Here is a 72,089-nt window from a genome sequence, read left to right as displayed (position 1 = left end):
TTATTTTTTTGAAATTTTATAAGTTAGTATCGAAGATTTCCAAAATTGTGGGCAAATATATATATATATATATATATATATATATATATATATATATATATATATATATATATATATATATATATATATATATATATATATATTTAATATTAACTTTTATTTTTAGTTGAAATTTTGGTTCAGATCATAAAAATACACTAGAAAAACATGCAAGAAAAGTTTTACGGAAATATATCAGAAACTTTCTGAGAAATCATGCGCGCAAAACGAAAAAACCGAAGAAACCGGCACCTGAGAAAAAGAGGCTTAAACAGCTGCTGTTAACATACATCTCTATGGGGAAAGTTTACTCATTTTTACAATAACTTAGAAAGTTTTTGGCATATGGTAATAAATAAGGTATCAAATTGTTCAGAACTAAATTATGCATAACATATATTTTTTCCAGAAAATCGAAAATTTTGAAGGTTAAAGATCCTTAGACCCCTTAAGTAATTTGGGGCCCTTTAGGAAGAGGGGGCCCCAGGCCCAGGCTTAGTAGGCCTGTGCAGTAATCAGGCCTTGCTTTCAGCGCAAAGTTTACGAATTTTCAAGCTGCAACACATTTTGAGCGTCAGTGTTTTTAATATCCCTAGAATCCAAGTTAAAGAAGAAAAAAAAATCACAAAAAATGCAATTTCGATTTTTGAAAAGTGCATCGACGATCTTGGTAAAGAGTTTCTCTTCAAATACCCAAGAGTTCGTTTTGAAAAAGAAGTGAAAAAGAAAAATTATCAAAATGGGGACTCATCACATATCAAGACGAGCAAACACTTCAAAATTCGAAAATGTTCACTCATCCTATACTTTCTTCTATACAGGGTGAATCAAAAGTCCTTAGACAAACTTCAAGGGGACGTCAGGTATATCGAAACAAGTGGCTTTCGCTATGGAGCATGGGGTCGCAAACGGAAAGGGCGACCGCTAGAGGGAGCTCAGGGAAGTACAGTCGGACCTCCATATATTGAATTAGCAAATTGCCGGAAAAAAATTCGTTATATAGAAATTTCGATATGTAGAAACGGTCTTATTTTATCATCAAAATACCCTAAAACATTAAAATTAAAGCTAATTTTCGTGTATGAAACCTAATTTCTAATTTATACGAGCATCGGATTAAATGAAAACTAAAAAATTAATCTACTTAACTTGAATGATTTTTACTGCAGCTAAAACAACTAGGAACGATAATCAACAGACAGAAGGGATGACTTGAAACTGATTTTACAATGTTACTGGTTACAACTAAGATATTTGAAATAAACTTGAGGGAATTTAAGAACTCCAGAACAAAACAACGACCTGTCTACACACCCCTCAACCCCAGATTCCTTATGAGTTTCGTAGCAACCTTTAGTGAACATAATTTTCTCCCCTAATTTTCATTTTTCATGAGACAAACAGCCTGAAGACGAAAAAAAAATCTCCGAATGTCTCGAAACAACATTCGATACATAGAGATTTTTTCGGTATATAGAAACAATTTTTCTATGTAATGAACATAGAAATTTGCTGGGATTTCGATATATAGAAAATTTTGATATGTGGAAGTTCGATATATGGAGGTTCGACTGTATGTACAAAAAAAAGGACAGAAACGGTGTAGTTAACAAGGTTTAATGAATAACAATCACTGTTAACTACTATCCATCCTACGTCCGCGGCGTTTGTGCTTCGAACGATCCTGCCACAAAAAACCTCGAACGCAATCGCTTGCAAAGTGCTCCCTCTAGCGGTCTCCCTTTCCGTTTGCGACCCCATATTCTGTAGCCTTAAGGCCTGACGTCTCCTTAAAGTTTGTCTAAGGACTTTTGAATCACCCTGTATGTTAAATACGAGGGACGTTTTTAAAGTAAGGTCCGTTTAGGAATAAAAAAAGAATGAGTACAGATAGAGCAAAGACATTTATTGCAAAAAAAAACCTACCACCCTTACGCTACATTTCGACACTGCTATCGTGATTTTCCAAGCATTTGTCATAGCGTGGTAAAGGTTTTTGTATACCTATTCGTAGAAAATTGCCGCCTGTGTAGCCAACCATGGGGTAACATGTTCTCTAAGCTCATTATTGCTGTTGTGCCACAGACCACCTAGGAAAGACTTTAGATGCCGAAACAAACGAAAGTTGCTGCGAGCGAGGTGGGGGTAGACCAAGAGGATGTTCAAAAACGTCCCAGCCAAAGCCCTGTAAGAGTCCTCATGGTCGTCTACACAGGCGGCAACTTTGTACGAATAGGTATACAAAAACCTGTACCACGCTATGACAAATGCTTGGAAAATCACTGGAGCAATGTCAAAATATAGCGTAAGGATGGTAGATTTTTGTGCAATAAATGTCTTTGCTCTATCTGTACTCGTTCTCTTTTTATTACTAAACGGACCTTACTTTAAAAACAAGCCTCGTATAAAAGAAAATAAAAATCGTAAAAAAGGAACTTCAGTTATTTTTCTTAAGTTAAAGAGTAGAACTAGCTTCATCATGTATTACATTCAACTTCATATTTAAGTTACGAATTTATGTTTTCAATAATATCGATGTTCACTGGCACCAAGTAATGGTTTATTCAAGGAAGAAGAGGGGTGGGAGGAGTCAGTCAAACCCTACAGGGGGGGTTGGGCTCAAAAAGGTTGGCAACCACTGCTCCAGTTTATAAACTAGCTCTGTGGAACTGAAGTATCGGACTTGGTCCGGTTGGCGTTCGACCATGCTCAAATCACTTTCTTGTGCCGCATTCTTTTCGGCTTCCCTGAAAAGAGAACAAGCAACAATCCATGAAAATCTCAAACCAAAACCGGACATCAGTTCGTGATACTTTTAAGGTGTCACTTGGCTTGGCGACTTATCACCTTGGCGAAAGTTGATTTTCAGGTCTCGCTCTGTTTTCTCCTGTTTTCTTACTTTACACTTTAATGGAACTAATAATGCTTCTTAATGATTCGATAGGGTCTGGTGGGGTAAAGTGGTCATAAAATCGTAGGTTTTCAAATTAGGTGAATAATAAATACAATAAATTCTTTAAACACTTAAACTTTTTTTTGTTTTTATTTTACATTGCATTATTAAAGAACACGGTACATTGAGTTTTATGAAAATAAATATTGATTTAAGTAGTGTTATAGCACTTTCTTTTCCCTTTGTATTTATGACCACTTTACCCCATGGGGTGGGGGAAAGTGGTCATAGCATGGGGTAAAGTGGTCATAGTTAAAAGTAGATGCAAAATCATTATAAACAACCCTAATATTTGTATTTTTCGGTTATTTTTTATAGTTACAAGTATATGCACAAGCATATGTGTGTATACACGAGTATAGTATACGTGTCGTGTAAACATTAGTAAATACGTTCATATATGAGTAGATACGTGTATGCATCAGATACATTCATGCACGTGCCTACTCAAGTATATACGTGTATACACGAGTATATAAGCATGTATACGTGATTACCTACAGGAGTGTATACGTGTCTACACGAGTATATACGTGTCACGTGTATGTACGGGTATATACGCGTGTAAATGAACATCATATGTGTGTATGCACTTGTATCTCGAGTATATACGTGCGTACATGGGTATATACGTGTACAGTAGACGTAAACACGGATGTGTAAATGTACATACACACATATACGGGTATACCCGACTTAACTCGTGGATACATTCAGTGCGTGTTTGTATGTGTCTACTCACATTGTGAAGCACGAGTATACGTATGTATACGTAAAAACACAATTCTATACCTGTATAGACGTATATACGTACACTTACGTGTATACACCACTACATGTAGGTATACACGAGTATAAAAGCTTATATACATGTGTGCCTCCAGAGTGAATCCAAGCACTTGGGCAAAAATCTAAGGGGTGTGAGAGGGAAGGATAAGAAGCAAAGAATTATAAGGAACTTACGTTCGCTGACGCGCTACATGCACACAAAGCCAGAAACTGATGGATTCAAAACAAATCACAAATATGCTACACAAAGATGATTTTACCCAACATTTTAGTTTTTAAGAAATATTTAGAGCAGTTGTTAAAAGTTACTGCCTGTAGTAGCTCTAATACATGCATCGGAACAAAGGCGCAGCGGCTGATGAAAGTTTTTCAAAAGTCTTGTTATTGCAACAGAGCGTGCTTTGTGATTGCGACGCACAAGTATCCCAGCTGCAGCCCACAAATTTCATCATTCTTCCTTAAAATTTTCTTGAGACCTAAAATGTTGTGTAAAATTGTCTTTGTGTAATAAATTTTTAACCAGTTTTGCATCCATCAGTTTCTGAATTTGCGTGCATGTAGCGCGTCAATATTGTGTTTGTAACCTTATGTGTGATTCTTGCTTCTTATCCTCCACTCTAACACTTTTTAAAAATTTGCCCAAAAGTTTAAACTCACCCTGTATACTTGTATATCATATGCTTGTATGTAAATGTCTACACGAGTACGTACGAGTATATATGTGTCTACCTGAGTATATCAGTGTTTATACGCGTATAAGCGAGTATTTACGTGTATAGTCGAATGTATATCTGTATGGATTAAAAATACTTGCAGATAACCATATACGTATTTATTGGTGAATTAATGTGAATACGTCTATATACGTGAATACACGAGTATATGCTTATGCATACGCATATACTCGTATATTTCACCCCATTTACTGTAAAAACAATATATATTAAGTGAAATTAATATTTAATTTATATCTGCCTTATACTTAACGATTAAGTGACATTAGAAGAACAATACTTGTTAAGCCTAATATTATGACCACTTTACCCCATCTTACTTAAAGTGTTCTAAAAAATTATCTAAAATAGATTCAGCTAACTGCTAATGAGTAAGAGTTCTTGAGACATGTAGGAAGCTTCCCATGCAGTCAATCTGTTCATAACTCTAACAAACAAAATTTTCTAAGGAAGTTAAAAGAGGTGTTTAGATTTTAAAACTTTTCATATTTACACAAAAAAATTTTTTTACCAAATAAAATTTTGCCAGTTGTAAAATTTTGTACTCAAAATGTAGTTTCTAACTGCCCTACTCCATAATAAAATTTTCACATTCATTCGAACATTTATTTCCGAGCTATAGCCATTTATTTGACGAATTACCACTTTACCCCATTGACCACTTTCCCCCACCAGACCCTACTCTACAATCCGGACAGGTATTTCTTAATGCTTCGGTACTCAATAATCCGGACTGCTATTTCTTATTGCTTCGATACTCAACAATCCGGACCGGTATTTCTTAATGATTCGATCCTCAACAATCCGGACTGGTATTTCTTAATGCTTCGATACTCAACAATCCGGACTGGTATTTCTTAATGCTTCGATACTCAACAATCCGGACCGGTATTTCTTAATGATTCGATCCTCAACAATCCGGACTGGTATTTCTTAATGCTTCGATACTCAACAATCCGGACTATTATTTCTTAATGCTTCGATACTCAACAATCCGGACTGGTATTTCTTAATAATTCGATACTCAACGATCCGGGCCGATATTTCTTAATGATTCGATACTCAATAATCCGGACTGGTATTTCTTAATGCTTCGATACTCAACAATCCGGACTGGTATTTCTTAATGATTCGGATTCGATGTTCAACAATCCGGACTGATATTTCCTAATGATTCGGATTCGATGTTCAACAATCCGGATTGATATTTCCTAATGATTCGAAATTCAACAATCCGGACTGATATTTCCTAATGATTCGATTTCGATATTCAACAATCCGGACTGATATTTCCTAATGATTCGGATTCGATATTCAACAATCCGGACTGATATTTCCTAATGATTCGGATTCGATATTCAACAATCCGGACTAATATTACTTAATGATTCGGTGTTCAATAATCCGAACTGATATTTCTTAATGATTCGGATTCGATATTCAACAATCCGGACTGATATTTCTTAATGATTCGATGTTCAACAATCCGAACTGATATTTCTTAATGATTCAGATTCGATGTTCAACAATGCGGACTGATATTACTTAATGATTCGGGCTCAATAATCCGAAATGATATTTCTTAATGATTCGGATTCGATATTCAACAATCCGGTCTGATATTTCTTAATGCTTCGATACTCAACAATCCGTACCGATATTACTTAATAATTCGGTGTTCAATAATCCGTAATGATAGGGGATCCATTCCACCCGAATGAACGACAGTACGAATTAAACAAAGTATCCCAGAAACTGAACGGGGGCACACCAACAAACTTCTGTACACAGTAAAAATTGTACTTGGAGTTCAAGAAAATGAATTTTGAAACTTTTGTAAAAAAAAAAAAAAAATCAAAAACGAAAAAAAGGCCTACAAAAATACGTCCTTTCGGTATTTATACAGTATGTACATCTAATTAACTGTCCGAATTAAGCAAAGTTCGGTTTATTAGTGTCCGAATTAATGAGGGTTTACTGTATATTTGTTTAATATTTTAATGAAGGCTTTAGTATATATATATATATATATATAATTTAGTAGATAGATTGTTTTAATCGAACTTTACGGTTATTCGCAAATGATGTCACGATTTCAAGAGGTAGGGGGGAGGGGAACGTAACAGTTTGTGACAAGGGGGACGGAGGGAGTCTCAAGAAGCGGGGCATCCCGCATTTCATATAAGATGTTTATGAAAAATAGTGTGACACGTGGTAAGGGGAAAAGCGTGTGTTGAGTGAAATGTGAAACGTTGTGACAAGGAGGGGAGGGGGAAGTCATGCTTCCTTTTTATTTGACGGATTATTTTTCAAGTTAATGAAACTTTTTAACGCCGACCTGTATAGCGCAATTCTCTATAAAGCGCACAACTTTTCAGAAGTAAACAATAGGTTTTTAAGTTTAAAAAATCCCTCTGTTTTGCCTTGATAACATAAAAATTGTTAGGAATATTAAATTTTGAAGCAGTATTTCATCTTTCAAGCTTAATTTAAAGCTTTTAAATGAAAATTAATATTCGCAGTAAAGAGAAAATATCAGATGGCTCTTGAAAATGCAGCTATTATGCAAACTATGAAGCTGGCAGAAGTGCAGGATAATTCACTTCCTTTAATTGTAAAACATATTTATTTGTGAATGATTAGTTGCATAATTAGTGTTTTAATACTCATTGCAGATAGAACTCATTCTGAAGTGCTAATATATATACACATTCTGAATATTAGTTTCAAAATTTGTGAAATGACCTTTATAACGCCAAAACCTGTATAACGCAAAAGCTCTGGTCCCAAGGTGTGCGTTATAACGGTCTTCTACTGTATTTTGTTTGAAAGTTATCTTATTTTGCATTACACAAGCGAAATAAGATACAATGTCGCCAAAGCAAGAAATTTGCTCTAAGCATGACCAAACATGGCGGCAGCGAATAGGATGAAAAACAATCGGCAAGTGACGTACTTGTAACGGAGAAGTAAATGTTATTGTTTCTGTTTTCGCCAAGATAGAAAGTCGCCAAGCTAAGTGCCAATCTGCAACGGAAAAGATGGGGGATGTTTCGATAATTGGGAATCTGGCGTGGTCGTCTCATTTTAGGCGTAAATAATTTTATTTTGGTAACCCTGCTGATTTATAGTAACCCTACGTGAGTAGATGTTTCCATTCTCTTTGTTTGGATTTGCAATGAAAAATACCTCTCGCGCAGGCGCTGAAGCCAAAAATTGACGCCAATAAAAAAAGATCGCCAGATTCCCAATTATCGAAATATCCCCAAAAGATGCAACATTTTTAAAAACTGCACAAAAATGTCGTTGAGGAAAACATTCAAACAAATGGCTATATAAAAAAAATAATAAAGTGTATAAAGAAAATAAGGAATACAGAACGGAAAGAAGAATGGCTGCAAACTGTGCAAAGGAACAGAACAGTTTTTGCAAGGAGAAGAAGGAGGAGTGCCAATTTAGACGTTACCAATTAACGCACTGAAAATAACATTCTTCCTTATTATAGCACTAGACGTTAAAGCCCGGTTATCTCAAATTTGCCATTTCAACTGCGCTTGCGCACGCACTAAGCTTTTTGGGCTTTTCTGTTTTAAGATTTCGTGTTGCTTGTTTATATATAGGCTGAGCAAGAGTCCCACCAAATTAATGAATGCGATTAGAATATTTTCCCGGCGATTTTGTGATATATTATATGAAACTGCGGATATGAATAACTGATAATCTTAAGAGAAAAATGACACTTCAATATTTATTAGTTTGGAAGTATTTACTTAACATAAATGTAAACACGTTGTGTACTTCAAAAATGATTGGAATATTAATACAGAAATCCGTCTTCTGCGAATATTTTACGTTAGGCGTAAACAACTTAGTATTATACATTTTTATTTAGGTTGGGGGGTTCGACTTTGTATTAGAAGTGATGCTGCAATTCTAGTACGCTCTTCTGAGGTTAAAAACTTGGTCTTGAAAAAGACAGACAACTCAGACACCAAATCCATTAATAATTAAGACGCTAAATTCAATCTTTACCGAGGCCTAAATCAGAGGAAACTTTGTGATTTCAAATATTTATCTGTTGCCATCTCATATTTATTACCAAATTTAAAATGTTTGTAATTTGTTTTAGCAAGATTTTTGAAATCAGCTAATCCGCGCGCAAGCGCAGTTGAAATGGCAAATTTGTGATAACCGGGATTTAACGTCGAGTTATAGCGGTCTGCAAGATGATGCCGATGAAGCCCTAAATCGTAGATTTAGTAAAGACACGTCCGCCATCTTGGGGCTGAACGCCGCTTTCTTCCAATTCCTATCTCTGCTATGATGAATTGGCGTTCTTTGCTTCTTGATTGTGATTTCTTGCAGGGGGTCCCGAAATAGAATCACTGTTTTCAAAAATTTATAACAGGAAAGCGGTTAATGACTGACAAAAAAAAAAAAAATAATAATAATAATTTGAATTTTGACCTCTAGAATTCAAATTATGTTTTTCGCAATCACGAGTGTGTGTGTGTATGTAGGTGTGAGTGTTTATGTGTATGTGAGGGAGGTATGTGTGTTTGTGTGTAGGGGGTATGTGTATGTGTGTGTAGGCATGTGTGTTTATGTCTGTGTGCAGGTATGAGTGTGTGAGTAGTTGTGTGTATGAGTGTTTGTGTGTGGGGGGGGGGGAATGTGTATGTGCGTGTAGGCATATGTGTTTGTGTCTGTGTGCAAGCATGAGTGTGTGAGTAGTTGTGTGTAGGTGTGTGTGTGTATGTGTTTGTGTCTGTGTGCAAGCATGAGAGTGTGAGTAGTTGTGTGAGGGAGTGTATGTGTGTGTGAGGGAGGTATGTGTGTTTGTGTCTAGGGGGTATGTGTATGTCTGTAAGCATGTGTGTTTATGTGTAGGCATATGTGTTTGTGTCTGTGTGCACGCATGAGTGTGTGAGTAGTTGTGTGTAGGTGTGTGTGTATGTGTTTGTGTGTAGGCATATGTGTTTGTGTGTGTGAGGGAGGTATGTGTGTTTGTGTGTAGGGGGTATGTGTATGTCTGTAAGCATGTGTGTTTGTCTGTGTGCAGGTATGCGTGTGTGAGTAGTTGTGTGTATGAGTGTTTGTGTGGGGGGGAATGTGTATGTGCGTGTAGGCATATGTGTTTGTGTCTGTGTGCAAGCATGAGTGTGTGAGTAGTTGTGTGTAGGTGTGTGTGTGTATGTGTTTGTGTGTGTAGACATATGTATGTGTGGATGTGTGTGTACGTGCGTGCGTGTATGTATGCGCGTAAGTGTAGGATATTGACGCAACCTGGAGACGGTTTTCACTAGAGGAGCAACATCGTGAGGCGGCCGGTCGACGGTGATGCTGCAGAGGGTGCTGACGGGAAAATAAAATGATAAGACCACAAAACTGTCAAGTGAGAACAATAAGCGATCGTGATTGCTCAAAAAATAGTGAGCTGTAAGTTTTTTTACCCAGAGTTGCAGATTTTAGTTCAAAAATTTTCCAACAGATGGCGCTGAAGATAGTTAATTCAAGGAAAGATAGAAAATTACATCATACTTTTTCGAAAAATGTTTTTAATGAACGAAATTACGCCGCAGTATTTTCAAAATGTCTACACTCGGCTGCAATCACGTGTCGCAATCGGAGAAAAATTCGGTGAATTTCAATTCTTGCGTTTTTATTTACGGGCTTACTATCTGAAGCGCCATCTGTTGAAAAATTTTTGAACTAAAATTTGGAACTCGTGGGGGGGGGGGGCGATTTTACTACCCATCAATGAATTTTCTGCAGAAATTTGTTTTTCGTCATTAACCGGTTCCCTGTTACAAATTTTTGGAAACAGTCAGTCTTTTTCAGGACACCCTGTATTAACTCCATGATAACCCTCAAAAAAATAAATAAATAAATAAAAAGGTACCACTATTCCATTTTAGAAAAAATAGGAAGATTTGCGTTTAACCCCCAGATGGCGAACGTGTCGCCAACTTAAGCTGCGATCGAGGACTTTTGCCATTGTCATCGACCAGAGACGAACCCAGACGCTTAAGAGGCCAACTTAATTCCGAATTGTGTACTCTCCACCTCCGACAAGTTGAGCTATGACCTTGAACAAGTTCATTTCTTTCAAGGGAGAGCAGTTAAGAAGAGAAATTGTTAGGCGTAGAGTTGGACTATCATTGCAACCATTTTATTGGCGAGAAAATCCTGCAGCGCTTGCTACTTCTTACCTGATCGGAAGTATTGTTCGCCAAATGGGCAATAAACTGCCAACCAAATCCGCAAGTTCTTAAGTCGTTTTTCCTCACCCCTATTTCAACAAATGAAATACAAATACAAAAATGACGTCCAGCAACAGACTCTGGGCCCAGCTAGACTGGTCCTAGTCCATTTACAACCCCCAGTGAAGATCAGTGGCCCTCTTAAAACCATCTACTACCGTGCTCATGACCATCTCTTCCGGTAAGCTGTTCCGAGGTTCCACTACCCTGCTATAATATTTTTTCCTAATATCCATGCTAGCCTGAGATTTAAATAGCTTAAAACAATGACCCCTTGTCCTGTTTTCAGTGCTAAACTTCAGCCCCCTAACATCTTTCATTTTAATAAATTTAAACAACCGAATCATGTCGCCTCGGTCTCTTCTTTGCTCAAGACTACATTTTTAGCCTTCTAAGCCTGGAATCATAGTCTTAGTGAGAAAGTCCACTTATTAGCCATGTAGCCGGCCTTTGAAGTTCCTCATAGAAGTTGGATTTTCCCATGTTCTTCAATTCATTTAGAAAACAATCTTTGTACTTTCTTTGATATTGGATTTTCAACTTGGCAAGTTCGAAAAATAAATAGTGATGACTAAAACTTGCAGCAAGTTTAAAATCCATTATCAAAGCAAGTAAAAAATTGTTTTCTAAATGAATTGAAGAACATGGGAAAATGCAACTTCTGTGAGGAACTGCTATGGAACTTGGTAACTGTTTAGATCTGAACTTTTTTTGTCGGTGACACAAGGCTTTTTCGAACCTCATTTCAACCGAACTTGGCTTCTTTTTCACATTTATGTTTTGTTGGGACTAATGTCTTTCTTAAGATAAGGAGACCAAAACTGAACAGCATACTCCAAATGAGGCCTTACCAAACTTCTATATTGACTTTGAATCGGTCGGGCAGCGGAGCTAAACTTGCCAGAGGTGGACAGTATATCTATCCCCGTTCGTGCTTGGCGAAACCACTGATGGGATCTTGGCGTAATCTTGAGATCGCTAAGTAAGTTCGGCGGCCGCTATAATAAGGGAGTATCGAATACAGCCAAGAATGCTTGCAAAAGTAAGGTAGAGCTAAAGAAAGCTGGAAAAAGAAATTCTTAAGTGCAGAAGACGATTGATAAACTAGCATTAAAAAGGCAAAATATACGTCAAAAATTTATCAGCCCGTTTTAGAAAATTTTCTCGCTTGTTTTTTAATTGGTCTGTGACGACACTTCGAGCTTAATAAAAGTTGCCAAAAACTGAAAATTCTGCCTCTTAAATGCTAGTTTCTCGCCAAGATGAGTGGAAGGAAGCGGATCAGGCGGTTGTTTTGGCACTTACTCCTCTTGCACCTGCTGCCAAACCAGCCCTTCTCACAAGAACACCGTTGGTTGAGGCACGTTCCATGGACGCATTTCTTCTTGCAAACTTCTAAAACCAATTTCCTCAAAAAATTACTCAGGAGCACTTACTTGCATACATGTTTACATAAGTAGAAATACATTTATGTTACAATATCATTCCATTACAAGAGTCAGTTTTGAACAGTTTGGCGGTGCAGTTCGGTCATGTGCCCCATGTGTTGGCGACGAAAATTCCATGTTCGCCGCCAACACGAAAATTGCCGACACTGTTCAATCTATATATATATAAATGAATGTTTGTCTGTATGTCATCCATGAACTCAAAAACTACCCGGCAGATTTGGCTGAAACTTTCACCGTTTGTTATTTTTGGTACTGGGAATGTTTATAGACCAGTTCGAAAAAAATCCGATCGATCGTTCCTTTTTTATTCCAATTTAAGTCACAATCCATTGGATAAATACGAATAAAATGATCGGCTGCAGAAATGAATTCGCGTGAATGATCTCATTGATAAATTCATTTTTCTTGAGTTTGAACAAATAAATTCTTTCTTTATTGTTTTATGGCTTTTCATGCTACGGGGGGATTTAAAACTTTTTTCTATTTGATATTTTTAGCGATGGATTGATCTTGCAAACTGCGTGAGTACAAAATTTGAGTAGAGTCACGGCTTCACTTGATACCTGGACCGATTATTATGAAAATGGCTATATATATGTATTTTTCCACGGAGAAGGTGCATAATATGCTCATTGAAGCCACTCGCCACCAGGTGGCACTGCAGAGTAGCAACTTCTGCCCCGTTCAACCGATTGTCATGAAAATCAGTATAATGATGTATTTTTTTGTTGGCGTAGCAACGCGCGTCGGGTACAGCTAATTACCATATAAATTCACTTCATTCATGCAGCATCAGTAATTTAGCTGTTATTTTTCTGCATGAAAGCCGGCGATCTTTTCAATGCTAAAAAAAAATATTTCAATCATAGAGCAATAATTTCGCCAAAACGAACATTGGCGATCTATCTGATGCAAAAGTTCAACCTTAGAGAAATAATTTGTCGACTATTTTTCAACTCTTCGCCTACATGAACTTTAGCATAAGAACAAATAATTAATTGATAATAATAAAATGTTTAAGATAAATAATAACTTTCTGTTCGTCGTCAAAACGAGCTATCTGTTGGCGATCTATTGAAAATCATAATAATAATAATTTGGCTACTTTATTTCCGCTCATCGCCAACCAACTATGAACAGCACGATACGATCATTTCAATCATGTAGAAATAAAAATTAAGCATTTTTTTTTTCAACTGCGCTTGCGCACGGACTTAGCTTTTTGGGCTTTCTGTTTTAAGATTTCGTGTTGCTTGTTTATATTTAGGTTGAGCGAGAGTCCCAACAAATTAATGAATGTTATTAGAATATTTTCGCAGCGGTTTCGTGATATATTATATGAAACTACAAATATGAATAACTGATAATCTTTATAATATTAAGAGAAAAATAACACTTTAATATTTATTGGTTTGGAAATATTTATTTAACATAAACGTAAAACACGTTGTGTACTTCAAAAATGATTGGAATATGAGTACAGAAATCCGTCTTTTGCGGATAGTTTACGTTAGGCGTAAACAACTTAGTATTATACATTTTTATTTAGGTTGAGGGTTCGGCTGTGTATTAGAAGTGATGCTGCAATTCTAGCATGCTCTTCTGAGGTTAAAAATTTGGTCCTGAAAAGGGACAGAAAAATCAGACACCGAATCCATTAATAATTAAGACGCAAAACTCAATCTTTACCGAGGTATAAAAACTAAATCAAAGAAAGCTTTGTGATTTCTAACTTTATCTGTTGCCATCTCATATTTATTACCAAATTTAAAATGTTTGTAATTAATTTTAGCAAGATTTTTGAAATCAGCTAAGTCCGCGCGCACGCGCAGATGAAATGGCAAATTTGTGATAACCGGGATTTAACGTTGAGTGAACATAGGCGGATGAAATAAATGTACAGCGACACATATTTTACAAAATAGAATAAACAATAATAATGACGATAGTAAAAGCAGCACAACATGATTCAAAATTATACGGTACATACAAATTGGGCTGCTTCAACGTTTTGGCGAATTTTGCATCATAGAGCATGTAACCGAATTGCACCGTTACAACCACTGATTTTTGAAAATTCATCAAATGCAATGAGGGAAAAGAAGTGAGTACATTTTGACCACGGATTGTATGTAATTTGGCAATCTGCCAAGTAAAGGCGATTCCATCTGAATGAACCTGGCAGGGGAGAACGGAAAATAACGATGGGAGTTTTATGCACGCGTTTTATAATGTCACTAGTGCCTTATTCATTTATTGCATTCTCTAAAATAAAATCAGGGAAAACAAAAATAGTTACCATGGAAACATCAAAACTAAAATAAAACATTTTCATTTCGTTCAGGAATGTATAAACAAAATTTTAACGTGGCTAAATTTTTTAAAAATTTAACAGAATAAACCAGAAAACGTGTAAAATTCATTTCGTTACTTAAATACATCTCGTGTAACAACTAACCCCATATGCTGTAACAACATGCCCCGTGGTGGGGTAAGTTGTTACAATCTACATCTATTCAAAAAACTTGAAATGTTTTGGAGTAGTGGCCTCTAATCATTGTTTAAAATAAATGTGGTATGAATGTTAAACAATATAGATGCATTTTAAAATGTCACGCGTGTAAATTTATTTCACAAATGCCGGGTACATTTGCCATTAGGCCATAAAACCGCGGACTCTCCAATATTTCTCGACAACGCAAGGGGGGGGTAGTAGGGGTGTAATGTAGCAGGCCTCCTCGTGGTGCACCCTGGATAACGCTAAATCTGTTACAGCGTCTGCCGCTCTCCTTGTGATTTCGAGCTGATGTGTGCATCACATGACTTCCTTTTGCTCCAATTTAATGTCATTTCCCCGTTACTGGCAATTTTAATGTGATTCAATAGTTTACTCTCTAAATATCACCAACAGTTGCCAAATCAGATTTAAAAAAAAATCGCCAAATTTGTCGCCAAGTGTGTGTAGGCATGTGTGTTTGTGTCTGAGTGCAGGCATAAGTGTGTGAGTAGTTGTGTGTATGAATGTGTGTGTATGTGGGGGGGGATATGTGTATGTGTGTGTAGGCATATGTGTTTGTGTCTGTGTGCAGGCATGAATGTGTGGGTAGTTGTTCGTATAAGTGTGTGTATGTATTTTTGTGTGTGTGCATGTGTAGGTGTCTGTATGTATTTGTGTGTATGTGTTTGTGTATGTGTGTGTAGGTGTATGTGCTTGTGTGTATATGTGTGTGCGTGCGTGTGTGTGTGTATTGTGTACGTATGCGCGAGAGAAAATAAAATGATAGGACATCAAAACAGTCAAGTGAGAACAATAAGCAATTGTGATTGCTCAAAAAAAAAAAAAGAAATAATAATAATCGCCAAATTTGTCGCCAAGTTGGCGACAAAACTTGGCGACCCAAAGACTGGCGATACATCGCCAAGTGTCCGACAAATTATATCACCACTTTAGTTTACATCGAAATGAACAACGATTTCCCCCCAAAAAGGGGCAAAAGACCCCCTTAGGAACATTCGAATGCAACCAAAAGAGAAGGTGCACAACTAGACCTCACTAGGAGTCTACGTTCCAAATTTCAACTTTCTAGGACATACCGTTTTTGAGTTATGCGAGATACATACACACACATACGCACATACGCACGTACATACGGACGTCAAGAGAAAATTCGCTGTAACTGACTCGGGAATCGTCGAAATGGATATTTCGCGTGTCTATACGTTTTTAGGCACTTATCCACGTGTGGTCGGGTTGAAAAATGAGCTCAACATTCATTCGGGGGTGAGCAAAATGGAAATGAAGGTCGATTTTTGAGTGAAAATTTTTTCGCGAATACAATACTTCCTTTTTTGTAAAGGGAAGTAAAAAGTCGATCAAAAAACGACACTCACCTTGAATGAGTTGAGGCGACTCGCTGACTTCACACTGGTTGCCGGAGTAACCCTCCTTGCAGCGACACTTGTTGATCCCAATGCACCGACCACCATTCAGGCACGGCACACTCTTGCACTTGCCTGGAAATTAATTAATATGAACAGGAAATATATTTTTAAAATTTAACAACGATGGATCGCTTAGAAAATTTTAAAAGTATTGTTACAAATTATGTAAATACTAGCTGCGTTGCCCGGCTTTGCCCGGTCTACCTTGAAAATAAAAATTGTGTCAAGTGACGTATATTCAACAATCAGGTGTAAAAAATAAGTAAAAAAAACATCATGATTTCCTTTCTAAACAATGAAGACAGATATTAAAATACTTTTAAGAAATTAAATCCAGAAAGATGGATTTAAAATGCGTAACCATGGAAACACAAAATAAAATAAGTTTAAGGAATTAAAATGCGAAAGAAAATGGTTCACAATTTGAATAGAATCGAGATTTCTGAAACTTGATTTAAAAAGGCTTGTAACTTTTTTTCCTTTCGAGATAAAAGCTTATTTTTTCGACCACAGGTCGAGTTAGGTCTGGAGTAAAAAAGGTCGCTTTTTCCAATGACGTCAAAAAAAAAGCTGTGGGAAAATTCCTTCACTTTTTATTGATTTATTTAATGAAGAAAGTAGTGCCTAAATTTCAGCTAAGCCTAAAAAATTTCGAGCTAAAAACGCAAATAACTCCCGCCGTAATAAAGTTAGAGCATTGGGACAAATTGCGTAGAACGCGGAAAATTCTTCCCTTTCCAAAGATATGTAATATTCCTTTTTGCGAGTAATTTTTCTCCCCCATATTCGGAAATTTATGTGAAAATTGGGCCTAAATTGGAATAAAAAAAGAACTATTCATCGAATTGTTTTCGAACTGGTCTGCAAACCTTCTCAGGACTTAAAGGAACAAACTGTGAAAATTTCAGCGCAATCGGCCGGGTAGTTCTCGAGTTTTGCGAGTTCAAACAAACAGACGCTTTTTGGAGACTTCATTTTATACTATGTAGAGATTAATTATTTTTGTGATTAATTGTCGTAATCTAGCTAAATTAGGCGTTTACTAAATTATCTTTCATCTAAAATTATTGTAGCAACGTAACCTGTAAATAGTTTCTTTGTAATGAATATACAGCCCCCGTACATTCGGCTGAAGTATACGGTCCCCTCATTTCTGAATGATAAAATTGGTGAATGGAAAAGAAATAAAATAACGGTCTACGATTTTTGGGAATCTTGTGGAATATTTGAGAGTTCTCGTTCGATGTGTATAAATAGCGGTCGCATGATTAAAAAGTCAGTCTCGAGTTAGTTTTTGCTTGTGAATCGTTGCGGAGAGCATTTTGAGCTGTGTTTTGTGAAGCTTTTTGAGCTGTATTTTTGCGTATTTGGATGTAAATACGTGTGTAACCGTTGAGTTTACGGTGTTGATTGTTATTTGCTTAATTGCTGATGATTAATTTAGCAGTTGTCAACGATCTTTCCTGTACATAGTGTAAATAAATTTCCTGTATTCTTAATCAAGAACTGTGTCGTCCTTGCAAGAAAGTTGAACCGTTAACAGTATTTTTTTCTGAAAGCGCATGTTTAAAAACACAGGATCTGACCATTTTGTAGATGATTTGACCAAGTTTATCATTTTTCAAAAAATGTTTTAATCTGTGCGTTTTCATTGGTTTCGCTCCTGCCGATGACATCACAAATGATGAAATGCCATTCACTGTTGCCATTTACAGAACTCTTAATTTAATTCGCATCTTTACTCACGTGTAGTGGCAACGCCAGGGTTGATAGCAAGCGTAGAGCGCAATATTAAATTCGCTTCTTGCTTATCATAACGTGGAAACGCGGTAGACAGATTCACCAAAGTACATCATTTGTGACGTCATAAAAAAAGGCCTTATTTTCAAAATCGGATATTTAAAAAAATAATAAAAAATGAAGCGTTGAGAAAATGAGTTTTCTCTCGCTCCATCATATTATTATTATTATTATTTTGCTTATTCTATCAATTTTAGTAACTAAAAGTACTACTTTTGACTGAAGGAAGTAACCAAATTCAACTCTTACTTAGGTCAACAAAGAAAAAGTTTACTGAGACATTGCTTGTTGTCCTCACTTGAACAAAGTAGATGTTGCTCTGATTTTTCAAGTTGCCATGACGGCGAGAATAAGTGTCGTTCGTTGCTTTATATTTATTGAGAGGGCAAATGTTCGTCGCCATGGTCACAAATCGTTTGCCTTTATTCAAGGCTTTACATAGGCATAAAACTTAACTTTACTCTGCTAACGCCACTGCCCGCCGGCATCCGCGTGCGGCACCACTCTTGGGTGGTGGAGTCTATGCCCTACGCGCACACACATACATTTACACACACACGCTACACACATGCCTACACTACACACGTGCCTTTATACACACGCATCTTCATACACATGCTTACACTTACGCCACACACTTGCCTACACACACGCAACACACATGCCTACACACACGCAACACACATGCCTACACACACGCAACACACATGCCTACACACACACGCCTACACTACACACACGCCTACGCACACACGTGCCTACACACACTTCTACACACATGCTACAAACGTGACTACACACATTACACGCCTGCACTACACACATGCCTACATACATACGCCTACAAACACGCTACACACATGCCTACACACACTTGCCTACACACACACACGCCTACACTACACACATGCCTACACTACACACACGCCTACGCACACACGTGCCTACACACATTACACGCCTACACTACGCACATGCCTACATACACACGCCTACACACACACGCTACACGCATGCCTACACACACACGTCAACACTACACACGTGCCTATACACACACACACATCTACACATACACGCTTACACCAACGCTAAACACATGCTTACACACACCACGTGCCTACACACATACCTACACACACACACGCTTACACTACACACATGCCTACACTACACACACGCCTACGCACTCACATCTACACACACATTCTACACACGTGCCTACACACACCACACGCCTACACTACACACATGCCTACATACACACGCCTACACACACACACTTACACTACACACATCTACACATACATGCTTACACCAACGCTAAACACATGCCTACACACACCACATGCCTACACACACGCTACACACATGCCTACACACACACACGCCTATGCACACACACGCCTACGCACACACGTGCCTACACACACCACACGCCTACACTACGCACATGCCTACATACACACGTCTACACACACGCTACACTCATGCCTGCATACACATGCCTACACTACACACGTGCCTACACGCACACGCGCCTACACTACACACATGCCTACACACACATGTCTACACCAAGGTTGACTTTCTGCCGGCAGAAACTGGTTATAACCGGTAAAAACCGGCAGAGATCGGAAAAAACTAAGAATGTCTTCAATAGTTCTGATATAAATTACTTAATCATATTTAACTAAAAAATGTAAATGTATTTTTTCATTGTCTTTATTATTATTACTAATAATAAAGTTGAAAGTCTCTTTGGCTATCTGGATCTCTGTGACGCGCATAGCGCCTAGACCGTTCGGCCGATTTTCATGAAATTTGGCACAAAGTTAGTTTGCAGCATTAGTGTGTGCACCTCGAAGCGATTTTTTCAAAAATTCGATTTTGTTCTTTTTCTATTCCAAATTTGAAAGCATTTTCTCGAGCGAAATCATCATAAAAAGGACGAGTAAATGACCAAGTTATCATGACGTGGAACCGTAACATGGATACAAGCCAATTGGCGAGAAATTCACCATACATTATTTGTAAATATACAGGAGAATCAAGAGACGTTTTAGTTTTCTAGTACGGGCAAGTCGTGCGGGTACCACTAGTATCTAATACAACCGTTAAAGATAAGCGTATAGTTCCAGTTTGAAAAAATCTTTTAATTGCGCAAAGACTCGAAATTCATAAAAATTTTATCAAAAATTCAAATATTGAAAAAATTACAAAATTTAACTTTTTATACAGTTCCCCAGTCCTAGCAATGATATTTAAGAAAACATTCCCTATACACTAACATTTACAACTAAAAAAAATCACTCTTCTACGACTAAAATTGACCGAGTTATGAAGTTTTGAAAAATCACTATTTTTGAAGATATTATGACGTCATCGTTTGAGCTCTTAAGGGCACGTATGCGAATCGACAAAGTGTATTAATACGTTTAAAAATATTTTGATTCTTCTCATTGGGAAATATTATTTTTTTATCAGTAAGCATTATCAATTATTGAAAAGACTTTTCAAAGACTATTTATAAGTTCAAAGATATATTTATGATTAAAAGTTTTTTTAAAAATCTTTATTTCTTTGTCATTTTGTTTCAATAATATCTAATTTCTATATGAGAATTTGATTTGAAAACAGGTGTTGAAACTTTAATTTGTGCAAAAGGTTATCGCTGCCAGTAAAATATCCAGGGGGAGCATTCGAACCTATCTCTAATATCATTCAAGGTCGCATAAAATTCGAGGTTTTGGAACTTCAATTTCGAAAATAATCCTGCAGAAAGTTCCGGTCTCTATCCCCAGAGTAATAACAGATGGGCTACGATTGCGTTTTTAAGATTTCAATTCCAGAATAAATACGGGGAAGAGTTCTCTTTCTATTTACATCATCGAAGATTACGTAAAATCGAACTTTTTAGAACTTTTAATACCGAAAATTTGCCTGAAGAAAAGTTCCTGATCCTCGCTCAAGGAGAGGCACTGTCTATTTGGGTTCGGATACCCGAGCGGTTTAAGTAACAGCAACAACAACAGGAACAGAAATGTGGTTGAGAGAAAAACTCGTTAAATATAACACAAAAACGAACAAACAAAACAGGAAATAAAGTGCTGAACTTTGGTTGCTATGGCAGCACATCGTTGCCACTATCTAAAAATTTAACTCCGAGGGAAAAACTCTCGTCAACCTCTATGACGTCAGCATGAGGAACCCTTCCCTTCAACACCACTGGGCACGGGGTGGGAAGGGGCGTGGCGGGAGGATCAGGGGCGTGGCTGATCCCCGACGCATATAAACAATCTTTACTCAGCTAAAGACCTTGTAATACTTTTGGCATTCCTGATTGGCCATTCGACGCGAATATGTGGGTCGCATGCTACCCTCATCTGGTGTATTGAACAAATTTCGTTTCTCGGAAATTCTGGATTCACGTTTAAATGTTTTTAATTCCCTCCCTCCTCTTGAATCAAGTCTAGAAGACAAGTCTTGTTTCGAAATGAAACAATAAGTAGAGCGTGCAAAACGAGTTATGCAGGAGATGTATGACGTTTTCACGTGGTAGCCAATCAGCAGTCTCCAAATTTTTACGTGGTCTCTAGCAATGTAAAGGTTGTTTATATGCATCCCCGACACACCTCTCAAAAGTTAACTATTGTCCGTTTTTCACGAGAAGGCACTTGGCTCCTCCCTCGTCACGTGGTATCCGATGATAGGGAAGTTTTCGATTTTTCAATTTTATTTTTATATGATAGAGTAACATGTATGAACATCATAGGTGAAAAAAATTTTGCGATACGATAAGTAGTTTTTTTTAAATTAATTTTTAAAGTTCAAGCCCCTGTGACGTCAAATGGCATAGGAAGTGACGTCATGCCCTCTTCCGATAGGGGAGAAGCCGAAGGTCACGCATTCGACTTCGAAGACGAAACGTAAAAGGCTTATCTCCTCGCATTTAACTCCTCGCGTTTCTGGAACATTAAACCTCTCATCCTCTCGGAAATATTCGAATATCCTCATTGATGTTACATGAGGAAGATTATTTAGATTGTGCTTTAACGAATCCGACCTCCATAGTGTGTTCAAAAGGATTATTGAATTTCTAAAAAATATAAATATCAGCGCGCTCAAAATGTCCGTAGCGAAAACAAGGGATCTTCGGCGGAAGGCTGCCCATTCGCGCCCTGTGACGTAGGCTCGTGACGTTTTAGAAGCGCGCACTTTTTAAAAATTCATTAAAAATCAACCACGGTGTTTTAAAATTCGGCGATGGTGAATTTTTTAGTTTTGAGGGTCAATTAACAATATCCAATAGCCAAAGTATGAACATTTAATAGGTTGCAACTTCCCTATTCTCTTTCGCTGTCTTCGGCAGAAGGTATATTCGGACCATAGCATTTTGTTGCGAAAGCAGCGGTTTTCGAAATGTAGGAATAACTAAAACGACAGCAGACAAGTGATGCAAAGGACACTAAGACTGTTTTGCCCATTGAAATGCCCAAGTTAAGGCTGTCTGGTTGTCTCCTTTAGAAGCGCGTTGGATTGCTACCGAGCATCCCCGCGTAAAATGGAACTTTTTGCGTTCGAGGAGGTGTGGCGAAGTGCCTTCTCTTGAAAAACGTAAGGCCACTATAGTGGAGGAGCCGATGCAACCGCCATTTTGGAGCAAACTTGATCCAGTGCTTCGTAGCGATAGCATTGCTGCTGATGTTTCCATTTTTTTAGCATGTGTTAAAATGAAGTCAAATAGGTGGTTGTTCGGCTGTTAATTGTGCATACAGCTCCAAAAAAGGATTTCAGCTCTTCAGATTTCCAGCAGGTGCAGAAAGAAAAAAGAAATAGAAAAAAAAAGGAAAATTATTTGAATTTTGACATCTTGAATTCAAATTATGTTTTTCGCAATCACGAGTGTGTAGGCGTGTGTGTTTGTGTGTGGGTGTACGTGTGTAGGGGGTATGTGTATGTGTGTGTAGTCATGTGTGTTTATGTCTGTGTGCTGGCATAAGTGTGTGGGTAGTTGTGTATATGAATGTGTGTGGGGGGGGGGGTATGTGTGTAGGCATATGTGTTTGTGTCTGCGTGCAGGCATGCATGTGTGGGTAGTTGTGTGTATGTGTAGGTGTCTTTATGTATGCGTGTGTGTATGTGTTTGTGTGTGTGTATGTGTGTGTGTTTGTTTGTGAGTGTGTATGTGTTTGTGTGCGTGTGTAGTTGTGTATGTATGCGCGTGTGTGTAGGACATGGATGCAACCTGGAGACGGCATTCGCTAGAGGAGCAGCATCGTGAAGAGCCGGTCGACGGTATTGGTGCGGAGGGTGGTGGTGGGAAAATAAAATGATAGGACGTCAAAAACAGTTAAATGAAAGCAAAAAGTAATCGTGATTGCTCAATAATTAACAGCCCGCGAAGTGAGTGGCAGCCTGGAAAAGACGCCAACTGTTTCCAAAATTTCGCCAACGTTCACCTTCGCTCTCCGACTCTCGTTCCCCGTTTGGCGAATGATTGCCAATAAAGGTAGCTTTCCCTGTTGCACGCTTGCTCCAAAATGGCGGATGCGTCGGCATGTCCAGTTATAGGGGCTCTAGAGAAACGGACACTATTAATGAAGACTTTCAACTTTTTTATAGAATGTTGATCTTACTGTATTCGCATCGCTCCCCGTAGTAGCCGTTCGTACATTTGCACCTGTCTTTGCGGATGCACTTGCCTTTGTTCAGGCAGGGGTTGAGGCACAGACCTGCGGAGAGAAAAGAGAGATATGTGTTATAATCATCGCAAATTTGGTATCGTGTCATATCGAAACCGTGTTACAAACATCGCAAATTTGGTGCCGTGTCATATCGAAACCGTGTTATAAACATCGCAAATTTGGTGCCGTGTCATATCGAAACCGTGTTATAAACATCGCAAATTTGGTGCCGTGTCATATCGAAACCGTGTTATAAACATCGCAAATTTGGTGCCGTGTCATATCGAAACCGTGTTATAAACATCGCAAATTTGGTGCCGTGTCATAGCGAAACCGTGTTATAAACATCGCAAATTTGGTGCCGTGTCATACCGTGTTATAATCAGCGCAAATTTGGTGCCGTGTCATATCGAAACCGTGTTATAAACATCGCAAATTTGGTGCCGTGTCATATCGAAACCGTGTTATAAACATCGCAAATTTGGTGCCGTGTCACATCGAAACTCGAAACCGTGTTATAAACATCGCAAATTTGGTGCCGTGTCATATCGAAACCGTGTTATAAACATCGCAAATTTGATGCCGTGTCATATCGAAACCGTGTTATAAACATCGCAAATTTGGTGCCGTGTCATAGCGAAACCGTGTTATAAACATCGCAAATTTGGTGCCGTGTCATACCGTGTTATAATCAGCGCAAATTTGGTGCCGTGTCATATCGAAACCGTGTTACAAACATCGCAAATTTGGTGCCGTGTCATAGCGAAACCGTGTTATAAACATCGCAAATTTGGTGCCGTGTCATACCGTGTTATAATCAGCGCAAATTTGGTGCCGTGTCATATCGAAACCGTGTTATAAACATCGCAAATTTGGTGCCGTGTCATATCGAAACCGTGTTATAAACATCGCAAATTTGGTGCCGTGTCATATCGAAACCGTGATATAAACATCGCAAATTTGGTGCCGTGTCATATCGAAACCGTGTTATAAACATCGCAAATTTGGTGCCGTGTCATACCGTGTTATAATCAGCGCAAATTTGGTGCCGTGTCATATCGAAACCGTCTTATAAACATCGCAAATTTGGTGCCGTGTCATATCGAAACCGTGTTATAAACATCGCAAATTTGGTGCCGTGTCATATCGAAACCGTGTTATAAACATCGCAAATTTGGTGCCGTGTCATATCGAAACCGTGTTATAAACATCGCAAATTTGGTGCCGTGTCATATCGAAACCGTGTTATAAACATCGCAAATTTGGTGCCGTGTCATAGCGAAACCGTGTTATAAACATCGCAAATTTGGTGCCGTGTCATACCGTGTTATAATCAGCGCAAATTTGGTGCCGTGTCATATCGAAACCGTGTTATAAACATCGCAAATTTGGTGCCGTGTCATATCGAAACCGTGTTATAAACATCGCAAATTTGGTGCCGTGTCATATCGAAACCGTGATATAAACATCGCAAATTTGGTGCCGTGTCATATCGAAACCGTGTTATAAACATCGCAAATTTGGTGCCGTGTCATACCGTGTTATAATCAGCGCAAATTTGGTGCCGTGTCATATCGAAACCGTGTTATAAACATCGCAAATTTGGTGCCGTGTCATATCGAAACCGTGTTATAAACATCGCAAATTTGGTGCCGTGTCATACCGTGTTATAATCATCGCAAATTTGGTGCCGTGTCATATCGAAACCGTGTTATAAACATCGCAAATTTGGTGCCGTGTCATATCGAAACCGTGTTATAAACATCGCAAATTTGGTGCCGTGTCATACCGTGTTATAATCAGAGCAAATTTGGTGCCGTGTCATATCGAAACCGTGTTATAAACATCGCAAATTTGGTGCCGTGTCATATCGAAACCGTGTTATAAACATCGCAAATTTGGTGCCGTGTCATACCGTGTTATAATCAGCGCAAATTTGGTGCCGTGTCATATCGAAACCGTGTTATAAACATCGCAAATTTGGTGCCGTGTCATATCGAAACCGTGTTATAAACATCGCAAATTTGGTGCCGTGTCACATCGAAACTCGAAACCGTGTTATAAACATCGCAAATTTGATGCCGTGTCATATCGAAACTGTGTTATAAACATCGCAAATTTGGTGCCGTGTCATATCGAAACTGTGTTATAAACATCGCAAATTTGGTGCCATGTCATATCGAAACCGTGTTATAAACATCGCAAATTTGGTGCCGTGTCATATCGAAACCGTGTTATAAACTTCGCAAAATTTGGTGCCGTGTCATATCGAAACTGTGTTATAAACATCGCAAATTTGGTGCCGTGTCATATCGAAACCGTGTTATAAACATCGCAAATTTGGTGCCGTGTCATACCGTGTTATAATCAGCGCAAATTTGGTGCCGTGTCATATCGAAACCGTGTTATAAACATCGCAAATTTGGTGCCGTGTCATATCGAAACTGTTATAAACATCGCAAATTTGGTGCCGTGTCATATCGAAACTGTGTTATAAACATCGCAAATTTGGTACCGTGTCATATCGAAACCGTGTTATAAACATCGCAAATTTGGTGCCGTGTCATATCGAAACCGTGTTTTAAACATCGCAAATTTGGTGTCGTGTCATACCGTGTTATAATCAGCGCAAATTTGGTGCCGTGTCATATCGAAACCGTGTTATAATCAGCGCAAATATGGTGCCGTGTCATATCGAAACCTTGTTATAAACATCGCAAATTTGGTGCCGTGTCACATCGAAACTGTGTTATAAACATCACAAATTTGGTGCCGTGTCATATCGAAACCGTGTTATAAACATCGCAAATTCGGTGCCGTGTCATATCGAAACCGTGTTATAATCATCGCTGATTTGGTGCCGTGTCATATCGAAACCGTGTCATAATCATCGCAAATTTGGTGCCGTGTCATATCGAAACCGTGTTATAATCATCGCAAATTCGGTGCCGTGTCATATCGAAACCGTGTCATAATCATCGCAAATTTGGTGCCGTGTCATATCGAAACCGTGTTATAAGCATCGGAAATTTGGTGCCGTGTCATATCGAAACCGTGTTATAAAACATCGCAAATTTGGTGCCGTGTCACATCGAAACTGTGTTATAATCATCGCAAATTTATTGCCGTGTCATATCGAAACCGTGTTATAATCATCGCAAATTCGGTGCCGTGTTATATGGAAACCGTGTCATAATCATCGCAAATTTGGTGCCGTGTCATATCGAAACCGTGTTATAAGCATCGGAAATTTGGTGCCGTGTCATATCGAAACCGTGTTATAAGCATCGGAAATTTGGTGCCGTTTCATATCGAAACCGTGTCATAATCATCGCAAATTTGGTGCCGTGTCATATCGAAACCGTGTTATAATCATCCCAAATTCGGTGCCGTGTCATATCGAAACCGTGTCATAATCATCGCAAATTTGGTGCCGTGTCATATCGAAACCGTGTTATAAGCATCGGAAATTTGGTGCCGTGTCATATCGAAACCGTGTTATAATCATCGCAAATTTGGTGCCGTATCATATCGAAACCGTGTGATAAACATCGCAAATTTGGTGCCGTGTCATATCGAAACCGTGTCATAATCATCGCAAATTTGGTGCCGTGTCATATCGAAACCGTGTGATAAACATCGCAAATTTGGTGCCGTGTCATATCGAAACCGTGTTATAAACATCCGCAAACTTGGTGCCGTGTCATATCGAAACCGTGTTATAAACATCGCAAATTTGGTGCCGTGTCATAGCGAAACCGTGTTATAAACATCGCAAATTTGGTGCCGTGTCATATCGAAACTGTGTTATAAACATCGCAAATTTGGTCGATTGGCCACCAGCACAATGTTACATAGAACATGGTGCCCCAGTGGGGACACTATGAACACGGATGTGATTCCGTTGTGCAGTAGAAATGCACATCGTTTTTCCTTAATTCTGAAGTGTCATCCAATTTGCAGCACCCGGACTCGAGATTTCGTGAATAACTGTATTTTGAGAGTGAGGAGTGAGGAAATGATATACAGGCGTCCCTCCTATAACACGGTACTTCTACAGCACAGTACTTCTACAACTCGGTTTCTATATGACACGGCACCAAATTTGCGATGATTATGACACGGTACCAAATTTACGATGATTATAACACGGTACCAAATTTGCGATGATTATAACACGGTTTCGATATGACACGGTACCAAATTTGCGATGATTATAACACGGTTTCGATATGACACGGAACCAAATTAGCGATGATTATAAAACGGTATGACACGGCACCAAATTTGCGATGATTATAACACGGTATGACACGGCACCAAATTTGCGATGATTATAACACGGTATGACACGGCACCAAAATTTGCGATGATTACAACACGGTATGACACGGCACCAAATTTGTGATGATTATAACACGGTTTCGATATGACACGGCACCAAATTTGCGATGATTATAACACGGTTTCGATATGACACGGCAATAAATTTGCGATGATTATAACACAGTTTCGATGTGACACGGCACCAAATTTGCGATGATTATGAGACGGCACTAAATTTTCGATGATTATAAATGGAATGACACGGCACCAAATTGGCAATGATTATAACACGGTTTTCGATATGACACGGCACCAAATTTGCGATAATTATGACATGGTTTCGATATGACACGGTACCATATTTCTGATGATTATTACACGGTTTCGATATGACACGGCGCCAAATTTGCGATGATTGTAACACGGTTTCGATATGACACGACACCAAATTTGCCATGATTATAACACGGTTTCGATATGACACGGCACCAAAATTCCGATGATTATAACTCGGTTTCGATATGACACGGTACCAAATTTGCGATGATTACAACACGGTTTCGATATGACACGGTACGAAACTTGAATTTAATGCTTCATGGTTTTGGTACAACACGAATGTTTTATTCATAAAAGATGACATTTCATTTTTGTTTGATACATTCTGTTAATTTTTGCAGAGATAACTCTAATACTTTACTTTGTTTTAATGAAACCTTGTTTCGGTACAACGCAGTTCACATCCCTTCATTTTCATTACTTCTAAGTCTGGCTTAACACGGTTTCGATACAACACGATACATCTTAACCTGATTTTGCACATACACAATTAGTACTAAAAATAAGTAAAAATGTTATGCTTAAAAAAGTCTCGTGTGACGCAGTTTCGATACGACACGGAACGAAAGAACCGTGTTATACGAGGGACACCTGTATTCATTTCCGACGGACGGCATAATCACACAAACGTACACATCGTCGAACTGTTCTATCGAAATCAAAAACAACAGCAGAATCACATTCGAGCAAAGCCTAATAAAGTTCTACTCCTTTTGCGCCTCCATCGAGAGTATGAACGTGGATATTATTAGAGCCTGGATTATGTGCACTAAAGATTATTAAAATGTTCCGCAAAAATAAATACTCAACCTGAAAAGAAAAATATTCCGAGCATAAAAATAATAACTGAGCATGGCGTTTGAGAGATAATTGAAATTGTATCTTACCGCTTGCCGATTCTTTTTGGGCGCTTGCATCTTTAATTGCTTAGAGAGTAATTGAAATTGACTAAAGAAAATGCACAGTACTATCTAAACGAAAAACTCACTATAATAACAAAATATTTACAACTTAGAATAACAAATTTACAAATCAGACTCCATAAAAGATCATTTTTCCGTGTTCCATCAATTCTATTTATTTTATTTATTGTTGATCGTCTGCTACGATCAACGCCCGCTGTTGCTAGGACATCCACCAGTCACATGGTTTGGTTTATGAGCAGGAAAAGGGTTGCCATAGCTCGTTCTGTTCTTATTATTTGTCTATGCAAATATCTGGAGATACATTTTGATTCGAAACATTCATTACTGAATCACAATTGGCAGTTAATTCAAACTTAGATATTATTGCAAGTTTATGAAGCACGTTTTTGAAATTGCATTACAACATGAATTAAAATGTAAACCAATCCGCCAGCTGCTTTATTCGGTTGATGTCATAACCCCGCCCATCATTGCACTGCTGTATCCCATAATTCCGACTTCAACTTCATCTCCTTTTTACCATAGACGGGGATCTCTCTATATAACTTTCTTTACTCTATGTTAAAAGGCGATATCTTGCCAGAAAAGACAACCCCGCGCTTCGATTCACGGGGGGGGGGGGGGGGGGGTAATCACTTGTGAAACATTTTGTTTCAAAAATCAGACATTTAAAAAAAAATTAAAAATTAAATGTTGGGGAAAAAAGCATTTTGTGTGTCCATGTTATCTTTTTTTTTTTTGCTTATTCTACCAATTTCACTGACTAAAAGTAGTATTTTTGACTGAAGAAAACAACCCCATTCAGTTATTATTTTACCTTCTAATGGATGCTGCGTTTTTTTAGGCAATTTAGCCTTTCAGCAGACCTAGTGCTATCCCCCGATACGGCTTCCAGTCTTTCATGTGCTACCATTAAGGCGCGGATGTCAATGGCACGGATAATTTGGACGCCCAGTTTGCACCAGGTGGAGGCACCTGGGCTCTCTTTTGATGCGAGGAATTTAATTTTTCCGAGGGAATTCTAAGCCTAACGAATACCCAAGGGATCTGTTACGATCATGCGATATGGGCGCTGATGATTTTCTGAATCTCGAAAATCCACCGACTGGCCCCCCGGGGTCAGAACCTGGGTCCGCAGGCGTAGAAGGTCAGCGCCTAACCATCACGCGACCTGCCAGCTTCAGTTATTGTTTGTCTTCTTATTTCATTCAAAAAAAAAAAAAACCATTAGAATATTTTAAATTATTTTTACACTATTAAAAAAGCAGTTGGTAAGATAATTGTCTTTCGATGCTTTTCCTCAAAAATTCGTCCCATAGTTGAACATAATAGTTACTTGAATGTTGGTTCAGTCGTTATTTTGAACGACCTCGGTTATAGCCGGGTTTTTTACATAGACTAATAATAAGAGTAGACCGAGCTTTCTCAGACTTGCTGATGAAAAAATTGGTTCATGGATACATCATGTGACTAGTGGAAGGCTTGGCGAAAACTTTGGCAGCATGGTTGCTAGATGGCAACATTATCTATAGTTTGGCACTCGACATGTATTTTAAGACGTAATGTGTTTTCATTATAAGTTTTTTCCAGGTGCAGAGATTGAACTGTTTTACTTTTAGTTATGCATTATTTTGACATTAGTAATCAGTTTTTGGTCACAGTGTTCAATAACTTTTATTTTATTTGGAACTGCTACGTCAGCGTTGGCATGAACGTAATGGCGTAAACGTTTTGCGTTAACGCAAAAATGTACTAATCGGTATCTTAAAATTGAAATTGTAGGTAAAAATCTTACCGTTTGCCGATTCTTTTTGGGCTCTTGCATCTTTAATTGCTTAGAGAGTTATTGAAACTGACTAAAGAAAACGCACACTACTATCTAAACGAAAAATTCAGTATATTAACAAAATATTTACAACTTAGAATAAAAAATTTACAAATCGGACTCCATAAAAGATCATTCCTCCGTGTTCCATCAATTCTATTTATTTTATTTCTTGCGGGCGCTGATCGTCTGCTACGATCAACGCCCTCTGTTGCTAGGATATCCACCAGTCACATGGTTTGGTTTATGAGCAGCAAAAGGGTTGCTATAGCTCGGTCTATTCTTATTATTAGTCTATGGTTTTTTATTGCCTCCCGACGAGCGCAGCATAACAAAGGTCTACTGTACTGTTTGCGAGAAGAGTCGATTCCTTTAGAGTAGGCGTGTCAAGGACACGTTTCCTGCGTCGTCTCCATGGAAACGGTGAGAGGGATGACAGCGCCTTTCAAGTTTTATGCACTGCAGTTGAGAAATCTCATTGAAATAAATATAGTGTTAGTACTTGAAATTTCAAAATTTACAGATTATAAATCATTTCGTTTTTTGAAAAATGAACAAATGTTTTTGCGAACTATTACAAAATGTGTCTCAAAACTAATTTATTCATAACTCAAACATTTTCAAAAATATTTGAACACGTAATAATTTGAACGAATTATTAAAACAAAAAAAAAATGTATTTTTGGCAAATAATTTTAAAAAATAAATTTGATTTAAATCTTACTGGAAAAACAACCAACCGTTTTATGTTTTGCAGAAGCAATGCGGGGGCGGGGGGGGGGGGAATTTCATAGTATCGTAACCGCAACAACCAGAAGGGTGGATAATAGGAAAGCTATTTGGCTTTGACACGCCGATTCTAAATACATAGTGCTATAGAAGGAACTGCAGTAGTGCCACGTCATAAAAAGATAGAGCCTTACCTCCTTCGCAGTGTGGGCCTTGATATCCGTCTGGGCATGCGCAGATGCCAGGGGACACGCACGTTCCACCGTTCATGCAGTTGGGGTAGCAGAGGGCTGCAAGCAAAAAGATGGGTTGCATATTAACAACTTTTACTTTGCTACAGACCATGCAGCAAATTTGGGGAGTGCTGATTGGCTATCGCGTAAAAACGTCATCCGTCTCCTTTATACAGTGGCCGCCGCTTATATGAATCACGTTTGTTTTAAGCAGTTTTGATTCCATAAAGCGGCTAACCCAATAAAGCTGGATTCAAATTAATTGATTTAAATCAAGTGATTTTTTTAAAAAAATCTTTGACTTAAATCAAGTGATTTTTTTAAAAAAATCTTTGATTTAAATCAAGTGATTTTTTAAAAAAATCATTGTTTTAAATCAAGTGATTTTTTTAAAAAATCATTGATTTAAATCAAGTGATTTTTTAAAAAAAATTATTGATTTAAATCAACTGATTTGAATCAAGTGGTTTTTTTTTAAAAAAATCATTGATTTAATTCAATTGATTTTACTTTTATAAATTAATTTAGTATTTTTGGAACGTATTGCTCTAAATTTAATTACACTGCATTATACTACCTCAACTTCAGGTGGCAAATTTAAGCAAAATAAAAATTTGGAGTTTTTTCTACACACCATGACTAATGTAGTTCAGAAAAGTAATTGTTCAACATGTTATTTTACACTAAAAACGTGCATGATAATGGAAACCTTATCTTTAAGTGAAGCATAAAACAAAATTACATCTTATCTAAGCGTTATAACGTATTTATAAATCTTTAAAATGTATTGATAATAAGAGAACTTTTCTTAATTTTAAAAGTAAGTTGAATGGATTCATCTATTGTATGAAATCTACTATGTTTATAAATGTAAAGTAATTAATATCAACAAATTTTTGAATATTTAAAAAAAATCTGATTCATATTTTTAAAAAATCCGATTTAAATTTAAATAAATCCGACTTTTTTGATTAAAAAAAAAATCACGAACCCTGCTTCGTGCAAAGTATTGCCTGTTGACCAAAAAAAAAAAAAAAAAAAATTAATTTGAATTTTGACCTCTTGAATTCAAATTATATTTTTCGCAATCACGAGTGTGTGTGTGTATGTAGGCGTGTGTGTGGGGGTATGTGTGCTTGTGTGTAGAGGGGTATGTGTATGTGTGTGCAGGTATGAGTGTGTGGATAGTTGTGTGTATGGGTGTTTGTGTGTGTGGGGGGGGCGGGGCAATGTGTATGTGTGTGTAGGCATATGTGTTTGTGTGTGTGCAGGCAGTGGGTAGCTGTGTGTAGGTGTGCGTGTATGTGCTTGAGTGTGTGTATGTGTTTCTGTATGTATGCGCGTGTGTGTAGGACATGGACACAACCTGGAGATGGCCTTCGCTATAGGAGCAGCATCGTGAGGAGCCGGTCGACGGTGGTGCTTCAGAGGGTGCTGGCGGGAAAATAAAATCAAAGGAATGCCAAAACAGTCAAGTGAGAACAATAAGCAATCGTGATTGCACAAAAAAAAAAAAAAAAAAAAAAAAAAAAAACTCTTCAAAATATTGTGTGGAAATAGCGTTTTCTACAATCAAGTGCATTTATTGTGCCCACTAGCATTCATATAAATCTCTTCGAAAACTTCGAGAATCGTTAACTGTAAACGTAACTGTGAGCGCTGCGAGCGCACAACAGGCAGGGGCAGACTAGCCCGCAGGCCGGTGCGGTCTTCCACCTGTGTATCTTCTTTTTTTACGCCATCAAACTTTGATTTTTCGTTTCTTTATTTTATTTTATTTTATTGCGTCCTCAAGTCTGTCCGGCATTTTTTTTTTTTTTTTTTTTTTTTGCCACTTTGAGTTTGTGCGCTTTTTGAAAGTCAAGGTTGGTGCCATCTTGAAGGCAGTGTTGCCAGATGGTCAAATCCAGATTTCCCCCAATTCCCTTCCAACTTTTCCCCAAAAAGCGATGTTTTCTACCAAAATTCCCCAAATGCAAAAATTATTTTTCCACTAATATTTTCATAAAATGACTCGACTTCATCTGATATTTTTGTCTCTTGAATTTTTTTTCCCCCAAATAGCCAAATTTTCTTATAAAATTCCCCAACTTTTTTTCCTTTCTATTTTCGCTTTTTTTTGTCTTCTTTACCTTTATCTTTCTGTATCTTTACTAATAATAAAGCTGATAGTCTCTGGCTGGATATCTCTCTGTCCGGATCTCTTTCTGTCTGGCAGGATCTCTAACGCGCAAATAGCGCCAAGACCGTTCGGTTGATTTTCATGAAATTTGGCAAAGAATTAGTTTGTAGCATGGGGATGTGCACTTTAAAGAGATTTTTTTGAAAATTTGATTTTGTTCTTTTCCTATTCCAATTTTAAGAACATTTTCCCGAGCAAAATTTATCATAAGATGGACGAGTAAATTACCAAGTTATCATAACGTGAAACCGTAATGTGGGCAAGCCAACAAAACCCACTTCCCCAAAATTTCAACAGAAAGCACCAGATTTCCCCAAAATGGGGAAATTTCCCCCAATCTGGCAACAATGCTTGGAGGATCCAGTCCGCAGGGGTGCACCCCTCCTAAGGGCAAGGGCGCCCCCCTCAATATCGTGGAGACCCCTCCCCCCAAAAGTATCATTCCTCCCCCCGAAAAAAAATGCGAAAAACACCCCTCAACCAGCCCTAAAATTTTTAATGACGCAGTCTGCGTCATAACCCCCCCCCTCCCCCCCTAGGGGGCACCCCTGCAGTCCGCCCCTGAACACGGGAAGGGATAAAGTCATGTATTGTCATCAAAACTTTAAATTGCTAGAAGGCTGCAACAAATGTTCATAATACAAGCGACGATAAAATTAAAAATTTTAAAACCCCCCGACTAAGTTGCAACTGTAGAATCAAGATGGAAAATTGAAAATCCTTTTAAAAGCCTTATACTGTTAAAAATCAATGTCAAGTACTTTATTTGCTACTAGTGGTATCCGCAAGACTTTGCCCGTAATAGAAAAATTAAAAGGTCTTTTGGTTCGCCTGTGTATTTACTAATAATGTATGGTGAATTTTCTCGCCAGTTGGCTTGTGCCCATGTTACGGTTCCACGCTATGATAATTTCGTATCTCGCCAATTGGCTTCTGCCCATGTTACGGTTCCACGTTATGATAATTTCGTAATTGACTCGTCCATCTTATGATATTTTTGTTCTTAAAACTGGAATAGAAAAAGAACCACATCGAATTTTCGAAAAAATCGCTTCGAGGTGCACACCCCCGTGCTACAAACTAACTTCGTGCCAAATTTCATGAAAATCGGCCGAACGGTCTAGGCGCTATGCGCGTCACAGACATCCTACAGACATCCAGACATCCTCCGGACAGAGAGACATTCAGCTTTATTATTAGTAAAGATGAAGTGTTATTTTGTGTAAAACTGAAAACAAGTAAAAATTTTAAATCATTGCGTTTTATTTCCTTGTTGGTCAACAATGAATTCGGCTAACAACCGCGTGAAGTTATTAAAATCCTTAGTTATTAAAATCTGCTTTAAAAATCGTTATAATTCGAACTCTATGAAACATGGGAGTTCCAAACACTTTAGAATTTTTATCTTTGTTTTCTCTGCAAAAATCACGAAAAAACTTTTTTTGTTAATTAATTCAGGGGTGATTGTGTTCCGGTATTTTACCGAATTTCCGGTATTTTCGGACGTATTTCCGGTATTTTTATGTCCGAAAATACCGGAATTATGTTTTTTTTTTAATGCTTTTATCTCCGTACCTCCGCAATTTTTGTAAATTATATAATACTCTTCAATTATACCTGCAAGAGCCTTAAGATGGACACCTATCCCTTAAGATGGACAAATAAATGTCAAGATAATTTGTATAACACCAGTTCAAAAGTAACTTTGTAACCCTTTGTTGTTATGCTTTTATCTCCGTACCTCCGCAATTTTTGTAAATTATATAATACTCATCAAATATTCCTGCAAGAGCCTTAAGATGGACACCTATCCCTTAAGATGGACAAATAAATGTCAAGATAATTTGTATAACATCAGTTCAAAAGTAACTTTGTAACCCTTTGTTGTTATGCTTTTATCTCCGTACCTCCGCAATTTTTGTAAATTATATAATACTCATCAAATATACCTGCAAGAGCCTTAAGATGGACACCTATCCCTTAAGACGGACAAATAAATGTCAAGATAATTTGTATAACACCAGTTCAAAAGTAACTTTGTAACCCTTTGTTGTTATGCTTTTATCTCCGTACCTCCGCAATTTTTGTAAATTATATAATACTCATCAAATATTCCTGCAAGAGCCTTAAGATGGACACCTATCCCTTAAGATGGACAAATAAATGTCAAGATAATTTGTATAACACCAGTTCAAAAGTAACTTTGTAACCCTTTGTTGTTATGCTTTTATCTCCGTACCTCCGCAATTTTTGTAAATTATATAATACTCATCAAATATTCCTGCAAGAGCCTTAAGATGGACACCTATCCCTTAAGATGGACAAATAAATGTCAAGATAATTTGTATAAATTCAGTTCAAAAGTAACTTTGTAACCCTTTGTTGTTATGCTTTTATCTCCGTACCTCCGCAATTTTTGTAAATTATATAATACTCATCAAATATTCCTGCAAGAGCCTTAAGATGGACACCTATCCCTTAAAATGGACAAATAAATGTAAAGATAATTTGTATAACATCAGTTCAAAAGTAACTTTGTAACCCTTTGTTGTTATGCTTTTATCTCCGTACCTCCGCAATTTTTGTAAATTATATAATACTCATCAAATATACCTGCAAGAGCCTTAAGATGGACACCTATCCCTTAAGACGGACAAATAAATGTCAAGATAATTTGTATAACACCAGTTCAAAAGTAACTTTGTAACCCTTTGTTGTTATGCTTTTATCTCCGTACCTCCGCAATTTTTGTAAATTATATAATACTCATCAAATATTCCTGCAAGAGCCTTAAGATGGACACCTATCCCTTAAGATGGACAAATAAATGTCAAGATAATTTGTATAACATCAGTTCAAAAGTAACTTTGTAACCCTTTGTTGTTATGCTTTTATCTCCGTACCTCCGCAATTTTTGTAAATTATATAATACTCATCAAATATACCTGCAAGAGCCTTAAGATGGACACCTATCCCTTAAGACGGACAAATAAATGTCAAGATAATTTGTATAACACCAGTTCAAAAGTAACTTTGTAACCCTTTGTTGTTATGCTTTTATCTCCGTACCTCCGCAATTTTTGTAAATTATATAATACTCATCAAATATACCTGCAAGAGCCTTAAGATGGACACCTATCCCTTAAGACGGACAAATAAATGTCAAGATAATTTGTATAACACCAGTTCAAAAGTAACTTTGTAACCCTTTGTTGTTATGCTTTTATCTCCGTACCTCCGCAATTTTTGTAAATTATATAATACTCATCAAATATACCTGCAAGAGCCTTAAGATGGACACCTATCCCTTAAGACGGACAAATAAATGTCAAGATAATTTGTATAACATCAGTTCAAAAGTAACTTTGTAACCCTTTGTTGTTATGCTTTTATCTCCGTACCTCCGCAATTTTTGTAAATTATATAATACTCATCAAATATACCTGCAAGAGCCTTAAGATGGACACCTATCCCTTAAGACGGACAAATAAATGTCAAGATAATTTGTATAACATCAGTTCAAAAGTAACTTTGTAACCCTTTGTTGTTATGCTTTTATCTCCGTACCTCCGCAATTTTTGTAAATTATATAATACTCATCAAATATACCTGCAAGAGCCTTAAGATGGACACCTATCCCTTAAGATGGACAAATAAATGTCAAGATAATTTGTATAACACCAGCTCAAAAGTAACTTTGTAACCCATTAAAAATTTAATCACATGTACACACAATATTTTGACTCTGAACTATTTAATACTATGGCAAAGGTGCACTTAAGTAATAAGGGTCAAAGATTCCACCCCCCCCCCCCGTTCTCGCTTTGAAACTTTCAGGTATTTTTTGATGAACTCACAATCGCCCCTGAATTAATGTCATCCAAAGAAGCAACAACCCCTAGCTAAGAACTCTCGATCAACTCTCCTTTCGAACATTTTTTTTTAGAAATCGGTCCATCCGTTTAGGCACTAGAGTGCCACAGACAGACACACACATACACAGACATATCAAACTTATACTCCCCTCCCCCCCCCATGTTCAATGTTGCGAAAATAATGTTCATGAGTTGCAAAAATACTTCCGAAGTTTTAGCTACAAATTATGCTCGACAGATGGCAGCACCACAAATGAGATCTGAATAGAAAAGTGATGCTTCGAACAATTATTAGTTGAAATTTTGAAACACTTTCTTTTAAGATTTCTTTTACTTCAATTAAATATCCTTTGAAGTTTATTTTCAAGGCTGCTCTTCCTCTTAAAATAAGTTTTAGAGTCTCAAGGGGTTACAGTACCTCAAAAATGATGAAACGATCAAAAAAATTTTACTGCTTATTTCAAAAGTAAAACCTATTCTGAACACAGGGGAAAAGTTTCATTGCTTTAGTTCAAATATTTAAAAAGTTATGAGGGGTTTTAGGCCATGCTCGCTATGTGTTCTTATGCAAAAGAAAAACTTTAAATTGCTTTTTCTCGATGATGGTTTTTTTTTTTGTGTTTTCATGTCATTAGAATCCCTAAGGATTTTTTTCTATTAAAGATACAGCTTTAAAGTAATACTTTTTGCAATTGGGATAACGTATTTGACAAAACTGTGCATTGGATAAGCATTTTATTGATTACTCAAGTGTTTAGAGCATGTTAAACTTTTAAAAACCATTTTTTTTTAAGAAAACTTTAATTTTTTACATAATTAATCACATAAAAATTTCTAATCAGCTCATAAGCGAATGAATGCACAGATTTTTAGAGATAGTTATAGTGATCGTTTAGCAAAAAAAAAAAAAAAAAATAATTAGTGCAAAAATAAAAAAAACCTTAGGGATTTGAAAAAATTGAAATTTTCTTCAATTTTCTGAATTTAAGAAAAAAAGTCGGCAATATTTTTAAATTTTGAAAATAAATTATTGATTAAGAAATAAGTATGTATGTTATAATTTCAAAAAAATATAAAATTTACTTAAATTTAAAAAAAAATGTTTGAAAGGTACTGTGACCCCTTAAGAACATTCTACCGAGCAAATCATCATAACGTGGACGAGCAAACTACCGTAACATGGGCGAGCAAACGAACATAGCAAATGGGCGAGAAATTCATCATCCATGATTTGTAAAAATACTGGCGAACCAGAAGACCTTTCAATTTTGTACCACGGGCAAAGCCGTGCGGGTACCGCTAGTAAATTAGTAGAACAAGAGGCAGACGCTTACCCGACTCGCAGAACTTGCCCATGTAACCTTTGGGACATTCGCAGATCTTCTCGGCGTTGCACCTCCCGCCGTTTGCGCACCGCTTGTCGCAGAGTGGGTCGGGACCTGAAAGAGGATTGGAATACAGTCGGCGAAATTAAGATAAAGATTTTTGAAAAAATCAATCGTTTAAAACGAAACATGATTTGGGCAAAATCCCGCTTAAGGGGTCATAGTACCTTTCAAACATTTTTTTTTTAAATTTAAGTAAATTTAATATTTCTTTGAAACCATAACATGCATACTTATTTCGTAATCAATAATTTATTTTCAAAATTTAAAAATATTGCCTACTTTTTTTAAAAATTCAAAAAATTGAGGAAAATTTAAATTTTTTAAAATCTCATGGGCTTTTTTATTTTTGCACTAATTTAAAAAAAAAGTTTTTTGCTAAACGATCACTATAATCACCTCTAAAATTCTGTGCATTCATTTGCTTATGAGTGTATTCGAAAATTTTCTGTGATTAATTATGTAAAAAATCAAAGTTTTTTTTTTTTTAAATTGGTTTTCAAAGGTTTAACATGCTCTAAACATTAGAGTCATTTATAAAATGCTTATCCAATGCAGTTTTGTCAAATAGGTTATCCCAATTGCAAAAAGGATTACTTTAAAGCTGTATCTTTGATAGAAAAAAATCCTTAAGGATTCTAATGACATGAAAAACACAAAAATACCATCATCGAGAAAAAGCGGTTTAAAGTTTTTCTTTTGCATAAGAACACATAGCGAGCATGGCCTAAAACCACTCATAATGCGCGAACTGAAGATGTCAACTTAGAATTTTTTTTTTCTCCAACTCAGGATACCGAACTGCAACTTTTGAGGGGTAGCGCGATTTCGAAATAAAGAAATCGATTTTTTCGAAACACCCAAATACACACTGACGCATCCCAAAAATAAAGTTAAAATTTTTTTTCTGTTGTGGCTATCTTGCATTTTAACAGAAATATTAAAAATGCAGCAGGACATGAAAATAGCTCAAACTCGACAATTTTTGACTCTTGGCGGTGTTGCATTGGGTGTGCGAAATGTCCCCCAATATTTTAAACTATGTTCGGAGGGCTTCAAAAGCGGGCGCTTTATTTTCAACACTAGCAAAAATACCCGGCGTTGCCTGTGTCAGTAATAACTGTAAGAAACAATCGCTACTTTCTTTCGTTTTCTGCTTTAACTGAAAGAACTCAAAACACATCGCTTTGACGTGATGAAAAATTGAGCTTCTTCCTTACCCATATCCCATTGCCAAATGTAAAATAGCAATAAGTATAAAGAACCAACGAATATTCATTTAAAAACGAAAGCACAAATTTAAGCACATAAAAATTTGAAGAATTTCCAAAATATGAACTAACAAAAACAAAGATCACTAAAAAAACGTGCGCTTGCTTCATTTAATTAAGTAGTACACACACAAAAAGAAAAAGAAAAAAAAAAAGCTCTCTACTTCGTTTCCCTAGTTTCCCTCAGGGTGCGAAAAGTAGAGTTTCCAAATGTTTAAATAACTCTAAAGTCATGTTTGCTCCGGAGAAGCCTTGATTAAAATTTTTATAATGACTACTTTTAATATTGCTGTTGTAAGGCAACGAACTTTTGTAACAATGGGTTTTATATTTAATCACGTAGAGTAAAGAAATTACATAGTGAGGCCCTGCTATACTAAGAAATTGAAGCCGGAAGTTGCACCGCTGTATCCAAAGATCCTTAGCTTCTTGATCAATATCTTGAAATACATCTTGATTCAAAACATTCCATTACCGAATCTCAATAGGTTGTTAATTTAAACTTAGATATTGTTGCAAGTTTATGAAGCACGTTTTTGAAATTGCATTAAAACATGAATTTGTGCCGTCTCATTGTAACCGCGATATATATGTGGCGAGATCACCACTGAGTGCCCCACAAATTAAAATGCAAACCAATCCGTTAGCTACTTTATACGGTCTCTTTGCGAGATTGGTGAAAACTATACTCGCGAAGCGATCACGTTATCATAACCCCGCTCATCATTGCACCGCTGTATCCCATAATTCCGGCTTCAATTTCATCTCCTATTTACCATAGACGGGGCCTCTCTATGTATATTTCTTTACTCTATATTCAATCATAACATGGGGAAATTACATGAAATTTACTGTTTTCCAACATAACTTTTTTAAACTAAGTTTTTAATTAATAAATTATAGCCTAAGTTGCTCCCTGATAATGTAGCTATCTATTGCGAAAAAATGGTTAAAATCCGTCCAGGAGATAATCCTAGCTGTTGCTAGGATATCCACCAGTCACATGGTTTGGTTTTTGAGCAGCAAAATGGTTGCCATAGCTCGGTCTATTCTTATTATTAGTCTATGGTTTAATCTTTAATCATTTGATGTGGAAATTACATGACATTTACTGTTTCGTGTTTCGATCATGACGTTTTTAAACTAAGTTTTTTATCAATAAATTACAGCCTAAGTAGTTCCCTGATAATGTAGCTATCTATGCTGAAAAAATGGTTTAAATCCGTCCAGTAGTTTTGAAGTTTACCCCGGACATCCGGACAGAAGTAGCCCTTTATGTATAAAGATGAGGATGCAATTCTTAATAAAGCAATAAACATCATGCTTGCTCCAGAGAGGCCTTGATTCAAAATTTACATTATGATTACTTTTAATGTTGCTGTTGTTAGGCAACGAATTTTCGAAACAATGGGATTAATCTTTAATCATTTGATGTGGAAATGACATGACATTTACTGTTTTCGATCTCGAAGTTTTTGAACTAAGGTTTTTAGCAGTACATTATAGCCTAAGTTGTTCCATGATAAAGTAGCTATCTATGGTGAAAAAATGGTTAAAATCCGTCCAGTAGTTTTGAAGTTTACCCCGGACATCCGGACAGTAGTAGCCCTTTATGTATAAAAATTATGCTGGTTACGGTTGAAAACACAGCTATCTTGAAGACCTTAGAGTCATAAATATCGGCAGAGTCTGTCGTAGTGCGACTGAATTCTGTGTCTGTTTTTACAGCCACTGTGCGGAGAACAGGAGACTTGGAATGCACTCGCTGATGTTTTTGGGGGCAGAACTCAGCCGTGTTAATACGTGGATGGTGTTCATGCCGATGTTTGTGATTCTGAAGATTTCAGGGTAACTGTGTGGTATATAACTATTCATTCAAAGTATCTAACTCTGCCCATTTGGAGGCAAGGAACTCGATTGGTGACCCGGACGTGAGACTGACCGGTTTGGGTGGCGCACTGCTTCCTGAGGTGCAGGCTGAGCGGCGTGCCTGGCAGGTAGAGGCCGCGCTGGTTCTCGATCTTGATGCCGATCTCGAAGGAGGCCGTCCCGCTCGAGCCGCCTACGCAGCGCAGCGTCACCGAGAACGACCGGTTCCTGCGGGGCACCCGCCCCCGCGGCTCGATCGAGAGGACCGGGTCCCGCATCAGCTCCGGGTGCAGCGACTTCAGCTTGAAGAACTCGTAGTGGTACTGGAAGAGATAACAGAACTTTAGACCAGAGGGCAGGGCACTGTGATCTACCTCCACGCAGCCCACTGCGTGAAAAACACGCAGGGCGGAAAATCACGCAGTGCGGAGAAACACGCAGTGTGATGCGGAGAATCACACAGTGAGAAGAAACGCGCAGTGTGGTGCGGAGAATCACGCAGTGAGGAGAAACACGTATTCGGTGTGGAAAAGCACGCAGTTCGGTGCAAAAACACACGCAGTGCGGAAAATCACGCAGTGCGAACAAACACAGTGCGGAAAATCAAGCAGTGCGGAGAAACACGCAGTGCGGAAACTGTACACTGTGACCCCCCAACATTTTCCTCATTCGGCAAATTTTTTCTGCCGATACGGCAAAACTATCGTCATTTGGCAAATTTTGCCTGGCCATTGGACAAAATAATCATTATTTGGCAAATTTTGTCGCACGATTCGGCCAACTTTGTCTGACGATTGGGCAAAATTATCATCATTCGGCAAATTTCGTCTGGAGATTGGGCAAAACTATCATCATTCGGCAAATTTTGTCTGACGATTGGGCAAAATTATCATCATTCGGCAAATTTTGTCTGGCGATTGGGCGAAATTATCATCATTCGGCAAATTTTGTCTGACGATTGGGCAAAACTATCATCATTGGGCAAAATTCGGAGTTCGATTCGGCAAAACTTTCATCATTGGACAACATTTATAGTTCAATTCGACAAATTGAAAATTTTTGTCTTCCTAAAAATTTAAGCTCTGGCCTGCTTTAGGCATGGTGATCCAAAAAGCATGATACAAAGTAGACGATCGTTGTGGGGGAAAAAAAACATGAAACCACTTTCATTGAATAAAGGTATAAATGACAAGTAATATGTGAGGCGCTCGAAAGGGCTGCGATTATGGCGTTGCTATAAAACCGGTTCTGACTCTCTGCATACTTGCCGCATTGTGTCGGGACCATCTCACTAGTGATGGCAGATTTTATGATCAATCTCCAGTGAATCCTAAAGATTCTGTCGTTGATATTACTGCACAAGAAGAAGTCGCATGGATTAAGGTCCGGACCGTATGGGAGGAAGCACTCCATCGGGGCCACTGCGACCTTTTCATCCCTCGCACGCAGGGGCGTCCCTCAAAATTTATTTATTCGGCAAATTTTGCTGACAATTCCTCTAATTTCGAGAGTATAGTGCAATGTTGAGCTTTTTTGAGCAATCACGATTGCTTATTGTTCTCACTTGACTGTTTTTGGGGTCCTGTCATTTTATTTTCCCGCCAGCACCCTCTGCAGCACCACCGTCGACCGGCTTCACGATGCTGCTCCTCTAGCGAAAACCGTCTCCAGGTTGAGTCCATTTCCTACACGCATACATACACGCATGCCTTCACATACACAAATACCCACACACACACACATACCCACACACGCTTGCACACAAGCAAAAAAACACGTGATTGCGAAAAACATAATTTGAGTTCAAGATGTCAAAATTCAAATTATTTTTTTATCTTTCTTTTAATCTTTTAAATTGTTTTTGAATGATGCCGAATGTTCATTTTCATTAAATGTCATGTATGTGTGATATGTGGGCTTGCTCGTATTTTATTATTCGGTAAATTTTGAATTCCATTCGGCTCTCTCATTGAGTCTCCTCCTCTCTCCTTAACAGTGATGAGGATCGCTTAAAACGTTACTTGGCCGTAGCCTTTGAATAACGTTATAACCGAGTTACACTGAATTTAAATGTTATATGTGCTTCAGCCAGCGCGGTTCATGAGATGCGGCCCTCGGGGGAAAAAGTTCGTCACTACTGTATTTGGTTGTGATTCATTTGAATCGGTGGGGGGGGGGAGGGTTTAAATTTGTTGTTAAGTATTCGTTCTTTCTTACAAGCAAAATGCATTTGAAATTTAAAAAAAAAAATTAATTTTGACATCTTGAATTCAAATTATGTTTTTCGCAATCACGAGTGTGTGTATGTAGCCGTGTGTGTTTGTGTGTGGGGGGGGTATGTGTGTTTGTGTGTAGGGGGTATGTGTATGTGTGTGTAGGCATGTCTGTTTGTGTCTGTGTGCAGGCATAAGTGTGTGAGTAGTTGTGTGTATGAATGTGTGTGTATGGGGGGGGGTATGTGTATGTGTGTAGGCATATGTGTTTGTGTCTGTGTGCAGGCATGAATGTGTGGGTCGTTGTTTGTATGACTGTGTGCATGTGTTTGTGTGTGTGTGCATGCATGTGTAGGTGTCTGTATGTATTTGTGTTTGTGTATGTGTGTGTTTGTGCATGTGTGTGTTTGTGTTTGTGTGTGCGTGTGTGTTTGTGTGTGTATGTCTGCGCGTGTGTGTAGGACATGAATGCAACCTGGAGGCGGCTTTCGCTAGAGGAGCAGCATCGTGAAGAGCCGGTCGACGGTGATGCTGCAAAGGGTCCTGGCGGGAAAATAAAATGATAACACATCAAAACAGTCAAGTCAGAACAATAAGCAATGGTGATTGCTCAAAAAAAGTACGCTTTAAAATTTCTCCCTCTCAGTCCCGTCAGGAGCGGGCAATTACTCCCCCCCCCCCCGCCTGGGATTGTGAAATCAATGTACAGTCAGACCCCGATTCGACAAAATCATCGGGACCGAAACTTCAAAACGTTAAATCGGGGTTATTCGTAATATCGGGGTGTGAAAAAAAAATTGCACTTCTTTACTAATAATAAAGCTGAAAGTCTCTCTGTCCGGAGGATGTCTGGATGTCTGTAGGATGTCTGTGACGCGCATAGCGCCTAGACCGTTCGGCCGGTTTTCATGAAATTTGGCACAGAGTTAGTCTGTAGCATGGGGGTGTGCATCTCGAAGCAATTTTTCGAAAATTCGATGTGGTTCTTTTTCTATTCCAATTTTAAGAATAAAAACATCATAAGATGGACGAGTGAATTACGAAATTATTATAACGTGGAACCGTCACATGGGCCCAAGCCAACTGGCGAGATACGAAATGATCATAACGTGGAACCGTAATATTGGTACAAGCCAACTGGCGAGAAGATTCACCCTACATTATTTGTAAATATACCGGCGAACCAAAAGACCTTTTAATTTTTCTATTACGGGCAAAGCCGTGCGGGTATCACTAGTCTTTATATAAAACCCCTAGTAAGCAACCGTGTAAAAATATCCATAGTTAGAAAGTGTACACTTTTTGTTTAGGATTCCACGAATTATTACACACTAGTTAATTTGAAATTTTAAAACACTGAGTAATTGATGTTTAAGAATTTCCTTGATACTTGACTCGAAATAATTATCTTTCCTTTTTATGGAGAGAAGAAAATACTGAGCCATTTACAGTTTGCTGCATGAAGCATGAGGTAAGTTTCGGGTTTCCAGACCATGTAAGTAAGAATGTAAGTAACCATGTAAGTAAAGTAGCAATTTTATTGGGAGTTTCATTACCACTTTCTGCACTAGAATCGCTATTCATTAGTTGCCCTCCCCCCCTCGCTATTGAAATATTTCAGATTTCAATGAAAGTGTTTTTCTGCTTCGGACAATATGGATATGTCCTCTGGAAAACAATCCAATATTTCCTAACTCAAATTGACAAAAAAAAAATTAATTTGAATTTTGACATCTTGAATTCAAATTATGTTTTTCGCAATCACGAGTGTGTATGTAGGCGTGTGTGTTTGTGTGTGTGGGGGGGTATGTGTTTGTGTGTAGGGGTTATGTGTATGTGTGTAGGCATGTGTGTTTGTGTCTGTGTGATGGCATAAGTGTGTGGGTAGTTGTGTGTATGAATATGTGTGTGTAGGCATATGTGTTTGTGTCTGTGTGCAGGCATGAATGGGTGGGTAGTTGTTTGTATATTTGTGTACGTGCTTGTGTGTGTGCGTGCATGTATAGGTGTCTGTATGTATGCGTGTGTGCGTATGTGTATGTGTGTAGGTGTATGTGTGTGTATGTGTTTGTGTGTATATGTGTGTGCGTGCGTGTGTGTGTAGGTGTATGTGTATGTGTGTTTGTGCGTGTGTGTGTAGTTGTGTATGTGTGCGCGTGTGTGTAGGACATGGACGCAACCTGGAGACGGCTTTCGCTGTAGGAGCAGCATCGTGAGGAGCCGGTCGACGGTGATGCTGCAGAGGGTGGCGGTGGGAAAATAAAATCAAAGGACGCCAAAAACAGTCAAGTGAGAACAATAAGCAATCGCGATTGCTAAAAAAAAAAAAAAATTTTTTTGGTGGTTCAAATGATTTTTTAATTCGGGGTTTATTATTTGTTAAATAGGGGCTTTTGCTTTCATTTTAGTCTGGGATCAAGGAAGATTCGCTAAATTGCGAAATTTGTTAAATCGGGGTCCGACTGTATTTCCATACGTGTGGGTAAGGCTTTTGTTGTTTCATGTTATAATATGCATTGAGCACATGTACTTTGACCCCCTGGAAAATTTTGAAATGATGGGACTGCCCCCCCCCCTAATTCCCAGAAAAATATCCGTCACATGAAAAAAAGAATGACCTAAAAGTTTTAAAACGAAAAAAGAAAAAACGTCAAAATCATGAGTACAGTCGGATCCTGCTACAACGCGATTCGACTTACGCGAAATGGCTATAACGCGAGTTTTTCCCGAGTAATGAATTTTTTTACTGCTGAGGCAATTGCTCGCGTGCACAATGAATTGTTTTGGTAAAGGAGCAGCGGCGGAGCGTTAGAATGGACAGCATTAAATTTTAATTTTGCGAATGGTCTTTCATCCCTTTAGCATCACTGAAGGCGGTAGTTCACACACTGTATTAGACTAAACAGCGCTTTGCTTTAGTTTATACAAATACAGTAAAACCTGTAAAGTTGACCACCTTTGTAAGTTGACCACTTGTCTAAGTTGACCCCTTTTGTCAGGAACGGAATGAGTCCTATCTTATATAATGAAGGAAAACCTCTGTAACTTGACCACCTCTCTATCTTGACCACCTGTCTATCTTGACCACTAATGAACACCAGCTTTGGTTTGGAGTATTGTAAAAAACCCTTTGTAAGTTGACCACTAGGCAAAAGCATTAGATTGTACTTCAGGTTTCATCAGTTATGCCTCAAATAAATAACCAGACATTTTAGAAAATCCTATGAATATTTATGTTTCCATCGAAAAACATTGGCCTGATGTTAAGTCCCAGAAAATGCGCCAAACTTCAGTAAGGAGTTATTTTGTTGAAAAGTAGATTACCATGGTTACAAATGTTCAAGAAAAAATCAAATGAAGAATTTAAGTAACTTTTGACGTATGAATTTTTAGGAATTGTTAATATCAAGTAAGTTGTTTTTCATTAGTAATGAGGCTTTTTTTTTTTTTTTTTTTTTGATCGATTCACACAAATTTTAAATTTGTATGATACTTTACGAGTCATTCTGGTAAATAATCTCTAAAAATATTTAAACAACATTTTTTCTTATTGTTTTAAAGTAATGTTAAACAATGAAAGTGAGTTTAAAGTATTCCAATTAGTTAAAAATAAATGCAAGGGACAAGAAATGACAAAGAAAAAGTTTTCATTACTACCCTCTATAAGTTGACCACCTGTCTAAGTTGACCACCAAAGTGCTGCACCGCAAGTGGTAAACTTACGCAGGTTTTACTGTAACAGCTCCTATTCTTAACGTTTTTTTTTTTTTTTTTTTCATTCTAAATATGAACGTTGATAAAATAGAAAGGCTCCCAAACGCGCTTTTTCATTCAAGTTGGGGGAAGTGGAAAGAAAAGGAGAATGTTTCAGACCATTAAAGAAAAGGTCAAGATTATCTATATGCTTGAACAATTAAAAAGTGCTGCGAAGGTAGCACGACACGTATGAGTGAATCTTCGACACGTACAATTAAAATTCGAGAAAAGGAACTCCGTAAAAGTTCAGAACTTAGATTTAATACAGAAGCTTGCAGAGTAGAGCAAAATACAAATATCATGAAAACAATCATTGAATTTGTGCTTCGTACAGTAATTTATGTTAAATAGTAATGCTTTTTCTAAAATACAGTAAAAATTCGGTTCTTTATAAAAGATACGGTAATCAAGGGTGATTGTGTTCCGGTATTTTACCGAATTTCCGGTACTTTCGGACGTATTTCCGGTATTTTTTTGTCCGAAAATACCGGAATTATGTTTTTTTTTTTTTTTTTTTTTATGCTTTTATCTCCCTACCTCCACATTTTTTAAAAATTATATAATACTCATCAAATATACCTGCAAGTGCCTTAAGATGGACACCTATCCCTTAAGATGGACAAATGTCAAGATAATTTGTATAACACCAACTCGTAACTTTGTCATCCATTAAAAATTTAATCAAATGTACACACAATATTTTGACTCACAACTATTTAATACTATGGCAAAGGTGCACTTAAGTAATAGGGGCCAAAGATTACCCCCGCACCCCCCCCCCCCGTTCTCGCTTTGAAACTTTCAGGTATTTTTTGATGAACTCACAATCACCCCTGGGTAATATATAGTTAAGAAATGGGTTGAAACAACTTGAGGGGTGTTAACCACATGTCTGAAATAATTAGATATGCTTACAAAAAAAATTCTAATCATACGTTGTTCCACAACGCGAAATTTCGACTTACGCGAGGTGTCTTGGAACGCATCCCTCGCGTAAGTCGGAATCCGACTGTAATGCCCTTTTTTAGGGCATTCTTTTATGGAGTTAAATGGCCGAAATGCGGAAAAGGGTTGGGCAGAAAAAGAGAGAAAAGAAAGTGTTCAGTATCAAACCGATGATCAAAATTCCCCAAATGCACTGAATTTTGGCGAAACGCTTCAAATCAAACACTTCTACTCCAACCCGGAAAAATAAATGCCGTCACGTGTTAGTTACTCAACGTTAAATCCCGGTTATCACAAATTTGCCATTTCAACTGCGCTTGCGCGCGGACTTTGCTGATTTCGAAACTCTTGCTCAAACTAATTAAAAACATTTAAATTTGTTAATATGAGATAAGAACAGATAAAAATTAGAAACTACAAAGCTTTCTTTGATTTAGTTTTTAGGCCTTGGTAAAGATTGAGTTTTGCGTTTTAACTATGAATGGATTCGGTGTCTGCTTTGTCTGTCCCTTTTCAGGACAAAATTTTTAACCTCAGAAGAGCGTACTCGATCTGCAGCATCACTTCCAATACAAAGCCGAACCCTCAACCTAAATACAAATGTATAATACTGAGCTGTTTACGCCTAACGTATAATATCCGCAAAAGACGGATAATTGTAATATTCCGATCATTTTTGAAGTACATAACGTGTTTTACGTTTACGTTAAATAAATATTTGCAAACCAATAAATATTGAAGTGTCATTTTTCTCTTTTCTTTATAAAGATTATCAGTTATTCATATCCATAGTTTCATACAATGTATCCCGAAATTGCTGTGAAAATACTCTAATCGCATTCATTAATTTGTTGGGACTCTAGCACAACCTAAATATAAACAAGCAACACGAAATCTTAAAACAGAAAGCCCAAAAAGCAAAGTCCGTGCGCAGGCGCAGTTGAAATGGCAAATTTGTGATTACCGGGATTTAACGTCGAGTGTGTTAGTTTGGCCACCAGTGTTCGCTCCTTCGGCTGATCTCCTCCAAGTGTGATTTGTTTTCATAGCACATCGTTTGGATTATAAGTGATTTTAATGTAATTCCGCGAACGCATTTAATGGTTTTTGCAAACACTGCCAAGTGTTTCAAGCGTGGACTGTGGGAAATTAATTCCAGTGAGTTCCGATCCAGACTTCTGCCGGCTTCTCAAATACTGAATTTCCAAGGTATGTTTTCAACTCTCATACTGCATCGTTACAACCCAATCTCACGAATCTTAAAACCACTCTGAGTGGCCGTTGCGTAAAATTTCGGCCGTTCAGAGGGGGTGGCCGCTCTAAAGAGTTTTCGTTACAGTTGCATTATAATTTCTATAATAAATACAGGGTGTCCACGCATATGGAAAGTCAGGGAAAGTCATGGATTTCGAACATGATCGAAATCGGTCATGGAAATTCATGGATTTCAGTGTAAAATGTCCAAAAGCCATGGAAACTGACTGTTGGTCATGGATTTCAGTGTAAAATGTCCAAAAGTCATGGAAACTGACTGTTGGTCATGGATTTCAGTGTAAAATGTCCAAAAGGTCATGGAAACTGACTGTTGGTCATGGATTTCAGTGTAAAATGTCCAAAAGGTCATGGAAACTGACTGTTGGTCATGGATTTCAGTGTAAAATGTCCAAAAGGTCATGGAAACTGACTGTTGGTCATGGATTTCAGTGTAAAATGTCCAAAAGTCATGGAAACTGACTGTTGGTCATGGATTTCAGTGTAAAATGTCCAAAAGGTCATGGAAACTGACTGTTGGTCATGGATTTCAGTGTAAAATGTCCAAAAGTCATGGAAACTGACTGTTGGTCATGGATTTCGCGCTCAGGACTATCGTATGTTTTCAATATCGTATGTTTTCCCATTCCGGAGACTGGGGATTTTTTTTTTCGTATCATAGCTTTTCTACAATGTTTAAAAAAACACACATAAACAGTAGAAATAGCAGTTTGAAGTTTCTATATTTAATGGTAAGCTTGCTTTAGTACATTACAATTGAATAATTATACCGATCGTATTCAGATTTGTTACTAACTTATCTTTTGCCATGATGACTCTTCAATTGCGTATTTTGAATTTTTTTTTTCTGTTTAATGTATGAATGCATTTACTAAATTTGTATTTTACAATTTCACACTGCGCTTTGGGGAGATAATGGGTTATTTTAGATTTTAATTGTTCTTGAATTCTCGTACTTATTTTTTGTCTCAATAAATTGTTGCATTTTTCATATACATATTTAGTTGAATATTTTTTGCTGCTTTTGTTTAGATTTATTTACATAGCTGAGATAAAAAGGATATTTCCCTAAAACAAAGTTATACTGCTTTATAGTCTCTATTTATATTTAGACGGAAAATTTTGATGTCATTGTCAAATGAAGTAACTTACGTAAGTCATGGAAAGTCATGGATTTGAAGAACGTGAGTCATGGAAAGTCAGGGAAAGTCATGGATTTAATAACTCAAAAAGTAGCGGATACCCGGTAAATAAGTCAAATAACTATAATAAATATGTTTTAAGAAATACCACCGACACACACGTGACGAATTATGAACTCATTGGAATGCTAGTATAGACCTCCATGTCATATAATAGTTTTTAAAACAAAATTCCAGTTGAAATTCAATTACGCATTATGTAAAAAAGATTTTGTTTGTGTTGAAAATTTTATAAAAAGGTAATTTTCAAAATTAAAAATTAAAAAATAAATAATAAGTATGATTAATCACGTTGGAATTAAAACAAATTATATCAATCTATTTTAGTTCTAGTCGGGGGTGTGCACAGAAATTTTAGGGCCCCGTCACAAATGACTTTTCTGGGGCCCCCTCCATATTGTTTACCTCTATATTTCATGCCTAGTTAAAAAAATTATTGGACCGCCGACAGGCTTGGGCCAACAGGTGTCCGTCCTCCCCCCCCCCCCCCATTCACGCCCATGGTTCTAGCCCGCCAAACATAATGCAAAAATTTCATATTTTTTACACTGCTCCATTTTTAATAAATACGTTTTATTAACTTTGCAGACATTGAAACGATTTACACCATTGAAGCATAACAAACGTCATTATTCTCGGAATTTAAATTTGACTTGTAAATTTGAATCGTAAATAATTGCAGTACATTATATGGTTGCACGCCTTTAGTAATTCTAAAATCTGCCTTAACAATATTATATTTTTTTGCAACTACTCGGTATTGGCCGAGTATCTGATCACAATTTGGCCGAGTACCGAGTAGTTACCGAGTACTCGGTACGTCTCTAGTTACAACCCAATCTTATGAATCTTGAAACCACTCTGAGCGGCCGTTGCGTAAAATTTCGGCCGTTCAGAGGAGGTGACCGCTCTGAAGGGTTTTCGTTACAGTTGCAATATAATTTCTATAATAAATAACATAAGCGAGTCTAACACATGAAATGAAGTTTGAGACTTTTCTAAGGTTGAAATAGTATTTTATACTAGCACTCCCGTACCCGGCATTGCTCGGGTAATGGAATTAGCAGGGGTTAACAGTGCTTGGTGCACCTAGTTTCGAAAATCTCCTATAGTAATTGCTTATTACCTGTATTTTTTTCTAATTTTGGGAGGATCCCAGGGCCCCTGGACTCTTTATATGTATGCCCTTGTCCTTAACCGATATTTAACTGTTATTAACGATCCTTTTAAAGTATTGATTATCTTTGCAAACACAGGCCATCCACATTTTATTGTTATACCTATGTTTAAGCAAGAACTTCTTTGTACACAACATTTTTAGTTTTTTTTTTTTTTTTTTTTCTGGTGCTAAAATTATTAAGCTGCTTGATGAACTGACTTTGGAGCAAGCTACATAAAATTGGCCGTGTGAAAAAAAATAGTCTTCTCTTAAATCGATCCCTGCTACTTTTAATGTCTGTCCTCGTGACTTATTAACGGTTATTGCAAAGCAAACTTTTACAGGAAGCTGCACTCTTCTAAATACAAAAGGATAGTCCGCCCGTGATGATGTTCTTAAAAACTTCGTTTCTAGTTTTGAAAAAATGAAAGCAAAAGACAGAAACATTATGATTTGACTTGAGAAAAGCCTCGAGAAACCAAAACAATATCAAATTTATAGTTCGCTATCGACCAAAAGTTGAGATGAAGTACTGAATAATGATTTGAGAGTCTCTGAAAATAAGGGATTTAAACTTCAATGACAGGTTTTAATTTCACAGAAATTAAGGGGTTTTAATTAATTTTTCCCGAACTAATTGATATTTCGAAAAATCCTTTCTTAGTGGATACTTTCGTAATCATGAGGACATGCCTGCCAAATTTCAAGTCTGAGGCATCAGCGGTATTGGCTGTGCGTTGATATATATATGTTGTCTCAGGACAGTGATTTTTATATATTAAGATTTAATTATTGCTGACATTTTTCGGAAAAAGGATACAATTTATGAATTATGTTTTTACTCTTTTCCAACAATTGTTTTCAAACTCGTTTATCTCTACATAGTATAAAATGAAGTGTCCAAAAAGCGTCTGTTTGTTTGAACTCGCAAAACTCGAGAACTACCCGGCCGATTTCACTGAAATTTTCACAATTTGTTCCTTTAAGTCCTGAGAAGGTTTGCAGACCAGTTCAAAAAAAAATCGATGAATAGTTCTTTTTTTATTCCAATTTAGGCCCAATTTTCACATATATTCCCGAATATGGGGGTGAAAAATTACTCGCAATTAGTAATATTATATATCGTTGGAAAGGGAAGAATTTTCCGCGTTCAACGCAATTTGTTCCAACGCTCTAACTTAATTGCGGCGGGAGTTATTTACGTTTTTAGCTCGAATTTGTTTAGGCTTAGCTGAAATTTAGGTACTACTTTCTTCGTTAAATTTATCAATAAAAAGTGAATGAATTGTCCTACAGTTTTCGTTTTGACACCATTGAAAAGAGCTACCTTTTTTACTCCAGATCTAACTCGACCAATGGTCGGAAGTTTAATTCTCTATCTCCATTAGAAAAAAAAATTACAAGCGAATTAAATGAAGTTCAAAAATCTGTTCTCTATTCAAGTTTTTAACCATTTTGTTTTGAGTTTCGACGGTAACGCTTTTTGAATCCATTGTTTATTTTCATTTTTCTCATTTTCAATTCTTAAACTTAGTTTACTTTGTGTTTCCATGGTTACGCCTTTTAAATCCATCTTTCTTATTTTATTTTAATTTACTAAAAGTATTTTAGTATCTGTCGTCATTGTTTGGCGAGAAATTTTTCCATGATGTTTTTTTTTTTTTTTTCATTTAATCCTGGTTATTAAAGATACTTCACTTGACGCAATGTTTTTTTTTTTTTTTTTTTTTCAAGGTAGACCAAGCAAAGCCGGGCAACGCAGCTAGTTAGTTCTAAATATAAATACTTGACCAATTTATTTGTAATTTCATCCGAATTTCCGATGACTTGATCTTTTATCTCCAAAATCAGTTCAGTTGAAAGTTGAGCTTGTTGACAATTACATAGGCTTGCCAGACAGTCCCGGTTTGTACCGGACCGTACCGGATTTCAGACAAAACTCCAGTGTCCCGGTCGGTTTACTTCATGTCCCGGAAAATGATAAATTTGATAAAAGAGGACCAAAAAAGTCTAAAAATTAGAAACTAAAGGATTATTTTGGGTAGTTAATTTGTCATTTGTAACATTAACATAAAAATTAATATTCGATTAGCCAGGGGCGCAACCAGAAAATGTTTGTAAGGGGGGGGGGGCACTATTTTTTTTCCACAACATTCTATCGAGTTCTCTCTCTCTCTCTCTTTACATCAATATATATAAGATGTTCATATTAATAAATGGAAATCAATACTTGTTATTACTTCGTTTACTATTTTAATGAAATAAATCAAAATGCACACGAATTTTTATCGCCAAAAGCTCTAAACTATTCATATATTTTTAAGATCATTCAAGGAAAAAAAAGGAACACGTTAAAATGGCATGAAATCACTTTAAAAAGCAACAAAATAATCAATAAAATCACTTACACTTGATAAGGTCACACGGAAGAAGATACGATCTTGTAAAATCACTGACGTTTCAAATGAGTTCCTAACTACAGAGAAAATAAATGCGAAAAGGAGAGAGGGGGAAGTTTTAAGTTACCTCTCGTCGTCCCTGCTTACTTTGGAACCACTTCTTTTCTCAAAGTGTGTTCATCTTCGTTCGAATAAAAAAAAAGTATTTTTGAAAATTGTTCAAACTAGTGATCTGGGGGGGGGGGGGCACGGGTCCTGTGGGCCCCCTCTGGTTGCGCCCCTGCGATTAGCTTGTGAATATTTTTGCAATAAGATTAAAAACGGGAAAAGTTCTGTTCAGTTAAAAGTACATGAAAACATTGTTGAAATTATTATTCCTCATTCAAATAGTTTCTATTTACTTAAGTAAGAAATAAAATGTTTAAATTTATTTGCCTGTTTCATGGGTTTGGTTTATAAAGGGTGTCCCAAAATTAATTTACGATTTGAATTTGCCGCCATTTTTGCAATAAATGGTTGGCAACCCTGAAAAAAGAACAATTTGACAGCTCAGAGTTTAGGGTAATCAAAAATGGAGCGTTATACGATACAATAACGCGTTTTCATTATTGAAATAACATTTAAAAAATAATGAAAGTGGAGGCTGGTCAAGCAGTTACTGTTATTGGCGTTCGTTATCGCAACACGGTGATGCACGGTTGGTTGTGGGCTTGTTGACATAGACCTCTGAATTCAAATAACCCCATAAGAAGAAATTTAATAATGTTAAATCACACGATCTATAGGGTGCCGATTCTGATCACCGAAATGACCAGGAAAAGCCTCATGCAGTCATCGAAATGTTTCACTCTCTCTAGCTGTATGGTACAATAACAGCCCATTTTTACTAACCCTATACTCTCAACTGTCAAACTGTTCTTTTTTCATGGCTGCCAACAATTTATGGAAAAAATGGTGGCAAATTCAAATCTTGCGTTAATTTTGGGACACCCTTTAGTTAGTAACCATTTATTGAGCATTGAGAAGGAACTACCCTCTAAAATAATAATCTAAAAACCAACCAAGGATGTGTAGCCTTCTGAATACACGCGACACTTGGGGGGGGGGGAGGTGTTCCACTTCTCGTGTCCCGGTTGAACATTTCAGAAATCTGGCAAGCCTACAATTGCAAAACATACAAGCGAACTTTTCGTCAGGCGTCAAAGGTCAAATGAGCGCCCGAAAGGCAAAAAAGGTTATTCGTTCTAAAAACGTGTTAATAATGCACACAGCGAACTAATTAGTTTATTTAAAACAATTTCATATTAATACTAGCTGCGTCGCCCGGCTTTGCACGGTCCACCTCGAAAATAAAAGTTATGTCAAGTGACGCGAGTTCAACACTCAGACTTGAACCAAAAAAAAAAAAGTCAGTGAAATTTTGCAGCAGATTGCGGAAAAAACCCAAAAAGTAAGCATTTTAAATTCCCTGATTACAGGAAAAGCCTCAAAACAAAAACAAGAATTTTACCTGTTCATAGTAGAGGGAAAAAAATGGCAACAGATCTTTCATCTCAATGATTTTCTTCACCGCTATACATTTTAATAAAAGCGTTGTTGAGGAAAGTGGAGATGAAGCACTGAATAATTTTTTGAATGGAGCAAAGCCTTCGAAAAATAGGGATTTGATTTTGAAATCCAAGTGTCATAATGAATAGCTTTAAATTGATATCTCCGCTAATGATTATCGGAGGATTATGTTAAATAGCCAAACATGAAGACGGGAGGATGACGAATCCATTGATACCTGCTTCGATGGTCAGTTCACTGTCGTTCGGGAGAAGAAGCTCGGACATACATAGATACGCTCAGTTTTTCTCTACATAGTATAAAATGAAGTCTCCAAAAAGCGTCTGTGTGTTTGAACTCGCAAAACTCGAGAACTACCCGGCCGATTGCGCTGAAATTTTCACAATTTGTTCCTTTAAGTCCTGAGAAGGTTTGCAGACCAGTTCGAAAACAATTCGATGAATAGTTCTTTTTTTATTCCAATTTTCACATAAATTCCCGAATATGGGGGTGAAAAATTACTCGCAAATAATAACATTATATATAGTTGGAAAGGGAAGAATTTTCCGCGTTCTACGCAATTTGTTCCAATGCTCTAACTTAATAGCGGCGGGAGTTTTTTACGTTTTTAGCTCGAATTTGTTTAGGCTTAGCTGAAATTTAGGCACTACTTTCTTCATTAAATTTATGAATAAAAAGTGAAGGACTTGTCCTACAGTTTTCTTTTTGACACCATTGAAAAGAGCTACCTGTTTTACTCCAGATCCAACTCGACCTAAAGTCGGAAGTTTAACCCTCTATCTCCATTAGAAAAAAAGTTACAAGCGAATTAAATGAAGTTCAAAAATCTGTTCACTATTCAAGTTTTTAACCATTTTATTTTGCGTTTCCACGGTAACGCTATTAGAATCCATTATTTCCATCTTTCTCATTTTCAATTCTGAAACTTATTTTATTTTGTGTTTCCATGGTTACGCTTTTTAAATCCATCTTTCTCATTTTATTTTAATTTCTTAAAAGTATTTTAATATCTGTCGTCATTGCTTGGAGGTGAAATTTTGCATGATGATTTTTTTTTCTTTTATTTATGCCTGATTGTTGAATATACGTCACTTGACACAATTTTTGTTTTCAAAATAGACCGGGCAAAGCCGGGCAACGCAGCTAGTCATTACTAAATGGGTGCGATGAATCGCATTTTCGTGCGCTTTTGTGCACCCCATGTTTTCATTTTCTCCATTTCTCTGATCACTCAATTTCTCTTTTGGTATAAAGTTAACTTCGAGTGTCTTATGAACAATTTATTAGGCTTAGAGACAATACATTATGTTTTTAACACGCTTTTATTAGCTTCACCTGTATGTATGTATGTATGTATGTATGTATGTATCTTGTAACGGAATCTTGCAGCTCAAATTTCGCCCACTTCCTGCGATCGGATTCTTTTGAAATTTGGCACGCGACCTCAGACCCGATGACAATGCAATATTCTATAATCAAATTAACTCTTTTAATTGTTAGTTTCCTCCAATTTTAATCCATATTTTGGCATAAATCCAACAATGTGAAAAAGGAAAAATTAAAAAAAAATACATTAAAAAAATGCTCGCAAAAATTATTTAAAAATATCTACAAAAGCTTTAATTTTTCTGCACCAGACAAAATTTTTTCCAACGTTCCAAGGTAGTTAGAGCATGAAATATAATTGTTTTAAACTAATTTCATGCCAAAATTTAGGTGAGCCTTCCATTAGAAATTCATTGCTGATCAGACCATTATTGAACAAAACTTTTATTCAAATGCATCTCAAATTTTCAAAGTAATGTAGATATGATTTCCGCAAACATACATCGATGACTCACAGTAGCTTCCCATCGGGGGGCCCTTGTCTTAACTTTAAGACATTACCTCGCACTCGTTTTATAAATAATTTCGTTGCCTGATATTTCTCCAACGTAAGACTAAAAAACAGAAAAATAAAATAATAGTTTAAAAACTAAAAAAACACGCTTTCGTAGCAAAATGAACTAAAAAGTGAAAAATAATCTTTGGATGATAGTAGTTGACCAATCACTTAATTTTAATGTAATACAAAAAAGCGCGGTTGGCTTCTTATCAGTTGTCTTGAATTTCTTCCATTTGTTGTCCAAGCAAAAATGTAAATAGACAGCACCCCACGCTTTTTTGTATTACAATAAAATTTAAGTGATTGGTCAACTACTACGCTCTTAATTCAAAAGAATGAAAAAATAACTCTTAAAAAGAGTGAAATCTATTGCGGGTGCATTCATTCTTTCTGAGTGCTAGCTTTATCGAAAAAAGACGCTTTACGAAAAAAACCAAGACTAAAACTTTTCCTTATTGGCGGGAAATTCGGAAACACTCTTTTGAAGAGCGAAAAATAAAAACATTCTTTAAAAGAAGGACTCAAAAGCATTTTCATTGGTTCGATTCTGTCACGTGATTTTGTTTAGATAGAATCTTCTATACCTCCACGTTAGGCTTAACTAACGTTGGTCGCGAATACGAAGTAGATGTCGCTACCTGAATGTCTTCATTTAATGAATTAAAACACTATTTGTTGCCGAATGAGGATTCTGAAGGAAATGCACAAAAACTGAATGGTAAGTGCGAAGAATTTTCTTTTTTATTGAAACTTGTAACTGTTAATATTTCTTGAACTGCTATATCGTTACAAATCATCCACGTGCAATGTTACGGCGAACTTTTTGTAACTTTTTCTTCCAAATTAATGAAACTGTTATCAACAATTTTATTTCGGTCATCGAATAAAAAATATGACATTTGAAACAGTCGTTACCATCTTTGGTGTGTGTGTACTGTATATATATTTTAGGTAGGTGTTACAGACCCGACCATGCGCAAATTTATAGGTCCGATACCGAATCCGCTCCCGATGGTCGGAGCTCCAACCACTGCTTATATTTTAAATTAATCAAACATTGTTTTTGTGTATAATAAACTTTAAAGAGTATCATAAACTTTGTATAATACACTCATTCATATGTGTAACGGGCCATTCATCAATTCAGGGTCCTGAGGGGGGAGGGAGAATTCTCTACATACCCTTGCTTGGAGAGGGGGGTTGGTGGATCCATTCTTACGGTGATATTTTCCAAGCCGATATTTTATATTAGAAATCCGCGGTCAAGTGGTTTGGCAAATATTATATTTCATTTGCTTCAGGAAGGTAAAAGTGTGTATTATAGGATGAGCTGTTTTTTACTTGTGTTTCAAAGAATGAAACGTGTAAAATATAATAAAAGAATCGCACTGTGTTTTGCATGTGTTATTTTTAATTATTATCGCATCATATACAAAAATTATTTGTCCAAAAACGTTCGGTCTAGATTCCTTACAGTAAACATTTCTTTACTCAAAAATGTTTTTGAAAAAATTAAAAAAAAAATGATATTTAATTTAAGAACAATCCCAGTGATGTAATATTTGTTATTATTGTGAAGGAAAAAAAAAGAATCTTACGTAAGATGGGGGGGGGGGAGTCTTACATACCCTTACATAGGGGGAAGGGAAGGTCAAAAATTGCCAAAATTGTCCTTACGTAATTAATGAATGGCCTCGAAGAAACAAAATTGAATTCAAACGTATCTTGTCACAATTTATGAGTGACTTTTTAAATTAATTTGAACTGATGTAACTTTTAAAACATTATTAATGTTAAAAGGCACACCGAGAATATCAATATAGAGTTTCAAAATTTTAAATCTTTTTATTTGGAACTGTGTGGGTTTTTTTAGTTTTATTTCAATCTTTAGATTCGGAAATGTACGTAATATTGCACGTGGGTGATTTGTAACGATATACGAGTAGTTCAAGAAATATTACCAGTTAAAGTTTTAATAAAAAAGAAAACTCTTCGTACTTACCATACAGTTCTTGTGCATCCTCTTCTGAAACACTAAAAACATTTTTTTTTTCATTTTTTAAACTGAAAAACTAATTTTTTTTTTTCAAATGAAATAAGTTTTAAAAACAGTTTGAAATTCAAATACACAGCATAAGCACATGAAAACACGTTTAAAAAACAATTTCACCAAAGGAGAGTGAAATGATTTTGCCTATTTTATTCTAAAAAAGAGTGAAATAGCGGCTTTCCAAAACGGAAAGCAACCACTCATTTAGGATATTAATTTAGTCTTAAAAAGAGTGGAAAACACTTATCAAAAGGGAGCGAAATTAGCTTATCCAAAAGGAGTGAAAATAACCGCTCCGCAAAAGGAATGATATTCACTCCTATAAGGAAAGTGCGTTTTCGACACTGGAAAGGAGTGAAAATTTACTCAGTCTGAGTTAAAATCGCTGGAATTTTTTAAGAGAGTATCATCCAAAGATTATTTTTCACTTTTTTGTTCATTTTGCTACGAAAGCGTGTTTTTTTAGTTTTTTAAACTATTATTTTTTTTACTGTTATTAAACACTTTTATTGTACTTGGCCTGATTGTCACGGAGAAATCTGAGGCATGTTTTTGCTTATATCTCTGCAACCAGACCACTAATAGACTTCGGGATTTCACTAAATGATTTGCTTAATCATGAGGTACAACTTAACGCTGAAAAATTAAAATTCTAAAACAGAATCATTATTTCGGTTTGGATGGAAAACAGCAAATTTCATTTAATTTCTCCATTAAACGTTTAAATATAAAATCCATTACTACAAATTTTGTTGCCTCGATACAGTAATAGATATTTAAATGATTCTAATTAAATTAGCACACAAACAAATCCTAGAGAGGGACAAGGATTCATTTTTAGTGTCAAATGCTTAAAGTTTTAGACACGTGTCTATATATATATATATATATATATATATATATATATATATATATATATATATATATATATATATATATATATATATATATATAATTTCTTTTATATATGAAAAAAAGTGAAATTTTGTGATGGTAACATTATTCTATTTTTGAAATATATATTTACACTAAAAAAAAATAAAACAACAGATTTTTTTAATACAAAGCACTTTTCATAATGCTCTCAAAAGGACAAAATAACTTTTCTGGGTCAGAAAGGACAATATTTAAGCATTCCTGTAGTTTTCAATTATTCAAAAAAAAAAAAAAAAAAGACTCCACAAACGACAAAAAGTGCGGCTCAAGACATTTCAAACCTAACTTTCCCAGAAAAATAAGCATGTTTCAACACTCAAATTTATGAGAGTTAGATAAGGGTAAGAAATTCCCTACCTGATTTGAGCCGCATTTTTCCTCGTTTGTGGAGTCATTTGTTTTGGAATAATTGAAAACTACAGGAATGCTTAAATATTGTCCTTTCTGACCCAGAAAAGTTATTTTGTCCTTTTGAGAGCATCATAGAAAGTGCTTAGTATTTTTTTTTTTTAAATCTGTTAATGTTTTTTTATTATGACATTTGTTCCTTCATTTTACATTTGTTCGCAATAGTTTTCATAAATTATACAATTTTTGTACAAAATTATTACGTTTGTAAACGAAACAGTAAGTTTTCAAGCCTTTTTTGAGCAATTTCAAATACCGGCATTAATATACCAGTATTCCGGTATCATGTTTTAAAAATACCGAAGGCTGGTATTGAATTTTCGGTCCTGTATTTCAATCAATAACCCTAGTGTGCTATGATACGAGAATAGTCGTATTAGTTGTTGTGCGATTAACCAGTTTTAAGTGATTGACTTTTATTTTACGTTAACCCAGGAACTAAGTGTTGTATGACGGACCTGATTTAAAAATGATTGAACCGTTGTTTGTGTTCATCGCAGTATTGACTGTTCTGTGACTACGACCCCTCAGTCACAGTCACAATCAATCAATCACGGTTCAATCATTTAAAAATGATTGAAAATGATTCAATCAATTAAAAATGATTGAACCGTTATTTGTGTTCATCACAGTATTGAATGTTCTGTGACTACGACCCCTCAGTCATAGTCACGATCAATCACGGTTCAGTCATTTAAAAATGATTGAACCGTTGTTTGTGTTCATCGCAGTATGGAATAATTTTAACGAATCATCAGACAAAATTTGCCGAATTATGATAATTTTCCCGAATGTCGGACAAAATTTGTCGAAGTGATTATTTTTTGCCGATTTGTCTCTGACAAAATTTGCCAAAGGATGAAAATTTTACCGAATAGTCAGACAAAATTTGCCGAATCTTAATGTACTAGAAAATTGCCCGTCAAGATATGATGAGTGAAAATTGCTTCTACATTTGAACGAAGCCATTGCCTGTTTGGTAAGAGTTTGATAATTGAAATTTTAATCCGAACTCCAGTGGAAGTTTAGGGATAATCCAGTGGATTAACCCTAAACTACAGTAGGCAGAGTTAATTGTTTTGGTTTCTTCGTTTTTCTAAAATGAAAGTCTTACCAGTAAAACGGTTAAGTTACCGGATCGAGTTCAGCCTTGTCAAAATAAAAACCTTTCCCTGCATGTTAAACATTACGAAAACATATTATCAAATGATAATGCCGTGGCACGAGTTTCTTTGTTGAAACACGCGGGTTACTCGATCATCGGCGAAAAAATGGATAAGAGGATGAGAAATAAATTTGAAAAGAAAATTGGCGCCAAACTTCCAGATGTACTTGCCTCGTGGTCCGGGCTTCTCCACGTGAACTTGAACTCGTTCACTTCGCTGGGGATGACGGGAAGGTACTTCTCGAAGTTGGGGTCCAAAATGTAGGGCAGAACGGCGGCGTCCGTGATCACGAAGATGTCCATTGGGAAACCTGGAGAAGAGCACAGATTATAAGCCAAAAAAAAAAAAAAAAAAATCAAAATATGCACTAAAGTTTTTATTCATGCAATCAAAAGTTTTCACGCCTAAATAAAAACACGAGATAATCTTTCTGTTCTTAATTTTTTACTTCCTTTTACAAAAAAGGAAGTATTGTATTCGCGAAAAAAAATTTCATTAAAAAATCGGGCTTAATTTCTATTTTGCTCAAACCCGAATGAATGTTGGTTTTTTTTTCGACTCGACCACACGTGGATATATGCCGTGGAACGTACAGACACCCGAAATATCCATTTTGACGATCCCCGAGTTAATGACAACGATTTTTCTCGTGGCGTCTGTATGTACGTATGTATGTATGTATCTCGAATAACTCAAAAACGGTATGTCCTAGAAAGTTTAAATTTGGTACGTGGACTCCTACTGGGGTCTAGTTGTGCACCTTCCCTTTTGGTTGCATTCGGATGTTCCTAAGGGGGTTTTTGCCCCTTTTTTGGGGGGAAATCATTGTTAATTTCGATGTAAACTCAAGTGGTGTTATCATTTGGCGGACACTTGGCGATATATCGCCAGTCTTTTGTTCGCCAAGTTTTGTCACCAACTAGGCGACGAATTTGGCGATTTTTTTTTTTATCTGGTATCGATTTGGCCACTGTTGTTGATATTTAGAGAGTAAACTATTGAATCACATCAAAACTTGCCAATAATGGGAAAATGACATTAAATTGGAGTAAAAGGAAGTCATTTGATGCACACATCAGCTCGTTTATTATTTAGGGGTTCGGCGGGTAAGTTTCAATTTTTGACGCCAATTTGCCCAAAAAATAGTTTGGTCGTTAATGTAGGGTGGTGTCAGCTACCGTTGAGTGTTATCGGATGTGTCCCACTTCTTATTTATTATTCTGTTAGTCAAAACGGCGATTAAGAGAGACGTGTTTTTAACACTTTATGGTTGTCCCTCCCCTCTGTCACTGGACTTGACACCACGTGTTTTTTTCCTGTTGGGATATGTAAAGGATTCTGTGTTTACACTCCACTTACCTGCTAATATTGGCGAATTGAAAAATTGAATCACTGAGGCGTCAGGAGATGGATTAATGCATAGAAGGTCCTTAGTACGTAGAACATTTAGGAAGGAAAAAAAGTGGTTTTGTACTTAGCATTTTTACGCTTAAAAAAAGTGCGTCGGAGTCGGATTGGTTTTTGGGGTAAAAGAGTCGGAGTAGAGGCAGTCGAAGGTTTTAAATCAGTGTCAGGGTCGGTCATTTTCCCTCTCAGTGCCGCGAGTGCTTGCGGAGTCGGAATCAGGACTGATTTTGGGGGTAAAGGAGTCGGAAGTCGGACTGATCTGGGGTAAAGGAGTCGGAGTCGGACTGATTTGGGGTAAAGGAGTCGGAGTCGGACTGATCTGGGGGTAAAGGAGTCGGAGTCAGACTGATCTTGAAGTAAAGGAGTCGGAGTCAGACTGATCTTGAAGTAAAGGAGTCGGAGTCAGACTGATCTTGAGGTAAAGGAGTAGGAGTCAGACTGATCTTGAAGTAAAGGAGTCGGAGTCGGACTGGTCTTGGGGTAAAGGAGTCTGAGTCGGATTGATCTCGGGGGTAAAGGATTCGGAGTCGGACTGGTCCTTGGGGTAAAGGAGTCTGAGTCGGACTGATCTCGGGGGTAAAGGATTCGGAGTCGGAATGATCTGGGGTAATGGAGGTCGGAGTCGGACTGATTTTGGAGTAAAGGAGTCGGTGGTCTTGGGGTAAAGGAGTTGTACTGATTTTGGGGTAAAGGAATCAGACTGATTATGGTGTAAAGGACTCGGAGTAGAAGACTTTAAACTTTCCGGAGTCCTAAAAATCTTTTTTGTAACCTCGCCATTCTTTTGAATCCCTGAAATAGTCCCAAATGATGGGGCCAACGAACGGACAAAAACACTCAGGCAGCACATTTTTTTTTTTTATGAAGAACAAAATTATTTTTCGCAACATTATTTCAGGAAGGGAAAACTAAAACTGAGTGAAAAACCCAGAAAAAAGCAGTGGCATAGCTAGCATGGGTGACACCCAGGGCGGTCACTTGTCACTTGTGTGTGCCCCCCCCCCCTCCTACAGACACAAGAGAAAAAAAACATGAAAACATGAAGTTCATGCAATTTAGAAACAACTAAGTTTGTGGTTTAACGAAATTTTAACTCGCCTTATGTACAAAAAATAGATAAGAGTGGGGGGGGGGGTTTGGGGGTTTACCCCCGGAAAATTTCCAAATTTTTAGTCTTAAAAATGCATTTTAGCTTCATATTAAAATAAAATTGCAATTCCACTTAGGGTATCGCTCCCCAGGTGGGTGACACCGAGGCGAACCCCCCCCCCTCCCGTAGTCACGCCACTGAGCCACTGACATACAGTTGTTTTGAGAATGTGCCACTGTAATCGAAAATTGGCAAAACCGGGGTTTTAATTTGAAATTCAGAAGAACCCCTCCTACCCTCTCCTTGCCAAAAGAATAAAACCCGCTGCCGCTGTTCGCGCGTAAAAACAGCGACTCGCAAAGAAAAAAAAAGAGATGCTGGGGGGGGGGGGGGCTCCGAAAGTGAGAGTGGAGAGACGGTAATAGAGTGGTGGTGTCTTGATTTTCCCTCCCTCAGATGTTGTCTCACGTCGGGAGGTGTGATTATCTCCCCTTCCACACTATATTTATCTCGCGGGGTTGCCGCACGCTTTGGCGAGCAACGGCGCTCGCCAAGCAAACGGGACTTTGCGCCAAATGAATTGAAGTCACTTTTTGGGGAACGATCAGCGCCCGATTTCGGCGTTCGCCCGTGAACCCGGCTGAGGGACCCCCCCCCCCCCCCCCCCCCCCCCCCGCCCTGGCTTGGAAGCCTATAATTATAAACTTCTTTTCCAAAAATAAATGTTTTCAATTGTTTCGCACTTTTGAATTTTACTAAATATTTTTTTTCTCGAGCGTAAATTTCAAAATTGAATTCTTATTGCTGGCACTGTTTCAACAAGCTTTATGAGCTCAATTCTCAACTCCAGAGCTCGAATACGCTACCTTGCGGTGATTAACAATATAAAGAAAAAGGTAAAACATTCCATTCCACGTGTTTTTTTTTTTTGGGGGGGGGGGGGGGTAAATTACAGGCTTCAGACAGTTTGTGATGAAATGTAATTTCAGAAGAATAGAATAGAAAAGAAAGATTCCCACAAACACGATGAAAAATAACTGTCATTCGCTAAGCGTCAAAGCAAGTTATAAGTTATGGCATTTGTTTGTTTTACCTTTTTCATCCGCCATAAGACAGTGACTTCAGCGCCCCCTATAGCTTATTGGAGTTGCGAATAGCTTTTAACAGAAAGAAACAGTTGTGCAGACGATTTTTATTTATTTTTTAAATTTAGTTTTGAGGATTTTTTTTTTTTTTAATAAGAAATGATATTTGTTATTTATTTATTTTCTAAAGTATATTTATTTATTTCTTAATTTTTGGCAGCAGGGGAGAAATAAAATCCAAAGTGCTTTATTTTTACCCTGAAGAAAGAGCTACAAACAATTTTTTTTTTTTTTTAAGTATTCATTTTGGTAGGTTTTTTATTTATACATTTTTTAAGTTTTAATTATTTACTTTTATTTTTTGCCTTCTTTGCTTTTTATCTAAAGAGATTTTAGTTTTCTAAGAAGGTACTAATGATAAAATGTTTTACATTTTTCAAAAAATGTTTTCGAAATAATCAAATAGAAGTTTCAAATGCTATATGCTAAAGGATCTTGCAAAAGAAAACTAAAAATCCGAAAGAAAATCAGTATTGCACTCTGCACCACTTTTTTCTTTTTTGGAAGGGGGGGGGGTGGAAGATACGACATTGATCTTGGGGATTGGATTGCACGTTCTTCGATTGGGCCATGAAGGGTTGCACAGGGTACCTGGGGCTAGAATACAGTCGAGTTCCGACTTACGCGAGGGATGCGTTCCAAGACCCCTCGCGTAAGTTGAAATTTCGCGTTGTGGAAAAATATATGCATATAAATTTTTTAAAGCATACCAAATACTTTTAGGCACTTATAAACACCCCTCAAACTGCGCTAAAGCATTCCTTAACCATTACAGTTTCTTCCATTAAGAACTGAACTTTTACTGTATTTAAAAAATTAGTATGTTGTGGCCATCACGAAACTTTCTTCTATATTTTTCTTTTTTTTTTTCTGATCCCTCCCCATGCTTGACGAGGAAGCAATATTCCCAACAAAATTACACATGCAAAAACTTGACGACCATCCCAATATCTGAATTATTGCAAGAGCAAAGCAAAGAGCGAAAATTGAAAGTTATTTTAAAAGCCTTGCTTGAATTAATTACAAATATTTTATTTGTTAACAAACATAAGATGGCAAGAGTTAAAAATTTTAAATCATTGAGATAATATTTCCGATCATTTCCATACAATTAAAATCACGAGAAATACGCAGACGACAATCTATTACGATTTATCTTTCTTATTGTTGCATTAATCAAGCTATTTTTATTCGCAAAAAAAAAAAAAAAAAAAAAAATCAACACCTCTTGGAGCGATTTTCGTCAAAATTGAACCAAAGCCTGTTTACGTATGGATTCACATATATTCCAAATTTCAACCAGAACGTAGCATTACTTCTTGAGATAGGGCACTCAAAAAGGAAAAAAAGAACGGGCGATTGCGCTACCCCCTTTTTAGCTGTTGACACCAAAATAAAATCAGCTCTTATACCCACTAAAGACTACTTGCCGATAAATTTTTCTTTTATTCCGTTCATTATTTCTTGAGATACAGCAGTCACGATCGACGACAAAAAACGTTCTATAGCTCAACCCCCGTTTGAGTTATTGACACCAAAATTGAATCAGCACCTGTTCCTGTTGATGGCAACATATGAACCAAATTTTGTTTGATTCCGCCCGTTACTTCCTGAGGAATAGCAAGCACGCGTAACTCAAAAAACGTCCCATTGCTCCACCCCCCTTGGAGGAATTCGCGCCAAAAACAAATGAGCACAAGTTCACATAGGGGCACATATGTGTACCGAATTTCGTTCCGTTTCATGCGGTAGTTTTTGCTGTAGAGCGACCACAAAAACGGATCACACACAGATGTGACACACACGGACACACACACACACACACACATACACACACAGAGACAGACAGACATTTTCCAAAAATAGTCGAAATGGACTCAGCACACCTCAAAACGTTCGAATCCGTCAAAATTCGAAAATTTGCACGAATTTAATACTTTCTTCTGTATATTAGATATAGAAGAAAGTAATAAAAAACTTATTCAACATGAAATACGTAAGATGCTCAAAATGAATGACCAATGGGAATAAAAGATATAAAATAAAACAACACGGTACGCACTGCATGCAATAAAATTAAAATGATGCACAAAATAGTACTGTACAGCTGTACAGTAGATACAGTAGCAATATTGACGAGTTAAAAAATGAGGATACTAGTGATGATTTATGCTCCAAGATCGGATCGTTATTCTTATCTAATACATTTTTAAATACACTTCACCTTTTATTTAAAACGTTTCAAATTGTGGTTACATCTCCTTTACCTGATATTTTTATTAATCCACAATGCAAGAGAGCCGTAGCTTCCGTTTTCATAATTTTTACTTTGCTAGGCTGCTCTGCAAGCTTCAATATTGAAACTAAGTCCTAAACTTTTACGGACATCTTTCTGTTTTGACTTTTAATTGTACATATGGAAGATTCACTCATACTTATCGTCGCGCTACCTTCGACGTTTTGTAATTGTTCAAGCGTATCGAGAAACTTAGCCTTTTTAAATTTTTTTATCAGAAACTTTCTTTTTCTTCACATTTTCAAACTTTAGAGGAAGGTGACACTAAGGTGCCATTACGGTTATTTGATGCACTAGACTAGTTTGGCGTGGGAACTTTGGCGGTCAGTGATGCTCAAAGGGACGTAATAACATTCACGAAATCAATGTCTAGTAGCCAATAACGAAGCTGATACTTCCTCCTGAAAAAAATCATGTTGTGGGCGAAAAATTCGCGTTAGCTCTAAAATTCGTTACTCGTGAAAAACTCGCGTTATAGCCATTTCGCGTAAGTCGGATCGCGTTGTAGCGGGAGTCGACTGTACTAGGTTTTTAACCGGCATTTGCGACGGCCCAAGCAGCTGTATTGTCCAGTTGTCTTTATATTATAACTTACAATAGTTGCTTGAAGTATATCTGTATTTTCTGACTAAAGAGTGTTAATTCCGGCGACTGTCATGTTGAATAGAACGTTTTTTATACAACAAAAACAAATACAGTCGGTCCTCGATATAAGGTCACTCCACGGGACTTGACAAAACTGACCTTTTATGCGGGGTGACCTTATAACCGATTCATACATATATTTATTGATAAATAAAGATGTACTTACAAGGATGTATACATTAATTCTTTAAAAATTTAATACGTCTCAAAATATTAGTTAATTAAATTATAATAGTTGAATCGATTTGAACCAATTGAAATTTTTGGAATTAATAAGAAATTTTGAATTGCTTTTTAAAATTTTCATTTTGAATAAAACTGCATTCAAATATGCCCAAGCAAAGAACTGATGAGCAACTTCAAAATGTTCCAGGGGGTCAAAGTACATGTGCTCAATGCATATTATAACATGAAACAACAAAAGCCTTACCCACACGTATGGGAATACAGTCGGACCCGGATTGAACGAATTTCGCAATTTAGCGAATTTTCCTTCTTCCCCGATTAAAATGAAAGCAAAAGCCCCTATTTAACGAATAATAAACCCCGAATTAACAAATCATTTGAACCGACATTTTTTTTTTGTCAATTTGAGTTAGGAAATATTGGATAGTTTTCCAAAGGACATACAGTCGGACCTCAATATAAGGTCACCCCTCGGGACTTCACGAAACTGATCTTATAAGCGGGTTGACCTTATAACCGATTCATATCTATTCATTGATAAATAAACATTTAATTCATTAAATCACTTCAAAATTTAATATGTTCAAAACTATCAGTTAATTAGGTTATTATAATTAAATTGATTTGAACCAATTTAAATTTTTGGAATCAATGAAAAATTTTGAAATGATTTTTAAAACTTTCATTTAGAGTAAAGCTGCATTCAAATATCCCCAAGCAAACAACGGATGTGCAACTTACCTTACTTAAAATGACATAATACGGGACTGACGCGTTTTTTCTTTAGTTTAAGCACAATGGTTTCTAAGTATCTTGTGAAAGTTTTTTTCGACTTCTAATGACTGGTAAAAAAAATGCGATATGTCCATGCTGAGTGGGCCACGTTACTTGCTTCATATTTTAGCATCACTGTCGTAACACTCACTTTCTAGTGTTAATTTACAACGTTAAGAGGAACGAGCTGATGTGTGCATCACATGACTTCCTTTTACTCCAATTTAATGTCATTTCCCCATTACTGGCAATTTCAATGTGATTCAATAGTTTACTCTCGAAATATCACCAACAGAGGTCAAATTGAAACCAGATTTTAAAAAAATAAAAAAAAATCGCCAAGTTTTTCGTTAAGTTGGCGACAAAACTTGGCGACCAAAAGACTGGCGATATATCGCCAAGTGTCCGCCAAATGATAACACCACTTGAGTTTACATCGAAATGAACAATGATTTTCCCCCCAAAAAGGGGAAAAAGACCCCCTTAGGAACATCCGAATGCAACCAAAAAGGAAGGTGCACAACTGGGCCACACTAGGAGTCCACGTACCAAATTTCAACTTTCTAGGACGTGCCTTTTTTGAGTAATGCGAGATACATACGCACATACATACGTATATACGGACGGCACGAGAAAGTTCGTTGTAATTAACTCGTGGGTCGTCAAAATGGATATTTCGGGTGTCTGTAGGTTTATAGGCATAAATCCACGTGTGGTCGGGTCGAAAAAATAAACTCAACGGGGGTGAGAAAAATGGAAATGAAGGCCGATTTTTGAGTGAAATTTTTTTCGCGAATACTATACTTCCTTTTTTGTAAAGGGAAGTAGAAAACAATTACAGATTTTTTTTAATTAAAAAAAAAAAATGAAACCACATTTTTAAAAAAAAAAAATCGCCAAATTTGTCGCCAAGTCGGCGATAGTACTTGGCAACCAAAAGACTGGCGATATATCGCCAAGTGTCCGAC

At 36.9% G+C, this 72,089-nt stretch overlaps 1 protein-coding gene across 1 annotated transcript; it reads right to left on the bottom strand.

Moving 5' to 3' along the window:
- Nucleotides 1–12,024: 12,024 nt before the first annotated feature.
- LOC129220705 (protein shifted-like) lies at nucleotides 12,025–67,184 on the bottom strand. Its single transcript, XM_054855135.1, has 8 exons — nucleotides 67,169–67,184; nucleotides 63,749–63,888; nucleotides 42,692–42,941; nucleotides 39,428–39,532; nucleotides 31,998–32,093; nucleotides 23,611–23,706; nucleotides 16,115–16,243; nucleotides 12,025–12,170 (listed from the first exon to the last, which is right to left on the bottom strand). Exons 1-8 carry the CDS (start codon nucleotides 67,182–67,184, stop codon nucleotides 12,025–12,027), a joined length of 978 nt encoding a protein of 325 aa, XP_054711110.1.
- Nucleotides 67,185–72,089: the final 4,905 nt, after the last annotated feature.

This window comes from Uloborus diversus, chromosome 4 (assembly GCF_026930045.1).
Source record: "Uloborus diversus isolate 005 chromosome 4, Udiv.v.3.1, whole genome shotgun sequence".
Lineage (NCBI taxonomy): Eukaryota > Metazoa > Arthropoda > Arachnida > Araneae > Uloboridae > Uloborus > Uloborus diversus.
The sequence above is the reverse complement of the archived record's forward strand: the minus strand, read 5'-3'. Positions and strand labels throughout refer to the sequence as shown.

Bases quoted from the DNA above. Each gene is read 5' to 3' on its own strand.
- LOC129220705 (XM_054855135.1), bottom strand. The intron at 39,533-42,691 runs GTCAGTCTCACG...ATCCTCTTTCAG, and splicing joins GCAGTGCGCCACCCAAACCG to GTCCCGACCCACTCTGCGAC. The intron at 16,244-23,610 runs GTAAGATCAACA...ATTAATTTCCAG, and splicing joins CGGGGAGCGATGCGAATACA to GCAAGTGCAAGAGTGTGCCG.